The sequence below is a fragment of the Schistocerca nitens genome, chromosome 5 (genome assembly GCF_023898315.1).
Source record: "Schistocerca nitens isolate TAMUIC-IGC-003100 chromosome 5, iqSchNite1.1, whole genome shotgun sequence".
Lineage (NCBI taxonomy): Eukaryota > Metazoa > Arthropoda > Insecta > Orthoptera > Acrididae > Schistocerca > Schistocerca nitens.
The window spans coordinates 801,537,408-801,609,496 of record NC_064618.1 but is presented as its reverse complement, the minus strand read 5'-3'; the positions used below and the strand labels follow the sequence as shown (position 1 = coordinate 801,609,496).

Sequence of the window (72,089 nt, the reverse complement as noted above, 5' to 3'; positions counted from 1 at the left end):
TCAAGAGCTTCTATTCTCTTCTTGTCTAAACTATTTATCGTCCATGTTTCACCTCCATACATGGCTACACTCCATACAAATACTTTCAGAAACGACTTCCTAAAACTTAACTCTATACTCGACGTTAACAAATTTCTCTTCTTCAGAAACGCTTTCCTTGCCATTGCCAGTCTACATTTTATATCCTCTCTGCTTCGACTATCATTTTGCTCCCAAAATAGCAAAACTCCTTTACTATTTTAAGTGTCTCATTTCCTAATCTAATTCCCTCAGCATCACCCGACTTAATTCGACTACATTCCATTATCCTTGTTTTGCTTTTGTTGATGTTCTTCTTATACCCTCCTTTCAAGACACTGTCCATTCCGTTCAACTGCTCTTCCAAGTCTTTTGCTGTTTCTGACAGAATTACAATGTCATCGGCGAATCTCAAAGTTTTTATTTCTTCTCCATGGATTTTAATATCTACTCCGAACTTTTCTTTTGTTTCCTTTACTGCTTGCTCAATATACATATTGAATAACATCGGGGAGAGGCTACAACCCTGTCTCACTCCCTTCCCAACCGCTGCTTCCCTTTCATTTCCCTCGACTCTTTTAACTTCCCCTCTGGTTTCTGTACAAATTGTAAATAGCCTTTCGCTCCCTGTATTTTACCCCTGCTAACTTCAGAAATTGAAAGAGAGTATTCCAGTCAACATTGTCAAAAGGTTTCTCTAAGTCTACAAATGCTAGAAACGTAGCTTTGCCTTTCCTTAATCTATTTTCTAAGATAAGTCGTAGGGTCAGTATTGCCTCACGTTTTCCAACATTTCTATGGAATCCAAACTGATCTTCCCCGAGGTCGGCTTCTACCACTTTTTGCATTTGTCTGTAAAGTATTCGTGGTAGTAGTTTGGAGCCGTGACTTATTAAACTGATAGTTCGGTAATGTTCACATCTGTCAACACCTGCTTTCTTTTGGGTTGGAATTATTATATTCTTCTAGAAGTCTGAGGGTATTTCGCCTGACTCATACATCTTGCTCACCAGATGTTAGAGTTTTGTCAGGACTGGCTCTCCCAAAGCTGTCAGTAGTTCTAATGGAATGTTGTCTACTCCCAGGGCCTTGTTTCGACTCTGGTCTTTCAGTGCTCTGTCAAACTCTTCACGCAGTATCGCATCTCCCATTTCATCTTCATCTACATCCTCTTCCATTTCCATAATATTGTCCTCAAGTACATCGCCCTTGTATAGACCCTCTATATACTCTTTCCACCTTTCTGCTTTCCCTTCTTTGTACATTTACTTAAATATAAATCAGATCAACTATTTACTAACAAATACACTAAGTACGCTTTACACACTCTTCACACTTCGTTTTCGATTTATATTCAGTCACTGCATCACTTTGACTGCTCACATTTCATTGTTTGTTTCATTCAATGACTGCATTTTTTTTTTGTTCCTCCCGTCGTCGTTGATAAGAAACTGACGGTCTAACCCACGACGGGCCTTGCTTCATATACCACTTGGGTAGCCCCACCAGAGGCGAATACCAGAACGCATCAAAAACGTTTCAAGTGCTCCACAATGTTTCAGAATATTCCCCATCATTCCAGAGTGTTCTGGAATGTTCCAAAATGATGTGTGTGATCTGGGATGTTCCCGAGCATTCTGGAATCTTGCCTAATGTTCCAGACTGTTCCCGAACATTCCAGAATATCCCGGGTCGTTGTGGAACATTCCGGAATCTTGTGGAATGCTCTCAAATACTCTCGAAAGTTCTAGAATTTCTCGAATTCTTTCGAATGTTCTAAAAATATTTGAGGGGGAAACTTCACAGCTCTTACATCTTAAAAAGCAGGCCCTTCAGGTAAGTACGGGAATCTTCTTCATGGATGGGCGATAGAGGGCTACCACACCATATAACTCATTTGATCACTCCGGGACTCGTTTCTGAATTGTAGCGCCACGCACACTGAACACTTACTTTTATAACATATAAATTCATGATTACTTCTGCAAGCATTTATCTTACTATTTCGACAAACATAAGATTGGTGAAGCTGGACAATCCTTCCTTAGACGATGTATGATTTGGATTTCAAGTAAATAGAATAGCAATATTTATTCATCATTCGATCATTTTGTACAATGATCATGCACGCATATCGGAAGGAACGTTGCATCGTAATTCGGAACAACACAGGCTCAGTAATATCGTATTTATCCGCCGACACCTGGTAAGCGACTTTCAAGCAAAATGTCTCCCTTGTACGGGAATATGCTTAGTGGACGTACGAGTGCAGGATGTAGACACTTGGTTGACGACGTATGGAAATTTGGGTCTGGCGCTAAGTCGTGCTCGGGTAGCCAAATGGTAAGTCCACCGCTCGTGATGAGTGGGAAATCCGGATTCGAATCCCTGTTCGGCACAAATATTCTTTGTCATCATTCCATTGTACAGCTGATGGACGTCCACATTCGCAGCTGTCAATTCCATGTTTTCCTCGTCAATGCCGGGACGTCACTCTCAGGCTCGAGAAAATGGCAGAGTTCAAAAAAGTGGTCCTATAATTTTGTTTGCTCAGTGTAGCTTCTTATATCCTTGAGATAACAGACTCTAAGTGGGCCTAATCTGACGTAATCTCCTTGATCCCGCCAAAAACTGACGAATGAGATCTGACGCGCTGTGACGAACCTGTCGCCTGATGTTAACTGGCGGCTTCTGGCGACTGCTTCTGCCAACCAATGTCGGTGGCACTCTGAACACAGACTAAGTGGAACAATGGTATTCCAGTTGGAAATATTTGGTACGGGTTTTGCAGTTGCGGTATTTATCATGAAAGTAAAGGTAAGATGAAACATTCCTCGAGGTGACTTGAACACCGCAATGCTATACTAGATATGATCTGGTTGCATCCTGAAAACTGGTTTGGACAGTGCATTGGGTGTAACCACAAGATTGGAAATAATTTCAGTTCAGGACTGGGGCAGTACTCAAAAAAGCGTAAGCCCAGTGTTCAAGGCAATCGTAAAATGCGTTTTAGACAGGTACGTGCCGAGTAAAACTGTGAGGGACGGGAAAAGCCCACCGTGGTTTAACAACAAAGTTAGGAAACTACTGCGAAAGCAGAGAAGGCTTCACTGCAAATTTAAACGCAGCCAAAATCTCTGAGACAAACAGAAGCTAAACGATGTCAAAGGTAGCGTAAGGAGGGCTATGTGTGAAGCGTTCAGTGAATTCGAAAGTAAAATTCTATGTACCGACTTGACAGAAAATCCTAGGAAGTCCTGGTCTTACGTTAAATCAGTAAGTGGATCGAAACAGCATATCCAGACACTCTGGGATGATGATGACAATGAAACAGAGGATGACACGCGTAAAGCTGAAATACTAAACACCTTTTTCCAAAGCTGTTTCACAGAGGAAGACCGCACTGCAGTTCCTTCTCTAAATCCTCGCACGAACGAAAAAATAGCTCACATCGAAATAAGTGTCCAAGGAATAGAAAAGCAACTGAAATCACTCAACAGAGGGAAGTCCACTGGACCTGATGGGATACCAATTCGATTATACACAGAGTTCGCGAAAGAACTTGCCCCCCTTCTAACAGCCGTGTACCGCAAGTCTCTAGAGGAACGGAAGGTTCCAAATGATTGGAAAAGAGCACAAGTAGTCCCAGTCTTCAAGAAGAGCAGTCGAGCAGATGCGCGAAACTATAGGCCTATATCTCTGACATCGATCTGTTGCAGAATTTTATAACATGTTTTTTGCTCGCGTATCATGTCATTCCTCGAAACCCAGAATCTACTCTGTAGGAATCAACATGGATTCCGGAAACAGCGATCGCGTGAGATCCAACTCGCTGTATTTGTTCATGAGACCCAGAAAATATTAGATACAGGCTCCCAGGTAGATGCTATTTTTCTTGACTTCCGGAAGGCGTTCGATACAGTTCCGCACTGTCGCCTGATAAACAAAGTAAGAGCCTACGGAATATCAGACCAGTTGTGTGGCTGGATTGAAGAGTTTTTAGCAAACAGAACACAGCATGTTGTTATCAATGGAGAGACGTCTACAGACGTTAAAGTAACCTCAGGCGTGCCACAGTGGAGTGTTATGGGACCATTGCTTTTCACAATATATATAAATGACCTAGTAGATAGTGTCGGAAGTTCCATGCGGCTTTTCGCGGATGATGCTGTAGTATACGGAGAAGTTGTAGCATTAGAAAATTGTAGCGAAATGTTGGAAGATCTGCAGCGGATAGGCACTTGGTGCAGGGAGTGGCAACTGGCCCTTAACATAGACAAATGTGATGTATTGCGAATACACAGAAAGAAGGATCCTTTATTGTATGATTATATGATAGCGGAACAAACACTGGTAGCAGTTACTTCTGTAAAATAGCTGGGAGTATGCGTGCGGAACGATTTGAAGTGGAATGATCATATAAAATTAATTGTTGGTAAGGCGGGTACCAGGTTGAGATTCATTGGGAGAGTGCTTAGAAAATGTAGTCCATCAACAAAGGAGGTGGCTTACAAAACACTCGTTCGACCTATACTTGAGTATTGCTCATCATTGTGGGATCCGTACCAGATCGGGTTGACGGAGGAGGTAGAGAATATCCAAAGAAGAGCGGCGCGTTTCGTCACAGGGTTATTTGGTAAGCGTGATAGCGTTTCGGAGATGTTTAGTAAACTGAAGTGGCTGACTCTGCGAGAGAGGTGCTCTGCATCGCGGTGTAGCTTGCTGTCCAGGTTTCGAGAGGGTGCGTTTCTCGATGAGGTATCGAACATATTGCTTCCCCCTACTTACACCTCCAGAGGAGATCACGAATGTAAAATTAGAGAGATTAGAGCGCGCACGAAGGCTTTGCGGCAGTCGTTCTTCCCGCGAACCATACGCGACTGGAACAGGAAAGCGAGGTAATGACAGTGGCACGTAAAGTGCCCTCCGCCACACACCGTTGGGTGGCTTGCGGAGTTTGAATGTAGATGTAGATAAATGTAGATGTAGATGTGTGTATGTAGCCTGTATCTGAGAGTGTCATGGAGTAAAGTCGCGGCTGACTCGATTTTTGGTGGAGCATTGTGTATATTTTCCATGTTGTTCTACCCGTAATTTATTATTTATAACATTTTTCCTGCCATAAGATATGGCTTGTTCTTTGAGTACCGCCTTATTTCATAACCCAGGTTGTATTACTGCTGCTGGGTGGGATGGACAAACTGGGTTGAATTTCCAGATAGTGCGCATACTTCCCATCGTACAGAACAGGGTGTACAGTTGTCCCTGTGAAGACAGAGCTTCATTGGATTGCTAAGATTACTTCTCGAGGACTGTCACGCGAAGGTTAGTTAACTGAATGCGTATCAGATTAGCCACCGAATACAGAGTCAAGCACAGAGCACGCAATGATAATAACCGGTTTAAATCTCCACTGTTCATCGAATTAAAGCCACATTTGTCGTATTTCCGAGTCGCGTGTGAGGCGTCGTTCGATGCTGTACGTTTCTCAGTGCTACCAGTGTATTTCCAGTTACTCGCCGCGTTGTTTGAAGCAGGTACTGGCCTGGTTTATAAGGACATTTATCATTTCACAAGTGATACACACTTTTAACGAATATTTACTGTGGTGTCGGCGCCTAGCAGATACGACTGTGAAGACGTCACCGACTTGCAAACCCGAGACAAGTTGGATTTGTGTTGTCTCATGTTAGGATACAGTGCAGAGCGATTTCCTATTGCAAAAGTAGATTGGATTCTGCAGATAATAGCGGAGATCGGAGGTTTTAATGAGCTCTCTTTGTGAACGTGTGGGAAACATCCGAAAAACGCACCTAGCTGATTTTGCCGGATCATTCGATATAATTCGATATAATATAAAAAAGGGGACACCACAAACTTCCTTATAACGAATCCAAATACCATTTATCTTAGTGACCACAGCAAAAGGTGTCATTTATAATTTGTTCGCTGCAGAACTGCCAGGAAAAATATTGAACCAATTCTTGACTACCGCTGACATTAATTGTTTGGCCAATACGTAGGCATGCCAATGGTTGTGGTTAGCCCCAACAGTCCTGACTTTTTACTGCTGTCTAAGATGATGTACGGGGCTGTTAAACCGTCCACGATGGAGAATTTTATGCATAGTGAGTATTTTTTTTTTTTTTATATTCAACTTATATGTCATGACACAAACGTTCTCTTAAGGCGGTGCCTCTCTGCCTTGTAGCAATCGATGGGGAGGCGACGTTGCCAGGTTTGCTACAACAGTTTCCATTGTTTTTATGTGTGAAATGACTCGTCTACACGTTTTCGATCATTTTATTTCCATTCGTTTTTTGTCGGAATGGGACAAAGAAATAGTGTGTTTAATCTTAGCGTGCAAGAGGAATATAAACTTTTGAAATTGCGTAATGACAGTAACAATGAACGTCTTCATTGCACACTATGTACTAAAGAATTTTCTGTTGCACATACAGAAAAGTGTGATTTAAAGTCCACGTGAATACAAAATGGTTCAAATGGCTCTGACCACTATGGGACTTAACTTCTGAGGTCATCAGCCCCCTAGAACTTAGAACTACTTAAACCTAACTAACCTAAGGACATCACACACATGCATGCCCGAGGCAGGGTTCGAACCTGCGACCGTAGCGGTCGCCCACGTGAATGCAGCTGAAAATATGAGTGCTATTAGTGCTTCTGCTTCACCAAACGTATAACATTTTTTTAAGCCAAAGAAAGAAACTGTGGTCGGGAGAGTGCTGCTAAAGAGGCTACATTTTCATACCACACTTCTACACTCGATTAAAAGTCCAAAACATCAGACTGCACATCTAAGCTGTATAATAAGTTATATAACTCAAAATTTTCATGTGCTACAATCAAAACCGTGGCAGTTATTGTCATCGTATTTTCGCCGTTTGTATTTGATAATATGTTGCGTCCTTTTGTAAAATATTAATTACGTAACATTGAGAATAGATAGCACAAAAAGATGTGAAGTAAAACTTCTTCCAATTGTTATTATGTGTTGTAAATTGGAGGAGGAATTGTAGTTAAAATTTTTAATTTCGATGAGGCATCAGGTAACTGCACAAATTTTGACTCAGAACCTTTTTCAGTGTGAAAAAAACAAACAGACATGAAGACAGTTGGTTTGTTATACTGTCGTTAGCACTAATAATAATAATAATGAAGAGTGGAGTTGAAGGGAATGAATATGTGTTCAGAAAAGTTCGAAATGATTTAGATACATCTCTTTTAGGAACTGGCAGTTCAGCCCACATTGTACACAAAGCATTTCTGAAAAACGTCATGTCTAATGAAAAAGTTAAATTGAAGTGTAACGTTTCAGTAAACCGTTAAGACTTTCAAGTTATTTAAAAAATATGTCCTGTGTTGTACAAAAAATGTACGGTAATATGTCCTTGTTTGGACCCAAAGAAATATGGTAAGCTACTAATAGGGAGACTGAGGGTATCTACATCGTTTTTCTATCGTTCGTGGTTTATCTCGGTTTCTTGAAACAATATGCCTTATATCGACTGTTTACACTCTTATTTTACAATTATCGTTCTACACAGAATGCACTTTTACAAAAACTCTCGAATATTTCCTGTGTCATGACGCAAGGTCCGCCACAAACGACTAAAAACTCGTCGAATCTCTTAAGTGGTATTTGGATTTAACAGTGTCCCGATTATTAAAAGGTGTCGATTGAATCAATTCTTCTCTTAGAACGTGTAGAAATCAGTTTTACCCTCTGACACTACATCTAAAGAGCTACTTTAAAAAACCAAAGGTGCCCCGAACTGAGCCAGGAATAAGCACCAGTCAAACAAATGACCAAACTCCGTAACTTTCGTCATATAGATTGCAACACATTCTCTCAAGCACCTATCTAGTAGCATGTGTAGTAAAAAAGACAAGGATCTTTACTTTTGTGGTTTCGTTTTAATTTTTAAGGTCAGAGCCAGATACGATACTTTTTATCATACTTAAGCGGTTTTGCTATTTAGAAATGTGGAAATAGAAAACATGTCGCCATTGACGCAAACGAATCACGTATACGAAGCCTACAATGTGACTAGCTCTACATCATTATGATCAAATCGTGCCATCCTGGAATCAGCGGTACAAATAACTAATATTGTTTGCTAACCTACGTTAGAGTGACGGACATCACTGACAGATATGAAGAGTGAAGCGCTTTAGAGACATTAAAATGCAGTAAAAAACCTAGTCTTCTTACAACGCTGCCACAGTTTTGAAAACAGGATAACGGTGTATTATAGATCGCCAATAAATAAAAAATAGAAAAAACATTAAACTGGTAACCTCTTCACTAGCGATCTGATATCACTTTCTCTGTTTTACTTATACCAGTACTTTCGGAAAGGTCCTGTTTTCCGGAAAAAGTGAATGCTCATCTACAATTAAAGCAAAACCTCTTACTGGTAGGACAGAACCCGAGTTTCTTACGAATTGTGTAAGGTTTTATTATTGTACGATACTACAACTGTTCCATGACGAAGTTGTTATTTACACAATATTTTGACTGTCTCTACGTTCAAAATTCAGTTTTTCTAGAAGAGCTTCGTCTAAAATCGTACCTTTTCTATGCATGACTACACATTATGAGCTATGCTTACCTCGTACGTGGCAACTGCTGTTAGTGCAGGGATTGGGTTCGTGACCCTACCGTGACGGGTGGATTATGTTGCTGGTATGTCAGGATGAAGTGTAGTTGCCGTGCTGCAGTAGTGGTGGTGGCTGGAGTCGAAGAAGAAGGGACAGTTAAGAAAGTGCTTTTGGTGCTGCAAGGTGTCAGGACTTCGGCTTTCAAAACGCAGGCTGGCATATTCAGCATCAACAGCGTACTAAATAAGTGTCCTTGCATATAGAATACTAACTTTTGTGCCAAGGCACCTAGTTATGAAACTGAAAGGCGCTTCTACCCCCATGATGACGTTCTGCTGAATCGGTGCAGGAGCAGTTCGTTACACTTGGCTAAGCTGTGGCGCAGCATTGCCATTACGGAAGGCGAACTACTCGTGTCGTTACACGTATTACCAAGTGCACTGAGGTTGACAAACAACATTTTGAACATTTATTGCATTAATGTGGTATTTACAGGTAATCACGCTGTAACAGCATGCGTTCTCAGAAACGATATTTTCACAAAGGTACATGTATCACATTGGAACTGAAATAATATGTTCAAACGTACTTCAGTTCTGTGTTTTAATTTTAAAAACCTACCTGTTACCAACTGTTCATCTACAATTGTGAGCCATATGTTTGTTACTATTACAGCGCCGTCCATCACAAAGCGAAGAATGTGGTCCAATTAAAACACTCGTATTTCTTTACGTACTACAAGAATATGTAATAAAAAATGGGGTTCCTATTTTGAAAAAACGAAGATGATATCCGTTTGACCTATGGCAGCGCCTTCTAGCGGGCCAACCATAGCGCCATCTGGTGTCCCCCTTCAAGCTAGACAAGTTTCGCCCTTTATAGTTTTTTCGTTTGACGCTTATTTCGTGATATATATGGCCCGGTCACTATCAATGGACCACCCTGTATACTGTACTTTCCTAGAAGTTCCCTCTTTAATGGATAGGGGTGTTACCATGCATAGACACTCGTAACGGGAGAGTGAACTAGTAGGAGAAGTCAGGTAATTGGTAATTCCTACCATCGAAATATGGTAGAAAAATGGCAAGCTGTGCTCAGTCGGTTTAACTACATATGTCTTGTCGTTCATCTGTCAGCTCCTCCTGGACCTTCCATAGATCAGTCAGGAATTGTTCAGGGCACAACTGCGTAAGACTCAATTACCTGTGTACTGCATTGTATATCGCCTCCTGTAATGTTACGGCCACTCCAGCATCCCCTACGCTATATACTAGTTACCGTCAGAGTCTTGCCACTACCACTCTGGTATTAAACACATCCCGCCGGTCTGTATCACGTTGAAATCCAGATTCATCGTGATCTTAGGTGCTTCCACGTACCCCATTAGTTACTTTTTTAGTCCCTACAATGTTCGGGTATTATTTAAAACACTTTCCTCCAAGTTTGTTAGTTGCATGCTATAACACGCCATAATAGCTCTACTAGTAAACGCCACTTCTTTCACTTGTCCCAGCACGTCACTCAGTTCCTGGATATCCTCAGTATTTGTAGTCCGAAAGTCCTTAAAATTTCCCCTCTGTGTCCAACCACCTCCTTTTTTGACACAGTAATGTGTAATCTATTACTTGGTGTTATTCGTCCTGTAGCCGCTCACAGGAGAGACGCAGACACTGGTACTTTGCACATACTTCCTCCAACACACTCTTCCTTTCGGCCTCAAGATGTAGTGTGGTGAACTACTCCTCCAGTCTGCTTACCTCATTCCTTACCTCCCGTGTGTTGTTAGTCAGTGTCAGTGTTCACCAGTGGCTGTTCAGTATGACGCCCACCTGCCTGAAGAAAAGTACGCCTCTGTGAAGTTGCTGATTCCGCATTGCGTCTACCTCTTCCCCACGGAAGAGGTGTAGCATCGCCAGAATTACGGGACACATTATTGAAGGAGTACACTGAGGGCCTCTATGATGGGGCGGACTTGTCGGATGCCATGACAGAAGAAACAGGAGTCGAGGTAGGGATCCAGTATTAGAATCAGAATTTAAAAGAGTTTTTGAGGGCTTAAGATCAAATAAGACAGAAGAGACAAATAACGTTGGAACTTCTAAACTAATTGGGGGAAGTAGCAACAAAACGGCTAGCCATGTTGGTGTACAAAAAATATGAGATAAGCGATACAGAATCACACTATGGGAGAAACATAATCCACTGAGTTCCCAAGATTGCAAGAGCTGACAAGTGCGAGAATTATCGCACAATTAGCTTAAAAGCTCATGGATTCAAGTTTCTGACAAGGATAAAATACAGAAGAACAGGAAAAAATTGGCGATCTGTTAGATGACTGTCAGTTTGCCTTTAGGAAAGGGAAAGGCAGGCTGCGTTTATAATGGAAGCAAGACTGAAGAAAAATCAAGACAAGTTATTAGGATTTGTCGAACTGGTAAAAGCTTTCGACAACATAAAATGGTGCAACACGTTCGAAGCTACGAGAAAAATAAGGGTAAGCAATTGGGAAAGACGTGTGAATGACAATATGTATAAGAAACAAGGGGTAACAACAAGAGCGAAAGACCAAGTATGCTCGGGTGAAAAAGGATGTAAAATAGCGATGTAGTCTTTCATCCCCACTGTTCCGACTATACATCGAAGAAGCAATAATGTAAATAAAAGGAAGCCTCAAGAGTGGGATTAAAATTGAAGGTTAAGGATATGAATGGTAAGATTTGCTGATGATTTTGCTGTCCTCAGTGAAAATGAAGAAGAATTGCAGGAGCTGAACAGTCTAATAAGGACGGAATATAGATTGAGAGTAAATTGAAGAAAGTTGAAAGCAGCTTGAAGTAGCATCTACATCTACATCTTCGTGGATACTCTGCAAATCACACTTAAATACCTGGCAGAGGGTCCATCGAACCACCTTCACAATAATTCTATATTATTCCAATTTCGAACAGCGCGGGGAAAAAACGAACAGCTGTATCTTTACGTGCTAACTTTGATTTCCCTTATTTTCTTCCTGTGTTATAATGATGTCCACCCCAAATCCTGTATCATGTCTGTAACACTGTCCCCTATTTATCGATAGTACAAAACGTGCTGCCCTTCTTTAAACTTTCACGACGTACTCCGTTAATCCCATGTGGTAAGGATCCCACACCATGCAGCAATACTCCAAAAGACGACGCACAAGTATAGTGTAGGCACTCTATTAGATGCGTTGCATCTTCTAGGTGTTTTCCAGTAAAAAGCAATCCCTGGTTCGCCTTCCCCCATAACATTTTCTATACGTTCTTTCCAATTCAAGTTGTTCGTAATTGTAAATCCTAAGTTTTTTGTTGAATTTACGGCCTTTAGGTTTGATCGATTTATCGTGTAAGTGAAGTTTAAAGGGTTCCTTTTAGCACTCATGTGGATGACCTCACACTTTTCATTATTTAGAGTCAATTGCCAATTTTGCACCATACAGACATCTTTTCTAAATCGTTTTCAACTTGTTTTCATTTTCTGGTAATTTTACGAGACGACTAACGACAGTATCATCTGCAAACAATCGAAGACGGCTGCTCACATTGTCTCCTAAATCGTTTATATAGATAAGGAACAGCAGAGGACCTATAGTACTAACACCAGAAATCAGTTATGTTTTACTCGATGACTTTCCGGCAGTTACTACGAACTGTGACCTCTCTGACAGGAAATCACGAATATAGTCACATAACTGAGACGATTTTCTCTAACACGCAATTTGATTTTAAGTCAGTTGTGAGGTACGGTGTCAAAGCCTTTGCAAATCAAGAAATACGGAATCAATCAAATCCCTTTTCTATAGCATTCAACACTTCATGTGAGTAAAGAGCTATTTGTGTTTGAGAAGAACTATGTTTTCTAAATCCTTGTCGAGTGCAGAAATGAGAACAGGGAGAAACTTGATATCAAAATTGGTGATCAGAATGTAGATGAAGTTAAGGAATTTTTCTGCCTAGGCAGCAAAATAATCCATTATGGATGGAGCAAGGAGGACATCAAAAGCAGATTAGCACTGCCAAAAAGGGCATTTGTGCTCAAGAGAAGTCTACTAGTCTCAAACATAGTCCTTAATTTGAGGAAGAAATTTCTTAGAATGTACGTTTGGAAAACAGCATTATATGGTAGATAATCATGAACTGTGGTAAAACAGGAACGGAAAAGACTCGAAGCATTTGACATGTAGTACTACAGAAGACTGTTGAAAATTAGGTGGACTGATAAGATAAGGAATGAAGATGTTTTCCGCAGAATTGGCGAAGGAAGGAATATATGGAAAACTCCAACAAGAAGGGATAGGATGATAGGACATCTGTTGAGACTTCAGGGAGTAACATCCACGGTACCAGAAGGAGCTGTAGAGGGTAAAAACTATAAAGGAAGACAGAGATTGTAATACGTGCAGCAAATAATTGAGGTTGTACGTTGCAAGTGCTATTCTAAGATGAAACTGTTGGCACAGAAAAATTCGTAAAGGACCGCATCAAAGCAGTCATAAGTATGAGGACTTAAAAAAAAATTAATGGTCGTCATCAGTAATAACTCCGCCTGGAGGGAAGGAATACAGATCACTCTCTCTTCCTCTCTCGAAATAAGGGATTTCGTCTTCCAACATTACACACCAACAATGTCACAACTCTCGTCCTGTAACTCCGACGTATATACGCATGCATTGTACTGCCTACCAAGCCTGCTACTAGGAAACATACCAACAGAAGAGGAAACACAGTTCTCTAGAATTATATACCCAGCATAGTTATAAAACCAAATGAATACAATGTAATTTACCACTAAGCTTATTATATACTCTTTATCCATGACATGTTCTCAGATTATACACGTAAGCCTACTTACTTATTTGAATGACCTGGGTGCATAAGGCACATTGTGTTCGGCCTGAGTAAAACTTCCTAATTCCTTCCTTTTCTTCTTTACCCTTGCCTTCATTCCAGGTAATTACATTGACGCTTATGGTAAATATCTAAAGCCTCTTTAAAACGTCTAATGCACCCCACATGGAATAGTTGTCTGTGTCAGCAACTGCAACTTTACGTTTACAAGTGATGACATTTCCGCAACCTTTTCATTCAGTAACATTACCCATTGTTCAGTTCTGTATTCAGGCAGCTTAACACTATGCTATACCACTTTCTTTTGCTTCTCGAGTGCCTCAGTTTTTACCTTCCACAATTGCATCCATAGGCCTTTAATGTCTTAGCAGGTTTCCATCCTGATTATTCGTTTTTCGCTATCGTATTTTAATGACTTCAAAAGATGATGATCTCTTTCTTCCATATACCACCTCATAAGGAAAGAGCTCAACGCTATTGTGCACCTTTTATCATATACAGCTACGACACAGTAGGTAAACATCCTAGCCATTGTGGTGACTGTTTACACAATAGGTTAGGTTCAAAAATGGCTCTGAGAACTATGGGACTTAACCTCTGAGGTCATCAGTCGATAGGTTAGTATTTTATCATTAGTTTAGTGAACATGCTCAGTACTCCCATTAGCTCTGGGTGCAAGGGGCTTGTGCTGTATGCGTGACAGGTGACACAGCTGTTTCATTAGCTCCAACATGGGTTGATGCTCTGATCTGTAACTAATGTGTTGGGGACACCAAATTTTAATACCCATTTATTCACCATTACCTATTCTATTGTATTCGCTAGCTGATATGAAATTGCAACTACCGTGATGTAACGCGCAAATGGTCTATGCTAGTCACCATGTAGAGCTTGCCCGCCAGTGTGTAGCTGAATGGACCTGAGAAGTCCATTCCAACCATTTCAAACGGCTTGGACGCCTCTGGTAATCTTTTAAGTGCTACTTCATGATGACTGAAATCAGAATTCAATATCTCAAAAACTGGTCGACATACTATCTTCCCGTTCTCCACCAACATCTTTCAGCTATCAGATAATCTGTTGACCTTCATTCCCCATAACCAGATAATGTACGGTTGTGATAATCTTTCAGTGCTCACTTTGACAGTGCAGGAGGTAAGATGATGTGTGGCACAAGCGTCATTGTCCTATGTAGCAAACCATTGTGTGTGGTGAACTGCAGCTGCGTTTTGAATAGCTCACAGTCTGCATCAGCAGTTTCCTCCTCTTTCCATTCCACAACGTTTCAACCAAGAGCTCATATGACACTAATCCTTCTGCTTAGTCCATCTGCATTACCATGCTCTCTGCTCAGTTTGTGAATCACGTAGAAGTCTTTCCCCTACAATCGCCTTCGAAGCTCTAATGGCTATTAAATTTTCATCTGCCTTTACATACCGAATTAGCTTTTCAGTGCCTCCATACACTTTCTTTAATACACACCAAGTCAGTCTGCTCAATGGATCTTTTAACCCCAATAGCCAAATCTTGTTGCGTGGTCAGGTAAGGCTTTGAATTTCCTACCATATAAGCAACGAAGGGATAACGTTCTGTGGGCCAGAGGATGGGATGCCAGAAGTTTGAACATAGTAGAAAAGCTAGAAAATCTGAAAAGGGCATCCAAAGGCCCAATCTATATGTATGGGGATCAGTGATGTAAATTGGAGAGAAGTCAAGGATTTCTGATGAGAGTAATTTCTACAGCAGCAGAAAATGGTATAATGGGATTCGTTATGAATAGAAAAGTAGAGTCGAGAGTGAACTACTGTGAACAGTACACTGATAGTGTTGTTCTGAACAGATTACACACTGACAATGACAGTTCAGGTATACTTACGAATGTCGCAAGCCGCTTGTGAAGCAATAGAGAAAGTGTATGGAGGCACTGAAAAGCTAATTCGGTATGTAAAGGCAGATGAAAATTTAATAGCCATTAGAGCTTCGAAGGCGATTGTAGGGGAAAGAATAGAAGTATGGGTTATTGTACGAGGCCTGTTCAGAAAGTAAGCTCCGATTGATTGCCAAATTGAAACCACAGTGAACATCAGAAATGTTTTACTTGTAACAATTAGCTACACCTTTCAGCTACTTCTCTACGTAGTCGCCGTTCTGACTTAGACTTTTGTCATAGCGTTGTACCAACTTTTCAATAGCCTCATCATAGAAGGCAGCCGCCAGTGCTTTCCGCCAATTCTCCACGCTGGCCTACACCTCGTTGTCTGTGTCAAAATGTTGTCGTCAAAGACAGCGGTTCATGTGACCAGAGATGAAACTCAGGGGGAGACAATTGCGGACTGTATTGTGGGTAATCTAACATTTCCATTTGCAAACGATGCAGGAGCATCTTCATTGCCCCTGCAGAATGCGGCTGAGAATTGTCTTGAAGACGAAACAGCACGACAGTTATGTAATGTTAGCTGCACAGCTTCAGGCGAAATTTCTCACCAGGCCCTCGTACTTGGCGGCAGACACTATTTTCTAGACATCTTTACGCACTCACTGCGAGCTCAGAAATGAGAAGAGCGACGTAATGCTAACTGGGGTTGTACTAGAGACACTACCCAACACATCTGTGCAAAGCTTTATCGGATTTTCATAGTCGTTTCCATTTCGCGACCGATCGGAGCTTACTTTCTGAACGCCCCTCGTATATTATGGGTGTGGCAGTAGGCATGAGAGAGCAGAAAGATTAATTGAGGTCTGCAACGAATTTCAGATGGTAATAGCGAATACGCTGTTCAAGAATCATAGGAGGTGGAAGTTTATTTGGAAAAGACCTGGAAACACAAAGACTCCTCAGATGCTGATCTGTAAGGCGTACCTAGGTGCAGATAAAGACTCTAGATCATAATTTAGTAATGGTGTTGATCGAAGTTTAAGAAAATCGACTGAAAGACTCAGTGTGGAAGGACATGGAATACTGAAGTAATGAGGAATGACGAGACACGTTTGAATGTGCTAAGGATGTGGATACTGTGATAAGGAATACCTGAGAAGGCAGTTTAGATGAGATTGAGAGGGCATCTCCAAAAAGGAAAATCACAGATTTGGGACAGACAAACATAGGTTCAAGGAAGGTAAATGCAAATAAATCTTGGGTAACAACTGAAATACTGCAATTGATTGACGAAAGAAGGGCGTACAAAAATGTTCAGGGCAGGATAGGAACACAGCAGTATAAATCCCTTAGGAATGAAAAAATAGGAAGTGCAAAAAAAGATGGTTCAAATGGCTCTGAGCACTATGGGACTTAATACCTGAGGTTATCAGGCCCCTAGAATTTAGAACTACTTGAACCTAACTAACCTAAGGACATCACACACATCCATGCCCGAGGCAGGATTCGAACCTGCGACCGTAGCGGTCGCCCGGTTCCGGACTGAAGCGCCTAGAGCCGCTCGGCCACAGCGGCCGGCTAGGAAGTGCAGTGCAGCAAAGGTGAGATGGGTGCAGGAAAGAAGTGAAGAACTCGAAAAAGAAATGATTGTCAGGAGGATTGATTCAGCATATAAAAAAGTCAAAACAACCTTTGGTGACGTTAAAAGCAAGGATGGTAACATAAAGTGTGCATGGATACGCATCCATAACTGGTCTAGCATCAAATAGCGATGTTCACGACAGACATTTTTGTTCTACCTGACGACCTGGCTAGTGACGAGTGGTGCTTCCCAGAGACTACTACTCGCTTCAGTAACGCCATCATTCAGTTGTTAATTAACAAACTCCTCCATTATTAGATCTTAATGGTAGGGTTTTCTGTATGGTTTTCTGCACTCAAAAGACTTGTCCCCAGTCAGGATTCTGTGCTGCATAATGAGCATTGCTGGCAATGAGCCAAGAGTATTGAATAAATCCGCAAACTATTTAACAGTTTCTCCATGGCTGCCATGTCCTCTAACTTTTTCATGTACTGCAGATGTAATAGCAAGTTGCATATGGCCATGGTCCATACTTAATCAGTCTAAATCTTTCGCACCCAGAACGCCCAGGTTACTAACCTACAACCCGTTAGTCGAAACCACTTCATCAGCGCCGAAATTGTATATATATAATAGCAACCACATGTTCTCCACCTTCTTTCATCATTACCACCTACCTATATACAAAACAATGTTATGTGTCTAATTCGTCATTGTCTGCCAATGACTCTACTACGTATAAGATATTAGTATATTAATCGGCATGTTGCTACTACCTCATTGAACACTGTTCCACATAATCTATCATATGGAAACTTGAGTCTCTTCCTAAGCATGAGGTTCAAACTTTACACAGACACATGAGCTCCTGTGTCTAATAACAACTTATGTTCCGTGCTATTTATGGCGACAACTAAGCAGCACTCCACCTCTGTAGATGTCTACATAGCATTGAAATTTATTTGGAATGCTTTCTGTCACATTTAGAGTCCTCATTGGTGTTTAATGACCATCTACTACGTCCTCGCCCATTTTCTTTTTTATTCATGCAGTTTCCTCGCATTGCCCAACCATTCCACACCGATGGCAATGTGTCTGGTGACACTGCTTTCTAAAGTGGCCCATTCGCTCGCATCTATAACACTTTGTATCTATAGAAAAAAATACCTCATTTGTCTTGCATCTGCATCGCTACACTTATCTCTTCTAGCTGCATAGCTACATTGATGGTGGTGGTCAAATATTTTAATTTTTCGTTTGCACTATCCAAGACATTTCAGGTTGAAGCCTCCTTAAGAAAGCCTCCAATGCTCTGTACTCTGCCTCCTGCAGAATAGCTCTGTTTGCCTCTGTTGACTGATAGGTTCGACAACTGAAATTTCAGATCTTATCTAGAAAGCTTTCTACTGATTCGTTTCGTTTCTGGGATACCCAGTGAGCTGCACATGAAAGACACTGGTTCCGATAACTCTGTAAAAGCACTTCCTGCATCTGTTGAAATGTACACACATTTGTCAGATCCACATGGTACATTATGTATATTTTCACCTAACGTAATTGTCGGCCGCTGTAACCGCGCGATTCTAGGCGCTTCAGTCCGGAACCGCGCGGCCGCTACGGTCGCAGGTTCGAATCCTGCCTCGGACATGGATGTGTGTGATGTCCTTAGATTAGTTAGGTTTAAGTAGTTCTAAGTCTAGGAGGCAGATGACCTCAGATGTTAAGTCCCATAATGCTTAGAGCCATTTGAACCTAACTTAATTAACTTAATCTGGCCATCAGCAACTGTCTTTCATTTACCTGGACGCTTTGCCTTGCACATGCTACCAAGTCGTTTATAAACGTCATTATGATGGTGTCATCAGTAGATTACCATGTAGGTGGCATGTGGTGAAGGCGACTGGTGGCATCGTGCTGTAGTCAGCTCAGGGGCATCAATGGCTGCTGGCCTACTTCCATAATGGCGACAGAAGACCCAACGTGACAAGCAAGGTCAAACTGCTGCCTCCACCATTACTGGTGTGTGCCTCCTCTCAGCATTCAACAGCAATAATGTAGGTTCGCACGAGGTAGCGATGGACGGCGACAGGTTCTGCAATCGAGCAGTGGTGGCTGGGCACCTAGATGGCCCAGTCTTGAACATGTGGCTCACCACAGAGGCGGCCTTCAGCAAATTTCAGTCACCCAGTTGGTGACTCGACAGTGTGAAGGTGCTAAATTGGCTGCATACAGGCTAAACTCAGGAGCAGGCCAGCAGCTACTGACCGCAGAGTCGGACAGCTGCGATGACTGCTTCATTTTGGACTGCAAGTGGATGTCTTCTCACAACTAGGGACTGGTGTCAACTGAATGTTGTTTACAGCTACACACTACTGATAATGAGGGTCAAAATTGGATGGTATATACACTACTGGCCATTAAAATTGCTACACCACGAAGATGACGTGCTACAGACGCGAAATTTAACCGGCAGGAAGAAGATGCTGTGGTATGCACATGATAAGCTTTTCAGAGCATTCACACAAGGTTGGCACCGGTGGCGACACCTACAACGTGCTGACATGAGGAAAGTTTCCAACCGATTTCCCATACACAAACAGCAGTTGACCGGCGTTGCCTGGTGAAACGTTGTTGTGATGCCTCGTGTAAGGAGGAGAAATGCCTACCATCACTTTTCCGACTTTGATAAAGGTCGGATTGTAGCTTATCGCGATTGCGGTTTATCGTATCGCGACATTGCTGCTCGCGTTGGTCGGGGTCCAATGACTGTTAGCAGAATATGGAATCGGTGGATTCAGGAGGGTAATACGGAACGCCGTGCTGGATCACAACGGCCTCGTATCACTACCAGTCGAGATGACAGGCATCTTATCCGCGTGGCTGTAACGGATCGTGCAGCCACGTCTCGATCCCTGAGTCAACAGATGGGGACGTTTGCAAGACAACAACCATCTGCACGAACAGTTCGACGACGTTTGCAGCAGCATGGACTATCAGCTTGGAGACCATGGCTGCGGTTACCCTTAAGGGGCTCCGGAACGCCCTATACTTGCAATGTTAAAATAACGCTTATAAATTACATCTTTACTCACAAAGTATTTGAGGTAGGAAGTTGAACTTTTTACAGATTATTTATTGCAATATGGGCTACAACTTAACACAGGGATTTTACAAAATTTTAGTTCAGTTATTAAAGATGATTTTTTTTTCAATTGTAATGAAAATTCACAACATTTTTTTTGCAATTTTTTATTTATATATTCAAAAATATACAGTTTTTTGGAAAAAGGCTGTGTTAAATTATGCAGAAGGTACTGTGTAACATTTACTGAAAGTTTGAAACAAATATGTTTGGAAGATCCTTAGAAAACTTGTAATTAGTATGAGAAAATAAAAGTTTTTGGGAATCGAGCGACAAAGATTGGATTAACTTTTTAGTGCATTCCAGGTCCATAGGATGGATTATCTTCATCCTCTGCAAACTCCTCCTCCAGCTTCCTCTTGTTCCTCCTCCTGTTTACTCTTGCTTGTGTTTCTAGACTCTTTACAGCCCTGTCTGCAGCCCGAAGGCGTTCCTTGTCTAAAGCAAGCATCGCTCGTACCATGTTAGAACCTATCTTCATTCCCATATTTCTAAATACCTTTGGCTTTCCAACATTTCTCCTTTTCTTAAAAGCCTTCAGAGGATTTCTAATAACTTTACTTTTACTCATTATTATACTTCAACAAAACAGAGACTCAAGAAACAGAATTAATTACGAATATTTTCGAGATAACGACAGAGTAAATAAACATGAAACAATCGACAATCACACCAGCGATATATATTGAACCATCACAGGTTAGCCACAATCACATCACATCACTAAAATGTACCTGATGAACACGGACGTTAATAATAACACCATTTGACAGCAGTTTAACAGCGCCACAGTGGGTCACGCCCATGTAGAACACATTTCAAAAAAAAAATTAAAAATAGTTGTAGTCTTCGGAATTGAATAAATTATATATCTATTAAAAGGTAATAGTCTGCAGATTCAGGAAACGCAAAAAAGTAAAAATTGAACTTTTCATGATTTTGAGCCTTTCTGGAGCCCCTTAACGCTGCATCACAGACAGGAGCGCCTGCGATGGTGTACTCAACGACGAACGTGGGTGCACGAATGGAAAAACATCACTTTTTGGGATGAATCCAGGTTCTGTTTACTGCATCATGATGGTCGCATCCGTGTTTGGCGACATCACGTTGAAAGCTCATTGGAAGCGTGTATTCGTCATCGCCATACTGGCGTATCAGCAGGCGTGACGGTATGGGGTGTCATTGGTTACACGTCTCGGTCACCTCTTGTTCACATTTATGCCACTTTAAACAGTGAACGTTACATTTCAGATGTGTTACTAGCCGTGGCTCTACCCGTTATTCAATCCCTGCGAAACCCTACATTTCAGAAGGATAATGCACGACCGCATGTTGCAGGTCCTGTACGGGCCTTTCTGGATACAGAAAATGTTCGACTGCTGCCCTGGCCAGCACATTCTCCAGATCTGTCACCAATTGAAACCATCTGGTCAATGGTGGCCGAGCAACTGGTTCGTCACAATACGCCAGTCACTACTCTTGATGAACTGTGGTATCTGTTGAAGCTGCATGGGCAGCTGTACCTGTGCACGCCATCCAATCTCTGTTTGACTCAATGCCTAGGCGTATCAAGGCCGTTATTACGGCCAGAGGTGGTTGTTCTGGGTACTGATTTCTCAGGATGTATGGACCCAAATTGCGTGAAAATGTAATCACATGTCAGTTCTAGTATAATATTACTGTCCAATGAATACCAGTTTATCATCTGCATTTCTTCTTGGTGTAGCAATTTTAATGGCCAGTAGTGTATTTGAGCTGGGCTGGCACATGAATCGTTAACATTGCGGAACTATGAATTCTTTTGTTCTGTCTTTCCTGTCTGGTCAGCTCCTTCAGAAAGATTGTTGGTGCTTCAACTTTCTGAACGCTGGCTGGTATCTTCGACATCATCACAGTACTGAATAAGTGTTTTTGCATACTGAATATGAGCTTTTGTGTCATGGAACCTGGTTATTGAACTGACGAGCAATTCTCCCCTCACGACTTCGTGCTACTGAATCGACACAGGAGTGGTTCGTTACAATGGGCTAAGCTTTGTCACAACAATAATCTTGACAGTCAGGGCCGGGCGGATAACCTTCTTCCACACAAGCCACTTATCTTATCACTATTCTCTCATAAACTTTCGCCCTTCTCAAAAAAATGGTTCAAATGGCTCTGAGCACTATGGGACTCAACTGCTGTGGTTATCAGTCCCCTAGAACTTAGAACTACTTAAACCTAACTAACCTAAGGACATCACACACATCCATACCCGAGGCAGGATTCGAACCTGCGACCCCAGCAGTCGCGCGGTTCCGGACTGAAGCCCCTAGAACCGCTCGGCCACCGCGGAAGGGTCGCCTGGGCATTCTGGGCTTTAAAAGGATCCTGTTGCAGTTAATGTCTCATGTGGACGCCATCTTCCTGTTGTAATGATCCCGATAGGAAGGAAAAGAAGTATGGAAGTATACGATACTGAGGATAAATTACGATTTTTCAGTAAATTAACCTCAAATTAGTTAAATTTCGTATGGGTGCAATTATGATGCAATGTTTTCCAATGTCATTAATATATAATATTTCGATCCAAAAGAGATTGAAAAAGCAAGGTGCATTTATTTAACCTGTTTTAACACGAATATTTCATTAGGAACTGTTATGTTTTGCTCACGTGAGCTTATTCAAAGTGTCAACATATGTGACTACGAAATTGCTTGTTATAAAATTTGGCCAGGAAAACCTGATTATTCACTACACTTAGTATAAAAAACAAATAAGTTTAATAGTACTTTTGTACTGTATACTCAAGTAATTTACAGATTTGCACTTTTTAACCACAATATTATGGAAATGAGAAAGGTCATATTCAACACTTTCTAATCCAGCTATTTCACTTGGGTGACACTTGTAATTATTTGTAAAATGCACCATTTATGGTTTTAATCTAAACACCTGAGCACCAGAATAATTTGTAACTATTTCATATAAATAATTCATTTAATAACAATTTAATTGACTCTAAAAAAGAGATAATTTGTTGACCTCTTTGAAACGTTATAAATACGAGCACTGTCAAAGACCGGGAGGCAGTTGGCTCAGTGTAGTTGTGAAAGTCACGTCTGTCAGTGTTTTTAGTGCCGGCTAATTCCATTGTATGTTAACATGTGTGGATCGCAGAACCAAAGAGGCTGATGCACAAGATGTAACTGTTTTGTCAGAGACGCCATGTAAACTTTACGTGTTTTTTAAAGAGGAATAAAAACGTGTGATGACTTTTATAAAACTACTAGATGTCTCCAGCCTTACCTTTTTAAAAAATCCGGACCTCTTGTAAATATATAATACCCTAGACAACAAAAGTGAAGAGCCATAAACTTTATCTTTGAAACAGTATTATTCAGCGTTGTGACGACCACCATGCGAACATCTCTGAAATGTTTTGATGAGAAATTATATTCTCCTAAAGCATGTGACATTTTATTTACTAACATAAAACTGAATTTTCATCATATTAAGGCAGGGGGCCGTTACACTGTGAAGTGAAGAATGTGGTGAACTTCATTTGCCTCATTTGTGGATCGTACAGATTATGTTCTGTGTGTTTCAGGTTTTTAGTTGTTCGTGCGTTATGTTTCTGCGACATTGCTGGGAGTTTATCAGGTAGCCGTTCAGAGTCGACCAACCGTTTGTGCATGAGTTTGTTCTCATCTGCCTGAAATACTTTTCAGTACGAACGAAATCTGAAATAAAATTGATGAAAATTGTACTAGTTTCCCATCACCGTCTCAGAAACTACACATCAACAGTTTTGCTCTTGCCGGCCGGAGTGACCGTGCGGTTCTGGGCGCTACAGTCTGGAGCCGAACGACCGCTACGGTCACAGCTTCGAATCCTGCCTCGGGCATGGATGTGTGTGATGCCCTTAGGCTATTTAGGTTTAATTAGTTCTAAGTTCTAGGCGACTGATGACCTCAGAAGTTAAGGCACATAGTGCTCAGAGCCAACCAGTTTTGCTCTTCTGCTTTTATCTCTAGCTGTGTGTTCTCTCATTGACTTCAACTGTCCTAATGCCAGAACTTTTGGAAGGATTCTGTCATTTTAAATTGGATAAGGAACAGTCAAATGAAAACGAAACAGACAGAAAATAGTTTATTATTTCAAAAGTAACGACCACAACTGTTAGTGCATTTATCCCACTAGAACACAAGTCTTTAAATGCCTTTGTGGGAGAATGTCTGCAGTTGCCTACGGAACCATGATTGTACCATGCCGTGCACCTCTTCGTCTGAAGCACTTCGACGACCACGAATGTCTTTCTTCAGGGTACCTAAGAATCGCATGTGGAGAGATCTGAGCTGTATCGAGAATATGTAAGATCTTCCAAGCGAAACTTCTGACGCGAACTAGAAACAGCTCCAGCATCATGTGTGTCCTCCCTCGTCCCCCACATACTGCACTACCGACCTCTCCCCATGCAATTTCCATATTTTTGGAGCCCCAAAGAAAGACATGCTTGGGCGTCGATTTGCTTCGGACTTCTGAGTTCAGTCATGGTTCCATGGGCAACCGCAAACATTTTTCCAGGAAGACATTGACAGACTTGTCTCACAGTGGGATAAATGTATTAATAAATATGGCGATTAATTTTGAACTAATAAACAGTTTACTTACTTTCTGTCCACCTGCCTAGATTTCACTTGACTGCCTCTTACACTATTCTCTCTTCTTCCTGTCTTACTGAAGTAAATATGCAGGTCTACATCCAGACTTTCTCTGTTATATGCGTTCATTCTATATTGAAGTTCATTTGCAGATGTATACTTACAATGTCATCCGAAAAATGAAAGTTATCCTGATACAATATCTTAACGAGTAGTTCGCGTTTTTGCAGTCTAAACAGCTGAAAACATCGTCTATACCTGTTGAGGACAGTCTTGATAAAGAACTTTGAGCCAGACAGGACTCGAATGAGCATCTTCGCCTTTGCCTCTGTCGGTCAACGCCCTTGAAATGCACATCTCGAGGTGCCACTCAGTGCTTTAAACTTCCAGTGCGTTTATACAAGTCTTTCAGACTCTACCAAAATCAAATGGCTCTGAGCACTATGGGACTTAACTTCTGAGGTCATCAGTCAAACCTAACTAACCTAAGGACATCACACACATCCATGCCCGAGGCAGGATTCGAACCTGCGACCGTAGCGGTCGCCCGGTTCCAGACTGAAGCGCCTAGAACCACTCGGCCACTCCGGCCGGCTCAGACTCTACAGAAATTATCCAACACACTACGGTCCTTGCATATGTGGGCGAACATGCAAATAAAATATTTCAGTTTAAAAAACTCGCTACTTTTCCCAAAGTAGTTTACATCTATGGCTATCTATTTGGTTCAGAAATTTCAAATCACTTTTTTCGCTCATTTGAAAAAAAAAAGAAAACGGATTTTGTCAGATTCAACAAAATACTCATTGACAATAATCACAGCTTCCTCATTTAACGGAGTTTAGTTCCCATTAAGCCACATTGTCATATTGGAGAACGGGAAAAATCTAAGACTGGACAATAGATGCATGAAGAATCAGTTATAAAGCCGGTAGATTCGCTTTTGCCACTGTGATTGCTGCAAGAAGCGGAGGTGCCGTGTGCTGTTTAAATTGCCGTCCACTGTTGTCGTTGCTATTTCATGAAATACCTAGAGTCTCCAAGTGGTGCACAATTTTCTACAGATTGTGACAAAGTGTGGCCAACAGCTTGCGTTGAAACTTTCATCTGGGTGTGTTTTGGTCAATGAGTAGAAATCTCGACAGCAATTCATTACAACGTTTCATTTCGTTGTGCAAGTTATTGTGAGCTCATTCCTTTGAGATGTTTACAGACGCCACTATGTCTCACACTTCCACTTTGTGGTTCTGTCCACTGTTAGAGATTTTTCCCAATGATTCCGTTGAGGTGACCTTATCGAGGCTTTCTATCTTCACTGCTTGCACGGTCATGCTAAATACGTTAATTTAAAATCAAAGTGTCTATATTGCTGTGACAGAGTTCTCAAGACATTTCGTTTTAATCTGACCAGCAGGGCGACCAATCAAATCTTTATTACGGTTTTACAGACTTTTTTTGTCCATATCCTGCAGCAGCTGCTACAATGGACGCTTGAGATGTTTGTTAAAAGTTAACTGCCTGACTCACCTGGTTCAAACTTTGTTTATGACTGAGTCAACAATTATGCAGTTTAACAAAAATGTCAGGTACTTCATACAAATTTACGAGACATACCAAACAACCTGTGGACTATAACTCCAGAGAGGAGGACTTCGGAAAAGTTGGAAATGAACATGTAAGGTACAGATTAGAGGTCGCTTCTAGAATCAGAGTTACAGTGTATATTAAAATGTTCTCTATTAGGAAATTTTCTGCCGAATCAAATGTATTTTCCTACTCAACCTCTAATTCAGATTTCTTTCACTGAGAACTGTCTTACCAAAAGAGCTACCCGACACACGTCTTCCTCGTGAGCGTCATCTATACACAAGCAAATGATGACACAAATATTTGTTGCAGTGAATCGACAGGAGATCTGGTAGAGCGACAGCAGCACGATGAGGGCCCCTGCATGGATCTACCACTCGCGGGTGGGGAGTATCGTCCTCTTCGACGACGCGGGACGACGGAGGAAGAAAGCTGACACACTGGGTGTCTTCGCGAGCGACTTGAACCCTTCCTTCACACTGATGAGGGCCTTGGGTCTGCTGCCAATAGAAGGCCTGCAGACAGGTATTAGAGCTTACCTGACCGCGCTTCCTGTTTGTGTTTGGCAGCTGAACAAAATTTTGCTTTTTACATGCTTTTTTTATTTAACTGTTGCCTAAGAAAAGTCTCCTGTAGACAACCGTAAAGGGTTCAAGTGCAACAAACGATATGACGGGGTATGAGAGAAGTTCTCTGGTTCGCCAAAATGGCATTCGAATCTTCTGCTTGGGCGTTGTGGGTTCAATGGATGGACGAAGTCTACAGAAGTCCGTCGGAATAGGAAGGTGACTACAGAAAGACACACGGTATGCATGTAGTCTTTATTGTTCCAACGATTTTAGTATAAAATGATTCGTAATTGGGTGAACTCGGATATTCTAGAAATAAATATTGCAAGCGATAATAAAAGGTGAGGAACAGAACCTTTATGGCACACAGGAGAAAGTACGGTGAATGCTCCAAAAGCGAAGGAAGAGTGTAACGAACACATTCATACTCAGAATTTAAACAAAATTTAGTGGGAAAAATATTTTAAATTATAGTATCAGGACATCACAAATGTATAAATTGACCATAGTCACCAAAGCACAGAAAATGACCACGAAACAGACTTGTCATTGAAGGAAATATTCACTGTAATGAATGACTTAAAAATGCCACATAGCATATATAATCAATCAATAAAATATGGTGGGGGAGCAAATATTCTATCAACAGATTCGTATCTTATTTGACAGTACTGTAAAGAAAGGCAGGATATCAAGAGAATGGTAAGAAATTGTTTCAATTCCAATATACAGCATGATCCCCCGCCTTTACCGCTGTCGTCTTATGCAACCCGCAATGCATGAAAACGCTTGCCTCCAAAGACCAGGCGCCTGAGTTTCATATTCTATCGCTCGCTATGCGTAAATTATTAGTTCTACAGAAAAAATGACCTTTTTGTAGGAAATTTAATTTAGATAAATTTTGTACTGGAATTAGTTTTCGATAGATGCCGTAGTTTTCGAGTTATTCGAGGAAAACGCACTAAACTGAGCGTCAAACGCACCCCTACTCCCATACTCAGCCCTCACCGTGTCAGAGTTTCTATACCTTGTTCATGGCACTCCCTCCTACCACTTTACAGATATTTGCGACAGCACTAATTATTTCCCACATTTGACATTTCTTGGTCTTCATTGACTGGCCTTACTGCGCCAACGGCTTAGTCGAACACTTACAGACCGTAAATCTGACGTTTGTCTAAATTTGACCTAACAAAGCTGTGAATTTTAACAACACAAAGTAAACATTTACATCACTCTATTCCTCAGGCTTTCTGAATACAAAACTACTGTGCTTGTAAGGGTTTCGATCGGACTGTTAATGTAATTAGTTTTAACGTAAAATATACAAAAGTCATTTTTCGTTCATTACCCTCACGGGCACATTTAAATTCGTAATGTCAACGAAGTAGCCTACTATGCTGGTGGCGCAATAGGCCATTAACTAGAGACCAAAATTGGTGGAATATCGGGAATAATTCGTGTAGTCGGAAATTTTTGCACGGTGTTAGGAGGAAGTGCCGTAAATAACACACTAGATAACCTGACTGGTGAAGGATGACTGCGGGGTGGAAGTGCGTTTGAATGTCACTATTGTACTGTTCTCTTGAATAACTCGAAAACCATGGCCTCGAGCGAAAAAGTTTTCCAAGTACAAAACCTAACGACATTAAATATGCTACAAAAGAATCTTGCTCTTTTATTTTTTTTATTTTTTTGTAGGACTAATAGTATGCGAGTAGCGTGTGAAAGAATTGAAAATCTCATTTATTACATTGTGGCTTACATAAAACGATAGTGGTTGGGGCAGCAGAGTCACAGTATATAATACTGAAGACAAACAAATATTAGATAATTACTGGCGAATTACTCTGCTTGATACCACCTTAAACCTGTTAAAATCAGCAACTGGCGACAGAATATACAGAAATAACGAAACAACAGCAAGGAGCCAGGAAATTCATGAGCACAATAGATGCTATTTTCGCTCTAAGACAGACTGTGGAGAAATCCATAGAATTTAATAACCCAGCCTATGTGTGTTCCGTTGACTTTTCAAAAACCTTAATAGCATTAGAAGAAAGGATATAATTCAAACCATAATCGACACAAGAGTGCCAAAGGGTTTAGTAAAAAGCATGGAAGATACAGATCAAACTAATAAAACGAAAATTAAAACACGCAAAGGATTGAAAGATGAAATTATAAAAGACAAAGGGAACAGTCAGGGAGACTCATTAAGCCCACTCCTGTTCGGCTTAGTAATGAACCCCATCATTGATTCCGTAAGAAAGAAACCAGGATCTAAAATGGAAAATACAGTGGTAAATATTACACTCCTGGAAATTGAAATAAGAACACCGTGAATTCATTGTCCCAGGAAGGGGAAACTTTATTGACACATTCCTGGGGTCAGATACATCACATGATCACACTGACAGAACCACAGGCACATAGACACAGGCAACAGAGCATGCACAATGTCGGCACTAGTACAGTGTATATCCACCTTTAGCAGCAATGCAGGCTGCTATTCTCCCATGGAGACGATCGTAGAGATGCTGGATGTAGTCCTGTGGAACGGCTTGCCATGCCATTTCCACCTGGCGCCTCAGTTGGACCAGCGTTCGTGCTGGACGTGCAGACCGCGTGAGACGACGCTCCATCCAGTCCCAAACATGCTCAATGGGGGACAGATCCGGAGATCTTGCTGGCCAGGGTAGTTGACTTACACCTTCTAGAGCACGTTGGGTGGCACAGGATACATGCGGACGTGCATTGTCCTGTTGGAACAGCAAGTTCCCTTGCCGGTCTAGGAATGGTAGAACGATGGGTTCGATGACGGTTTGGATGTACCGTGCACTATTCAGTGTCCCCTCGACGATCACCAGTGGTGTACGGCCAGTGTAGGAGATCGCTCGCCACACCATGATGCCGGGTGTTGGCCCTGTGTGCCTCGGTCGTATGCAGTCCTGATTGTGGCGCTCACCTGCACGGCGCCAAACACGCATACGACCATCATTGGCACCAAGGCAGAAGCGACTCTCATCGCTGAAGACGACACGTCTCCATTCGTCCCTCCATTCACGCCTGTCGCGACACCACTGGAGGCGGGCTGCACGATGTTGGGGCGTGAGCGGAAGACGGCCTAACGGTGTGCGGGACCGTAGCCCAGCTTCATGGAGACGGTTGCGAATGGTCCTCGCCGATACCCCAGGAGCAACAGTGTCCCTAATTTGCTGGGAAGTGGCGGTGCGGTCCCCCACGGCACTGCGTAGGATCCTACGGTCTTGGCGTGCATCCGTGCGTCGCTGCGGTCCGGTCCCAGGTCGACGGGCACGTGCACCTTCCGCCGACCACTGGCGACAACATCGATGTACTGTGGAGACCTCACGCCCCACGTGTTGAGCAATTCGGTGGTACGTCCACCCGGCCTCCCGCATGCCCACTATACGCCCTCGCTCAAAGTCCGTCAACTGCACATACGGTTCACGTCCACGCTGTCGCGGCATGCTACCAGTGTTAAAGACTGCGATGGAGCTCCATATGCCACGGCAAACTGGCTGACACTGACGGCGGCGGTGCACAAATGCTGCGCAGCTAGCGCCATTCGACGGCCAACACCGCGGTTCCTGGTGTGTCCGCTGTGCCGTGCGTGTGATCATTGCTTGTACAGCCCTCTCGCAGTGTCCGGAGCAAGTATGGTGGGTCTGACACACCGTTGTCAATGTGTTCTTTTTTCCATTTCCAGGAGTGTATATGTTAGCTGATGATGCTGTACTGATAGCAAATGATGAGGACGATTTATAAAGGTTACTTCACCAATTCAATAAAACAGCTAAGCAATATAAAATGGACATCTCATCTAAAAAGTCAAAGAACGTGATAATATCAAAAACACTCATCTAAATTAGAAGCAATCGCAGGAGATATGCCAATTGAAAAGTGATGACCATTACATATCTGGCGAGTGGTCTCACCAGCCATCAAGACTTAACCATGAAAGTGAAAAACCAAGAGACAATGACAGTAAGGATACCCAGATGCCTACGAAAGACTGTATGAAGAAACAAATTTATAACAACTCAGAGGACAATAAAATATGTTTAACTATGGTGCGTACCGTTGTGTCAAGTACAACAAAAGCTAGAGCAAAAATGAAAGATAAAAGTAAAGCTAATGGCAGTGAAGATGAAGGTACTAAGACAGATCGAAGAAGTAGTCATGTTGGACAGGAGAACAAAAGTGTCGGTAAGGAAACAGTTTGGAAGACAATATATAAACAAAAAGATGAAGACATGAGAAACAAATTGAAAAGACCATGTGGGTAGGCTTAAAATTTGAAAACATGGGAAATGACTGCCCAGACAGCAGCCCAAGAGATGGGATAATGGTTGGTCCAGTACACCAACAGAATGAGGCCGACAAGTAGGAGAAGCGCTAGTCAGCAGAAGAAGAGGACGAAGAAGCGTAGACAGCAACACGTAACTGTCCTCGTCCATTGCTGCAGACTGGTGTCGATCCACGGAGTCCATGTTCTGCAGGCGTGGTCTGGTGTGGATCTCACGGGCCACAGAGGCAGGTGTTGTCGTGGCAACAAAATGGTTCAAATGGCTCTGAGCACTATGAGACTTAACTTCTGAGGTCATCAGTCGCCTAGAACTTAGAACTAATTAAACCTAACTAACCTAAGGACATCACACACATCCATGCCCGAGGCAGGATTCGAACCTGCGACCGTAGCGGTCGCTCGGTTCCAGACTGTAGCGCCCAGAACCGCACGGCCACACCGGCCGGCCTGTCGTGGCAACAACAGCAGATGCTACCCACAATGTCGGCCTCAGCAGAAAGTTATCTTGAATTTTAAAAGTAGCCGAGAGGAGCTGTGTCAGATGCCGATGCAGCCTGCCAATGTTGTTAAGCTGGTAGTGAAGTGGACAGCCAAGTAGAGGCCTACCGGTTGGTGGCGGCAAGTGCTGACGGGTGCCCAGTGGTGCAGGGGCTGGGTTCGGCTACAGGCGAATTTTGCAACACGTCAGTCCAGGAAGTGTGAAAGAGACTTCTGGGTAAGAACCCTGACCCTTTGTCTGGATGATGGTCCAGTGGGAAGTGGCGCAGTTGCCTAATGGGGCAGAAGCCGGCCTCAAAGACAACTGACTAAGTGATGACTTGATGAGCTTACCATTGAACCAATGATCACATCATCCAATGAAGTGCCTGGCCAGAAGGCCAATACTTGCTCTCCCCTGAACTGGTCAGCTGTGGTGTTGCAGCTGCCAAAGTTGTGTCTGCTGCATACCGAACAAATCCTTACTACGGATATGCCCCAGCGCAGCAATTGTCAGGGGAATGACAATGGCGTAACACAAAACTGAATCCATGACTTGTCTTCAGTGGCCTGTTAACGGTATTGCATCCAATCAAGTCTTTATTTGCAAATACACCGATCAAAAGACAGTCACGTCCAGGAACCATTACTGGGTAACACCATCTCTAACCTCACCTCACCTCAGTTCGGTGAGAATAAGTCCACCAGTTTCTATAGGAATGTCATATCGAGCTGAATGCAACAACGGCCATGTCAAGGTGCATACACCGCTTCCTGTCAGATCACCGAAGCCAAGCACAGTCGGGCTAGGCCAGTTCGTGGACGGATGGCTATCTGGTGATAGTCAATATCTGAACTCCTGGTTTAATCGTTTTTAGCTTGGCAGCACTGTTTAATGTACTCGGCAGCGACTAGATGGCACTTTTCTCTTCGTCTATGGCAGGTTTCAGCGCAGTCTAGTGTTGTAAAACTACCGACATAAGTAAGCGTAGACTACGGTAGCTTCACTAATAGCTACGATCACTTAAGATCGTAACCGCGTTGCCTGTACCTTGAGTGTGTTGCGTACCTATCGGGCCTACCTCATATCAATCGCTTTGTTTGCATATGGGATCGATGTCTTGCTAAGCGGGTGATTCAATAAATAATTGGCAAACTAGAATTGAGATATCAGACGCACGTGTATCAACCTGAAATTTATTTTCCTTTCCAACATGCACCCCTTGTAAATTTAAACACTTATCCCATCGTTCGACAAGGCGTTAAAAGCCTGCGACATAGAATTCTTGTGGCAGCGTTCGTATCTGACGAGTGATCTCTCGGGATATAAAAAGGTTTATTTGGTTGAGTAAATCACTCCAACCCACAAGACCGATATGTCCTAAGGGTAGCGAAATTACCTAAACGGGGAAACGATGTGCCACCACTGCACAACCAAGGCGCCAAGGGTGCTCCTCATTTCTGAATTTTTTTGTCCTTTGCTGATTTTCAGTCTCCAATTGAACAAAAATTTCCTTGAAATGGGCTACTAAGCATATAAGGGACGAATTTCGCTATGGGCGTGCACTGCGGAGAGTCTCTCTGCTCGCAAAACCGCTTTGTTCTTGTCGGGTACACACTCGTAGCACACCTGTCATCTTGGTCTGACTGCAGATCATTAACGATTAGCGGCGGAATACTGTGTGTCGGCTACCTTCCACGCCACATGTGCTGCCACCTTTCAGACACGTGCAGAAGCGAACTCAAAAACTATATGTAGTATACTGGAGTTTGCGACTTATTTATTGACTCTCCCTCGTCGATTTCCCGAGAAACCGGAAGCGGAGAACCATGTAGAAACTGATCGAGGATATATAAAGAGTCGAGTAACCTTAGGAACATTTTTGTTCTACACACTTACCATCCTGTTACTTAAAAATAATCAGTATTTATAGCAAAATTGATATTCTCAACGATTAATTCAGTTTTTATTCGAAAATTGTTGGTTTGTAACTTGAAACAGAGGGGTGTTGTATTAATAACAAGAAACAGTATTCAGAAAACGCAATTTCCTAAAGAAGTAATTAAAACAACAAAAACATAGCAAACATCGCTTCAATACTTCGTCGAGCTTATGTAAAACATGTTTCTGTTATTCATAAACAACTTCACACTTATCAGTAATAACTGGAAACTCTTGCATTTGATCACGATAAAGGAAGTTCTACTGAGTACAAAAATAACAATAATAATTGGTTCAAATGGCCCTAAGCACTATGGGTCTTAACATCTGAGGTCATCATCCCCTAAACTTAGAACTACCTAAACCTAACTAACCTAAGGACATCACACACATCCATGCCCGAGGTAGGATTCGAACCTGCGACCGTAGCAGCCACGTGGTTCCGGACTGAAGCCCCTAGAACTGCTCGGCCACAGCGGCCGGCAATAATACGGTTCAAATGGCTCTGAGCACTACGCGTCTTAACGTCTGAGGTCATCAGTCGCCTAGAACTTAGAACTAATTAAACCTAACTAACCTAATGACATCACACACATCCATGCCCGAGGCGGGATTCGAACCTGCGACCGTAGCGGTCGCTCGGCTCCAGACTGTAGCGCCCAGAACCGGCAATAATAATTATAGAGATTTTTTATGTCTGTGCATGTAAACTGTACTTGCATCAAAAACAGTTGCTTTGGTTGCATAAAAACGCATAAGTTACGCGATCAGGTAATTTTTATCACTTATAAAATGCAATTTATTTTTTTGTAAGGATATAAAGTACGTAAGGGACTAACACTGAATGATGTGCGGTTCTAATTATGTGTGAAACAAACAAACAAGAAGAAGTTGTCTGCTTCCAGTTCCTCTCTCACACATTCATTTGTATTGTTTCCCCTACAAATGTTACCAATACTGCCGGTAATCCTACCATTTATCATATCATTTATGTACTGTACCAAAACTACCGAACCATAGACTGTAACTTGTCACATGGCTTCGCTTTGCATTCTTGCGAAACTAAGCATTGTCGCACCCGTTCCCGTTTATACAACGTGTACCAGCATTTTGCAGTTGGTATTTTTGTGATCCGAAAGTGTATTAGGAGGTGGAATCCATAGGAGACTTTCAGCACAATACGGGGGCAATGTAATTCCAAAGCTAAATGTTTACCAGTAGACTGAACAGTTCAACAGTGACCGAAAAGTGGCCGAACAAGCAACAAGGTGACACCTACTGCTGATGCCTCGTAACAGAAATTTGAGAAGTCTGTGACTGAGTATGAAACGGCAAACAAAATACGACGTACGTGGGCTAAGTTTGGGGCACTGAATGGAAAGGGGTCAATAGTAAAGAGTCAACGGTATAGTGAAATGGTCTGTAATGCGTTGAAACCCGCAATTCGAAGCAGACGCCGTCTGTTGGCAAACGGCGTTCGTTTTTTACGTGACAACACGCCTCCATACAGGGCCACGCACGCCGTTCATACTCTTCATAATACGCATTTCGAGGCACTGAAGCATCGTGCATACATTCCTGACCTCGCCCAGCCAGATTTAAGACTGTTTGGTAGGACTAAATATGACTTAAGAGGTCACCGATTCACCTCCAATGATGAGGTGAAGGAAGTGTGACTTGCTGCTGCTCCGAAAAACATGTTTATAGGTATAGATCTAGTAATCAGTAGTGAAAATTTGTGCCGGATTTCCCGCTTACCGTGTCTGTCCTTGCATGCTCTCCAAACTTCCATATGTCACAATGTCTGCATCCTAATATCATAGCCTACTGAATTCATTACCTAATGCTAGTCACATTTCTTGGATTCCCGTAAAAATAAGAATGATACAACAAGGAATCAAAACCAGTGTTGTTATCGTAGTGTGCCTTTCTAGGTCTGTAATGATTACATGCATGTCTGAAAGAACAGACACTGTTCACGATGCAAGGATGTACATAGTGTGACATATGAAAGTTTGGGTCAGTCTGGGGAGCATGCATGGATAGCCAAACTAAGAAATCAGTTTTAAGTCCTGGTCTGGAACAATTTTTCGTATGTCACTATAATTTCCAATTATTTCATATAACCGTGGATCATATACAGTGTCTGTCCTATCAGAAATGCATGTAACATATTGGAAACGTTTTGCAACGATGGAAAAGTGCGCTGAAAATCTGGGTGAATACACTGAAAAATGATATTGTAAACTGCTGTTGTAATAAATTAGAAAAACATACGAGCGTCATTCCATAAGCTACGGCAAATATACGAGGGCAGTTCAATAAGTAATGCAACACATTTTTTTTCTCGGCCAATTTTGGTTGAAAAAACCGAAAATTTCTTGTGGAATATTTTCAAACATTCCCGCTTCGTCTCGTATAGTTTCATTGACTTCCGACAGGTGGCAGCACTGCACGGAGCTGTTAAAATGGCGTCTGTAACGGATGTGCGTTACAAACAATGGGCAGTGATCGAGTTTCTTTTGGCGGAAAACCAGGGCATCTCAGATATTCATAGGCTCTTGCAGAATGTCTACGGTGATCTGGCAGTGGACAAAAGCACGGTGAGTCGTTGGGTAAAGCGTGTGTCATCATCGCCGCAAGGTCAAGCAAGACTGTCTGATCTCCCGCGTGCGGGCCGGCCGTGCACAGCTGTGACTCCTGCAATGGCGGAGCGTGCGAACACACTCGTTCGAGATGATCGACGGATCACCATCAAACAACTCAGTGCTCAACTTGACATCTCTGTTGGTAGTGCTGTCACAATTGTTCACCAGTTGGGATATTCAAAGGTTTGTTCCCGCTGGCTCCCTCGTTGTCTAACCGAACACCATAAAGAGCAAAGGAGAACCATCTGTGCGGAATTGCTTGCTCGTCATGTGGCTGAGGGTGACAATTTCTTGTCAAAGATTGTTACAGGCGATGAAACATGGGTTCATCACTTCGAACCTGAAACAAAACGGCAATCAATGGAGTGGCGCGACACCCACTCCCCTACCAAGAAAAAGTTTAAAGCCATACCCTCAGCCGGTAAAGTCATGGTTACAGTCTTCTGGGACGCTGAAGGGGTTATTCTGTTCGATGTCCTTCCCCATGGTCAAACGATCAACTCTGAAGTGTATTGTGCTACTCTTCAGAAATTGAAGAAACGACTTCAGCGTGTTCGTAGGCACAAAAATCAGAACGAATTTCTCCTTCTTCATGACAACGCAAGACCTCACACAAGTCTTCGCACCCGAGAGGAGCTCACAAAACTTCAGTGAACTGTTCTTCCTCATGCACCCTACAGCCCCGATCTCGCACCGTCGGATTTCCATATGTTTGGCCCAATGAAGGACGCAATCCGTGGGACGCACTACGCGGATGATGAAGAAGTTATTGATGCAGTACGATGTTGGCTCCGACATCGACTAGTGGAATGGTACCGTGCAGGCATACAGGCCCTCATTTCAAGGTGGCGTAAGGCCGTAGCATTGAATGGAGATTACGTTGAAAAATAGTGTTGTGTAGCTAAAAGATTGGGGAATAACCTGGTGTATTTCAATGCTGAATAAAACAACCCCTGTTTCAGAAAAAAATATGTTGCATTACTTATTGAACTGCCCTCGTAGTATATCTTGAGATAATCCGACAATTTAGGAATTCCACGATGTGCATTGAACCGGTAAGGCAATGTGTATCCGAATGCCAACATAAAATAGGGTTTCTGACGCATTGGAACTCCGTGTAAATTAGTTGTGCACGAGTACAAATGGAACAAAAGTAAATCAGAATCAGCTACTGTCGTGAAAAAGAGTCCCCCAATGCATTCACACAGCATTACCAACGATGATGTGGAAGCCGTTGAAAGCCATTGGTATTGTCAATAATGTGTGCAGCCCATCGCCGAAATGCCGATAATGATATCTCCCCTGTTTGCAAATCGCTTTCCACTCAACGGTTTCTTCTGTTGTAGGACGAGGTCGAAGTCGCACGGACTGAGTCCTAATGAGAGGGTTGGGCGGGGGAGGATTTCCTACCAGCACCACTGTGCACAATTCTTCACGAGGTCTGCAGTGTGGGCTGTAGCGTTATCATGAAGTATGACTGCTTTATCCAACAGTGCCGGACGTTTTCGCCAAAGTGTACGTAGTAGATGGTACAGCGGAAACTTGCTGTAATACTGGGTATTGACGGCTAGGACGTCGCTAACAGGGTAACACTCCAGCATACCGTGGCTGCCATACACCGGAATGAGCATGAGCTCGATAGTTGATGGATTCTGTGGCGCCTAGCGTCTTCGTCCTGAACCTAGATAACGCCATTTTGCTGATTGGGTCTTCAATTTTGGTTCATAAACTCGTGCTTAGGTCATAATGCGTCTGAGCAAGTCATTCCCCTCCATCTGAAATCGCTCCAAGTTGATACGGTTGGTCTCGCATGGCGTCCACTTCTGTACCTCTGTTAATTGGTGTAGCACCGATTTTGAACACTTCTTGGGCACATTCAAGTCCTACCGTAAAATGCTGGACAAACCCGTCCGTGTCATTAATTCCTGCACAGCCCAACGTCTGTCCTGTGTTAAACACTGTCGCAACAACAGCTACGAACAGGTCAGCACGCACAGACGACGGTCGTAGCGAGTCTGTCGCTGTTGGGCGCCCACGTAGGAAAGCCTTCACCCAATTTCCAACGCCTCGTCACCCGCAGCTGCTCGTAGTTCCTCATGACACTGTGTGGCATTTCTGCCAGCAAGAAAGGCAATTTTCGCTTTCCCACTTTGCTTATATCCACCGTGTAGCACGACCAATCTCACGCTGAATGTTTCAGGCGCCGGTACCGAGCCATCCTCGCATGCGGTCGCAATCTGTCGGTTGATTTCGGTATTGTTGGCCCAAGGCTTTAGAATATACACTGAAGCGCCAAAGAAACTGGTATAGGCATGCGTATTCAAATACAGAGATATGGAAACATGCAGAGTACGGCGCTGCGGACGACAACACCTATGCAAGACAACGAGTACCTGGCGCAGTTTTTAATCGGTTACTGCTGCTAAAATGGCAGGTCATCAAGATTTACGTGAGTTTTAAAGTGGTGTTATAATAGGCGCAAAAGCGATGGGACACAGCATCTACGTAGTAGTGATGAAGCGGGGATTCTCCCGTATGACCATTTCACGAACGCACCGTGAATATCAGGAATCCGGTAAAACATCAAATCTCCGACATCGCTGCGGGCGGAAAAAGATCCTGCAACAACACGACCTGCGGCGACTGAAGAGAATCTTTCAACGTGACAGAAGTCCAAGCCTTTCGCAAATTGCTGCAGATTTCAATGCTGGGCCATCAACAAGTGTCAGCGTGCGAATCATTCAACAAAACATCATCGATATGGGGTTTCGGGGCCGAAGGTCCACTCGTGTACCCTTGATGACCGCACGACACAAAGCTTTACGCGTCGCCTGGTCCTGTCAACGCCGACATTGGATTGTTGATAACTGGAAAGAAGTTGCGTGGTCGGACGAGTCTCGTTTGAAACTGCGTGGACGTGTAACAACCTCATGAATCCAAGGACCCTGCATGTCAGCATGGGACTGTTCAAGCCGATGGAGGCTCTCTAATGGTGTGGGCGTGTAAAGTTGGAGTGATACAGTGTAATGCCGGAAATGCATATCGTCCTATTTCCATCTATTGTACTATAATTTTTTTTCCTTATTTTGTTACCTGAAGACATGACATTTCTGTCTTTATATATTGTAATTGTTTTAATATATATATATATATATATATATATATATATATATATATATATATATATATATATATATATATATGCATTTATGTCGATGTATAATTGGTTTGTTTTGTAAATATTTTTTGCATTTTTACGCTGGGTCTGCCCTAGGGAAAACTATGCTATCGAACGATTACATCGATAGGTCGTATGGAGAACCAAAGTGTTTAGGATCTTTGGTAGTGTTAACTCTGCCGCATGGAGCGCGGGCAGAGAGAGTCTGGCTGGAGTAGGGCGGTGGAGCAGGTGTGTTGTGTGACGCTCCCGCGAGTTGCCGCGCTTTCGGGGTTTGGCAGCATGTAATTGCGCTCGACTTGCTATGATGGTTTCTGACACGGTGTCGCGGACGGGAAGCATTAGCTGGCGCACATCAAGAGCCCGTTTCGCCTGGTGACCGTGTCGAGAAGAAGGCGTGCCAACATCCAGCTTCTGCAACAGCGACGGCCGACAATGAGTGACTGTCGGCACCTCCCCGATCGACGACTGCAAACCTTCAATCAATCAACAAGGTCGATAAGTGAGGTGGAGGTTACAGTAGGACCCCTAATACGTCTACATAGGACTCTTGACAGGTGACACATACGTATGCATCCTGTCTGATCATCTGCATCCATTCGTGTCCATTGTGCATTCCGCCGGACTTGGGCAGTTTCAGCAGGACAGTGCGACACCCCACACATCCAGGAACACTTTTTTCAGTTTAAACACTTCCACTGGCCCCGAAATTCCCCAGACATGAAAATTATTGACCATGTCTGGGATGCCTTGCAACGTGCTGTTCAGAGGAGATCTCCACCCCCTCGTATTCTTGCGGATTTTTGGACATCCCTGCAGGATTCGTGGTGTCACTTCCCTCCAGCACTACTTCAGACACTAGTCAAGCACAAGCCACGTCATGTTGCGACACTTCTGAGTGCTCGCGGGATCCTACACGATATTAGGCAGGTGTACCAGTTTCTTTGGCTCTTCAGTGTATTTACTGCGATTACGGTGATGCCACGTCTTCGCACGATATACGGTAGCTGTCGTGACTCATGGATTGAACCCCGTAGCTCTCATGACTCATGGATTGACCCTCGTATTTAGCAGATATTTTCTGTCTTACCGTCGTATTCCACGATGACAGTATGCACTTTGTGACCATCCCTCATACGTCTCCAGTTCAAACATTTTTTAACCGTTGTTGCTGAGAGCTGACATGTATGATACACCGGGAGGTAATCTCACACACAGTTTCTGTTTTCACAGCGAGTCCTGCGTTCAGGCCGACTTCTGGCGCCTTCCTGTACTCCCTGGGGTGCTACCTGGCGGTGTCTGGCCTGGCGGCATTCGTCGCCTTCTACCTGATCACACACCGAGACTTCAATGATGGCAGCGTCTACATGACGGCTGCACTCGCCTCCCTCGTTCCGAGCTTTCTTCTGCACCCCTTCTACTGGTTCGGGGCGAAGAAGGTAGTCGCGCTTCTGAAGAAGTGGGTGGAGTTTCAGGTACTTCTTCCTTACTGGTGTGCCTTGCATAAGCGTGTTCACCATATGTTCTGTCTGCTGACTGGTTTGATGCGGCCTGTCACAAACTACTCTCCTGTGCCAACCTCTTTATCCCAGAGTAGCCCTTGTACGCAACTTCTTCAAAGATGTTTTGGATATATTCCAATACAGTTTCAATATTTTCCACAAGTTGATTTGTTCACTTATTCTTCCGGCGCCCTCTTCATTTCTTATCTCGTCATTCCACCTAATTTTCAACATCCTTCTATAGCATCGCATCTGAAACACTTTGTTTCTCTTCTTTTACGAGCTTCCCTCAATTCACACGTCGCTGAAATGAAACTGAACAAAGCTAGAAGCTCGCTTTGCGTTGCTGATTGGCGAAATTTATGTTAGTGTGGTTTGAAGAAGAAATATTAGTTACGATTGTAAGAAAAGTATTAAACAAAACTTCTATCAAAATACTTTATCAATTACTAAACGTCTGATACAAGTGCAGTGTTTTTTGTCTTTATAGACACAAAAATGTTTTTGGCTTATTAATTCCGTAGGCATCACGAGGCCTGACTTAGACTAATCCCAGTGCGCATTGACACGTATAATCTTTCTTCAGGCGCAAATGAAATGGTAACAAGCCCTAATATGTGGCACAGTGGGAAGTTCTCTGTACCGTGCACTTCAGTGGTTTACAGAATATAGACAGATTTAGATGCAGAGCTATTTACGATCAGATAATTACCTTCCTCAGAGTAAAGAATTATTAGTTTTGAGGAACAGTAATGTAAACTGCCATGTGTTATTTTCACTACTCATTTTGAGTGACTTACAATGAACGCATTGTATTCAAATTTTGATTATCCCTGTTATTGTCTGTAAACTTATAGTTTCTTGAGAACATGGGCACTCTTACGTAGCAAGCAGTAGTACACAAGGCGAGTGCGAGGACGGTATTGTGCCCATCTGCGTCGGTATCATGAGGGGTTCAAGGTCACACCTTAATCATACCCCTAACTCCTCGTTCTGAATTCTAGCCCTAGCTTGTTTAATTTTAACGAATTTCCAGGTGGGGGTGTGATAAATGGGCTGTTTCAACAATTCCTATAGGATTGGGGGTGTGGAGGAGACCACACACACATACAGACACACACACACACACACACACACACGCGCGCGCGCGCGCGCGCGCGCACTATCCCTTTATCCATTTTTGGAGTTGCACGCCCCTCATAAACAATTACACTGGTCAGAATGGTGGTTTGTGCAGATCGAGCAATGTCCGCATAGGGTTTCGCTTTATTCAAGCAATTGCTTGTGCAGGTTCGTGTAACATACTTTGACTTCTCCACTTGCTGTTGGTGTGCGCCACTGCTAAGACAAGGGTCACTGTTCACCGTGCACTGTTTAGCCAAGCAATGAACACGTCAAAGTGACAGAAATGAAGTCAGACAGACCATTATTATAAAGAAAAAATAACCAGCCAACCACCAAACAAAATAGACAGTAATTCCACACGAAACTCACAACCATGCAAGAAATCCTGTCACACTTCTGTAAATATGTGCTTTGACGTATTATTATTTGAAAAAAAAAATACAAAGCGACAGCGCTCATTTTCCGGTGGCAGTGCACAATTTAGGGAACGTTGTTAAGTCGCTTATAATTGAACAGTCAGCAATTAACGCAGTGTGCACATGGAAGCTCACGAGTGACTGATCGAGATAGAAGCCACTTCATGTACTCCCAGAACTTAATCAATAACAAAAGTGCATGTCATATCTAGCCTTGCACCACACTATAGACACGCAGCTGACAGCGACTTTGGCCGACGCAACGGAGACGTAGCGGTTGCCAAGACAACGCCATCGGGCTGTTATTATGGAAAGACACAGCAGTCACCTCGGCAGCGCGTGAAAGCACTAATAAGTGAGCGCGTGTGATCCAGCCACCTATTAGAAAAACGAACGTCTGATTTATGCATGCTTATATTGCTACAGGGGCGACGGCTAATGCTTAACAAATTACAGAAACTTAAGGCCAAGTATGCAACATATAAAGTATTTAGTCCACAATTTATGCTTCTGAGGAAACAAAACTTATTCATTGTACAACTCCCCTATTTTCGGCAGCAGCTATATCTCTTGTGGAACATTACTTGTTTCTCAAAGCTATCTTGTAAAGTTGTAACTACCCAAATTACATGTGACCCTTTTGGACAAAAAAAACGTGTACAGTGACAGAGAAGTGAAACTAACTTTGTTTGAACCAAATTCTATGATTCTCCATCGATAACAGTAGTGTAACTACCTACTATTCAGATCACTTATTGCAGCATAAAGATCACCAAACGGGACAGTGAAACTATCCCCCTCCCCTGTCTACGATAACGTCATCATGATGTCACAAGCCACGTCTCGCTCCCCCTTACCTTTCTCTCTCTCTCACTCGTCTGTTCTTCCCTCCGCAAATAACAGGCCAGTATTTCACCGACCGATCATATTATTTTCCACTTCATTCTCAGACATACCCCTTGGCCAACCAGAAATCTTTTAAGACTATACATACGAGGGCGGTTCAGAAAGTAACCTCCGATTGGTCACAGTGCGGGTTGTGGGGGGAGTAGCGACGCCATCTGTGCGTTCACGCACTCAACAGGTCAGTCGGCATCAAGCCGTGGTCGAGTGAACGTCGTACCTGCACTAGTTTAGTTTTTGTGGCAGTTTGAAATGTGTGCTGCAATAGAAAACCCCGCCAAATGTGAAGTGCGTGCTGTCATAAGGTTTTTTACAGCCAAAGGATATTCTGCAGCAGCTATTCATCGTGAGCTTTGTGCCGTGTACGGACCAAGAGTTATGAGTGAAGGAGTTGTCCGTGAATGGGTACGTTTATTTAAAAGTGGACGAGAAAACGTTCATGATGAAGAGAGGAGTGGTAGACCATCATTGGTGACTGACGAACTCGTTCAGACAGTTGATGCAAAAGTTCGTGAAAATCGACGTTTCTCAATGTCGGAGTAGTCTACTGGTTTTCCACAGATTTCTAAGACTCTCTTGTACGAGATAGTGACAGCAAGATTGGGTTACCGTAAGTTCTGTGCACGATGGGTGCCCAAAATTCTTACCGACTACCACAAAACTCAAAGAATGGCCTCTGCATTAGACTTTCTGTCACGTTATGAGGACGAAGGAGAACCATTGTTAAACAGAATCGTGACCGGTGACGAAACCTGGATTAAGTACGTGAACCCTGAGACAAAAGAACAATCAAAGATGTGGGCACATTCAAATTCGCCTACCAAACCAAGAAAAGCCTCGCAAGATTTTTCTGCCAGAAAACCGATGGCAACGGTGTTTTGGGATGCCAAAGGGGTGTTGTTGGTTGAATTCATGGAACGTGGTACGACCATTAATCAAGACGTGTACTGTGAAACAATAAAAAAGTTACGACGGGCTATACAGAACAAACGCCGTGGTATGCTGACTTCCGGTATCGTTTTTTTGCACGATAACGCCCGTCCTCACTCTGCTCGCAGAACAACGGCCCTTCTTGAGTCCTTCAAGTGGGACGTTATTAACCATCCACCTTACAGCCCAGACCTGGCGCCAAGTGATTATCACCTCTTCATGCATTTGAAGAAATGGCTCGGGTCACAGCGGTTTGATGACGACGAAGAGCTCAAAGATGCGGTCACAGGCTGGCTCCAGGCACAAGCGGGTGATTTTTATGCAGAAGGAATTTCAAAGCTTGTGAAGAGATACGATAAGTGCCTCAATCGCTATGGAGACTATGTAGAAAAATAGTGCAAAGATGTAGTTGTAAGATGTATATATTAAAATATTTTTATTTAACTTGGTGTATTTTTTTAAATCAACCGGAGGTTACTTTCTGAACGGCCCTCGTATATCTAGATCTACCAATCACAGCCTAGTATTTTAGCAGCCATTAAAATGAAACAGTGAGTCATTACGTACCTTCCATATTCAAAAGTATCTGATTTATCTTGGACCATGTTTAGAAATATATGACAATATATTATCTCCAACTCTGTATTTGCTTGCTGTACCTAATATTTCTAAGGGGCACACACCATAAAAAATTCGTATTCTTCGTCTGAATTGCGTAAAAAAGATGCCATGCTCAAAAAAAATTGCAAATACCACACCGTTTTCAAAAAATTACATAACCTTAACTCTCTCTCTCTCTCTCTCTCTCTCTCTCTCTCTGATACACACACACACACACACACACACTGCGGTGGTCTCGCGGTTCTAGGCGCGCAGTCCGGAACCGTGCGACTGCTACGGCCGCAGGTTCGAATCCTGCCTCGGGCATGGATGTGTCTGATGTCCTTAGGTTAGTTAGTTTTAAGTAGTTCTAAGTTCTAGGGGACTGATGACCACAGCAGTTGAGTCCCATAGTGCTCAGAGCCAACACACACACATACACACATACATACACACAATTTTTATGGCGTGAACGTGCATCTTAAGCATTATTTGTTGACGTTCATAGTTCTAGCTCTGTATCCCAATTGGTGTAAGGAACAACGCACCTTCAGATTAAATATTTAAACATATTTAATTATTCTGTAAATTACATGATGCTTCTTAAATGTCACAATATTATCTTCGCGTTAAAATATCTGGAAAAATACGCCAGCAACAGAAAAATGCCAAGTGTCACAATATTATTTTCACACTGACACTTACTTGCCCAAATTGATATCTAAAACATGACTGTGTGTTCTCAAATTACCGTATTAAAAAAATGTTTCAAACGGCTCTAAGCACTACGGGATTTAACATCTGAGGTCATCAGTCCCCTAGACGTAGAAGTAATTAAACCTAACTAACCTAAGGACATCACACACATCCATGCCCGAGGCAGGATTCGAACCTGCGACCGTAGCAGCAGCGCGGTTCCTGACTGAAGCGCCTAGAACCGCTCAGTCACAGAGACCGGCAATTACAGTATTTTAGGGACTATACGACGCTACACACAATAAGACACACCTTAATTTTTAAACATTTTATATAGCAATTTTGTCATGTTTATTATTAGACTGCAAAGCCAGACTTAAAAAAAATTTTTAGTTTATAACACCGAACTGACCTTTAAAACCCCGAAAATCGTCATCTTCTACTGTTGGGCATTTTGCATTCAATCATCTTTTTGCACATTCAGTCTTCCTCATTTTTTTCAGCTCTTCTTTACTAACCCACCAATTGTGAATGGTGTTTTCTGTTGGTGGAGGGACGAAATACCGCGCAGCTTCTTTCTTTCAATGTTGTTCTTTATATGCTGTTACTTTCAATTTGTAGCATGGGTCATATGGATACCTCTTATTTTCTTCCATTATGAAACTAACTACTTAAAAAAGATGTTATACTGTTACCAACAACACAACTCATTTTCAATTCAAGTTTACTGGCGCCACAGACTGCAATAACGTGTCACAGGCTAGATAATGTTCTGGATTGTGACGGAGGGGCGGGAGGCAGAAAGTGTTAACAAGCTTGCGAATCCCGGCAACTCATGTTCATCGCATCGGTGCACTGGTGTTGCCAGTTGAATCCCATGTTGCCGGACAGAGATGGGTTTCCCGCGTCATCGAGTATATGGGCATTTTTAAGACTGGCGGGAATTTTAAATCAAACACTGGACATTCTTCTGTTAATTTCATATATAGGAAGCACATAAATATAGGAAGCACATAAATACAAAATCAAATAGGGGTAATGCAGGAGTCGGTTAAATAATGAATAAAAATATAGGAATGCGGGTAAGCTACTACAAACAGCATAGTGAACGCATTATTGTGGCCAAGATAGACACGAAGCCCACGCCTACTACAGTGGTACAAGTTTATATGCCAACTAGCTGTGCAGATGACGAAGAAATTGATGAAATGTATGATGAGGTAAAAGAAATTATTCAGGTAGTGAAGGGAGACGAAACTTTAATAGTCATGGGTGACTGGAATTCGACAGTAGGAAAAGGAAGAGAAGGAAACGTAGTAGGTGAATATGGATTGGGGCTAAGAAGTAAAAGAGGAAGCCGCCTGGTAGAATTTTGCACAGGGCATAACTTAATCATAGCTAACACTTGGTTCAAGAATCATGAATGAAGGTTGTATACATGGAAGAACCCTGGAGATACTAAAAAGTTTCAGATAGATTATATAATGGTAAGACAGAGATTTAGGAACCAGATTTTAAATTGTTACACATTTCCAGGGGCAGATGTGGACTCTGACCACAACCTATTGGTTATGAACTGTAGATTAAAACTGAAGAAACTGCAAAAAGGTGGGAATTTAAGGAGATGGGACCTGGATAAACTGAAAGAACCAGACGTTGTAGAGAGTTTCAGGGAGAGCATAAGGGAACAATTGACAGGAATGGGGGAAAGAAATACAGTAGAAGAAGAATGGGTAGCTTTGAGGAGTGAAATAGTGAAGGCAGCAGAGGATCAAGTAGGTAAAAAGACGAGGGCTAGTAGAAATCCTTGGGTAACAGAAGAAATATTGAATTTAACTGATCAAAGGAGAAAATATAAAAATGCAGTAAATGAAGCAGGCAAAAAGGAATACAAACATCTCAAAAATGAGATCGACAGGGAGTGCAAAATGGCTAAGCAGCGATGGCTAGAGGACAAATGGAAGGATGTAGAGACTTATCTCACTAGGGGTAAGATAGATACTGCCTACAGGAAAATTGAAGAGACCTTTGGAGAAAAGAGAGCCACTTGCATGAATATCAAGAGCTCAGATGGAAACCCAGTTCTAAGCAAAGAAGGGAAAGCAGAAAGGTGGAAGGAGTATATAGAGGGTCTATACAAGGGCAATTATGGAAATGGAAGACGATGTAGATGAAGATGAAATGGGAGATACGATACTGCGTGAAGAGTTTGACAGAGCACTAAAAGACCTGAGTCGAAACAATGCCCCGGGAGTAGACAACATTCCTATAGAACTACTGATGGCCTTGGGAGAGCCAGTCCTGACAAAACTCTACCATCTGGTGAGCAAGATGTATGAGACAGCCGAAATACCCTCCGACTTCAAGAAGAATATGTTGTTGTTGTTGTGGTCTTCAGTCCTGAGACTGGTTTGATGCAGCTCTCCATGCTACTCTATCCTGTGCAAGCTTATTCATCTCCCAGTACCTACTGCAACCTACATCCTTCTGAATCTGCTTAGTGTATTCATCTCTTGGTCTCCCTCTACGATTTTTATCCTCCACGCTGCCCTCCAATACTAAATTGGTGATCCCTTGATGCCTCAGAACATGTCCTACCAACCGATCCCTTCTTCTGGTCAAGTTGTGCCACAAACTTCTCTTCTCCCCAATCCTATTCAATACTTCCTCATTAGTTATGTGATCTACCCATCTAATCTTCAGCATTCTTCTGTAGCACCACATTTAGAAAGCTTCTATTCTCTTCTTGTCCAAACTATTTATCATCCATGTTTCACTTCCATACATGGCTACACTCCATAAAAATACTTTCAGAAATGACTTCCTGACACTTAAATCTATACTCGATGTTAACAAATTTCTCTTCTTCAGAAACGCTTTCCTTGCCATTGCCAGCCTACATTTTATATCTTCTCTACTTTGACCATCATCACTTATTTTGCTCCCCAAATAGCAAAACTCCTTTACTACTTTAAGTGTCTCATTTCCTAATCTAATTACCTCAGCATCACCCGACTTAATTAGACTACGTTCCATTATCCTTGTTTTGCTTTTGTTGATGTTCATCTTATATCCTCCTTTCAAGACACTGTCCATTCCATTCAACTGCTCTTCCAAGTCCTTTGCTGTCTCTGACAGAATTACAATGTCATCGGGGAACCTCAAAGTTTTTATTTCTTCTCCATGAATTTTAATACCTACTCCGAATTTTTCATTTGTTTCCTTTACTGCTTGCTCAATATACAGATTGAACAACATCGGGGAGAGGCTACAACCATGTCTTACTCCCTTCCCAACCACTGCTTCCCTTTCATGTCCCTCGACTCTTATAACTGCCATCTGGTTTCTGTACAAATTGTAAATAGCCTTTCGCTCCCTGTATTTTACCCCTGCCACCTTTAGAATTTGAAAGAGAGTATTCCAGTCAACATTGTCAAAAGCTTTCTCTAAGTCTACAAATGCTAGGAACGTAGGTTTTCCTTTCCTTAATCTTTCTTCTAAGATAAGTCGTAAGGTCAGTATTGCCTCACGTGTTCCAGTGTTTCTACGGAATCCAAACTGATGAAGAATATAATAATTCCAATCCCAAAGAAAGCAGGTGTTGACAGATGTGAAAATTACCGAATAATCAGTTTAATAAGTCAGGGATGCAAAATACTAACGCGAATTCTTTACAGACGAATGGGAAAACGGGTAGAAGCTGACCTCGGGGAACATCAGTTTGGATTACGTAGAAATATTGGAATACGTGAGGCAATACTGACCCTACGACTTATCTTAGAAGAAAGATTAAGGAAAGGCTAACTTACGTTTCTAGTATTTGTAGACTAAGAGAAAGCTTTTGACAATGTGGACTGGAATATTCTCTTTCAAATCCTGAAGGTGGCAGGGGTAAAATACAGGGAGCGAAAGGCTATTTACAATTTGTACAGAAACCAGATGACGGTTATAAGAGTCGAGGGGCATGAAAGGGAAGCAGTGGTTGGGAAGGGAGTGAGACAGGGTTGTAGCCTATCCCCGATGTTATTCAATCTGTATACTCAGCAAGGAGTGAAGGAAACAAAAGAAAAATTCGTAGTAGGTATTAAAATCCTTGGAGAAGAAATAAAAACTTTGAGGTTCGCCGAAGACATTGTAATTCTGTCAGAGACAGCAAAGGGCTTGGAAGAGCAGTTGAATGGAATGGATAGCGTCTTGAAAGGAGGATATAAGTTGAAAATCAACAAAAGTAAAACGAGAATAATGGAATGTAGTCGAATTAAGTCGGGTTATGCTGAGGGAATTAGATTAGGAAATGAGACACTTAAAGTAGTAAAGGAGTTTTGCTATTTCGAGAGCAAAATACCTGATGATGGTCGAAGTAGAGAGGATATAAAATGTAGACTGGCAATGGCAAGGAAAGCGTTTCTGAAGAAGAGAAATTTGTTAACATCGAGTATACCGGATGATCAAAAAGTCAGTATAAATTTGAAAACAGAATAAATCACGGAATAATGTAGATAGAGAGGTAAATATTGACACACATGCTTGGGAAGACATGGGGTTTTATTAGAACGAAAAAAGTACAAAAGTTTAAAAAATTTCCGACAGATGTCGCTTCATCTGATCAAAATAGCAAACAAAGTAAGACAAAGCAAAGATGATGTTCTTTACAGGAAATGCTCAATATGTCCACCATCATTCCTCTTCAATAGCTGTAGTCGAGGAATAATGTTGTGAACAGCACTGTAAAGAATGTCCGGAGTTATGGTGAGGCACTTGCGTCGGATGTTGTCTTTCAGCATCCCTAGAGATGTCGGTCGATCACGATACACTTGCGACTTCAGGTAACCCCAAAACCAATAATTGCACAGACTGAGGTCTGGGGACCTGGTAGGCCTAGCATGACTAAAGTGGCGGCTGAGCACACGATCATCACCAAACGACGAGCGCAAGAGATCTTTCACGCCTCTAGCAATACTTTTTTTTGTTCTCTTAAAACCCCATGTCATTCCAAGCATGTGTGTCAATTTTTACCTCTCTATCTACATTATTCCGTGATTTATTCTGTTTTCAAATTTATACTGACTTTTTGATCACCCGGTAGATTTAAGTGTCAGGAAGTCGTTCCTGAAAGTATTTGTATGGAGCGTAGCCATGTATGGAAGTGAAACATGGACGATAACTAGTTTGGACAAGAAGAGAATAGAAGCTTTCGAAATGTGGTGCTACAGAAGAATGATGAAGATTAGATGGGTAGATCATATAACTAATGAGGAGGTATTAAATAGGATTGGGGGAAGAGAAGTTTGTGGCACAACTTGACCAGAAGAAGGGATCGGTTGGTAGGACATGTTCCGAGGCATCATGGGATCACCAATTTAGTATTGGAGGGCAGCGCGGAGGGTAAAAATCGTAGAGGGAGACCAAGAGATGAATACACTGTACAGATTCAGAAGGATGTAGGTTGTAGTAGATACTGGGAGATGAAGAAGCTTGCACAGGATAGAGTGGCATGGAGAGCTGCATCAAACCAGTCTCAGGACTGAAGACCACAAGAACAACAACATAGGAAGCACCTGAATTTTAGGCAATTTTTCGAAGATAACAGTGCGTCTTATAGTACGGTAAGTGTCCCCATGCTATTCCCGTGTTTACGTTGTTGTATATGGCTAAAAAATAACGTTCTAAGCAGACAGTTGACATTTCATTCTTGTGCCTAAATAAGGGTTTGAGTAAAAACTCACCTGATTTGCACGAAACATATGTCGGCTAGAATACTGTGATTTGCATGCAAGAAGTGATAGCTGACACAAACAAATAAGCAGTGTAAATTAACGTCGGTTAGTGAAAGATTGGGATGAACGTATGACATGTACTTGACACGTAAAGCTTGACTAGGAACTCCCCAGTTAATTGCCATGACGCTAATTCCCTAACAAAATTGTCCTATAACTATAAATCAACAAATATGACCAAGTATCATTTTAGGAGTGAATAGCATAACAACACTTACACAAACACACACACACACACACACACACACATACACACAGTGTTTATGTGAAGATTTAAATGTTACGTTCACGCTTATTTCAGTGTATGTATGTTTGCTTATTATACAGTGTATGTATGTTTGCTTATTTCAGTGTATGTATGTTTGACTACACTATTCTCATGTCTCAAATTGATTTCAAAAAATTTTAATGTGTTTGCTAACGCATCACATCACCATGAAACATTTTAAGCAGCGAGAGCGGAAAGATGAAGAATGTAATGCATCACGTTCTATACTAGAAAAATATAATCGATGGTATTGACAAGCTAATATATCTTTTTATTACATTTGATCTAGGCCTACTCGAGGTTATATACACAACCAACTTTTGAGGAAGGCTGCGACATTTACCAGGCTCGGAAACGTTTACAGACTGTATTTTCGTAATCTACCACTAAATAATACCAAAATCTAATCATAATGCGAAATGTAAACTACATCATAGCCAAAGGCTAACGAAACGAACTGACTATGCATCATTTAGGAAGGGCAAACGTTTTTTTTTTTTTTTTTTTTTTTTACTAAATCCTAATTGTGGTGTATCACTTTGACTGCATGTTTTTGTAATAGGCAAGGAGACTTTCACAATGCATGGCATACGAATGCAAAAATTGCCAAAGACAATGATCGAACAAGGTTTTACACACACACACACACACACACACACACACAGGTTGCATATCGTGGTATGTAATCATAACTGCAGATCTCTGATCACAATCGAAAATTCGATCTTCATACCAAACTAAAAGTGTTGCTCAAAATACGTAAGATTTCCAGCAGAAAATATACATGGCATTACAGTCGTAATTTTTTCTTCTGTAACATAAAAGAACACATGACTCAAATATTGGCACTACTGATGAAACTTACAGGTTTCGGTTCACTGATGATGACCAAACTTCGATTATTGCACCACATTTTACAAGGCACCATGGACTCTCAAATAAAGTATTTCACATCCAAATTGTCTGTATTACTTATGAAAACACATATAGCTCATTCATTTGTACTAATGAAATAAACAACTGGTTTATGAATATCATTCAGTCTTTGCACCACATATTAAAAAAATACATAAAAATTTGTTCTATAGTACTACAAAACATACATCGGCATTCCTGCTGATCTAACTTGCAGCTTGAAGGTCACTTATCAATGAGAAGATTTTGATTTTTGTGCCAAAGTAAGCGCCACGATTCCTACATCTAAAATTGTCAAAAATTCGTCTTAATTCAGGTAAATCCGATATCAAAGTCAGCCAAACATGATTTGTGACCCAATTTTAGGGTATTAGCTTAACTTTACAGTACAAAACGTCGTCTTATGCTATTGCACAGTGGAGACTACATGAAATTTCACCTCCCTATAATCACTATGTTACAGTAAAATTGTAACAAATTGCTTCATTTTACAGCAAAATTGTTCCAAACTGTCCATCATGTTACAGTAAATTGAAACAAATTATATTAGCAGTGCGTCAGTAGATTTGATGGAAAGAATGTATCGCCAATGTGAGGCAGTTGCGAAGTTTGGCATTAAGATATCAGAAAGTTTTAAAACTAGAAAAGGATTAAGACAAGTATATTCTATGTTACCAACCTTATTGAAATTGTACTAGGGTCACTCCAAAAGAAATGCACACTATTTTTATAAAAATACAGTTTTCATTCTGCATGTGTGAAAGTTTTACAGTGTGTAGATACACTCCTGGAAATGGAAAAAAGAACACATTGACACCGGTGTGTCAGACCCACCATACTTGCTCCGGACACTGCGAGAGGGCTGTACAAGCAATGATCACACGCACGGCACAGCGGACACACCAGGAACCGCGGTGTTGGCCGTCGAATGGCGCTAGCTGCGCAGCATTTGTGCACCGCCGCCGTCAGTGTCAGCCAGTTTGCCGTGGCATACGGAGCTCCATCGCAGTCTTTAACACTGGTAGCATGCCGCGACAGCGTGGACGTGAACCGTATGTGCAGTTGACGGACTTTGAGCGAGGGCGTATAGTGGGCATGCGGGAGGCCGGGTGGACGTACCGCCGAATTGCTCAACACGTGGGGCGTGAGGTCTCCACAGTACATCGATGTTGTCGCCAGTGGTCGGCGGAAGGTGCACGTGCCCGTCGACCTGGGACCGGACCGCAGCGACGCACGGATGCACGCCAAGACCGTAGGATCCTACGCAGTGCCGTAGGGGACCGCACCGCCACTTCCCAGCAAATTAGGGACACTGTTGCTCCTGGGGTATCGGCGAGGACCATTCGCAACCGTCTCCATGAAGCTGGGCTACGGTCCCGCACACCGTTAGGCCGTCTTCCGCTCACGCCCCAACATCGTGCAGCCCGCCTCCAGTGGTGTCGCGACAGGCGTGAATGGAGGGACGAATGGAGACGTGTCGTCTTCAGCGATGAGAGTCGCTTCTGCCTTGGTGCCAATGATGGTCGTATGCGTGTTTGGCGCCGTGCAGGTGAGCGCCACAATCAGGACTGCATACGACCGAGGCACACAGGGCCAACACCCGGCATCATGGTGTGGGGAGCGATCTCCTACACTGGCCGTACACCACTGGTGATCGTCGAGGGGACACTGAATAGTGCACGGTACATCCAAACCGTCATCGACCCCATCGTTCTACCATTCCTAGACCGGCAAGGGAACTTGCTGTTCCAACAGGACAATGCACGTCCGCATGTATTCCGTGCCACCCAACGTGCTCTATAAGGTGTAAGTCAACTACCCTGGCCAGCAAGATCTCCGGATCTGTCCCCCATTGAGCATGTTTGGGACTGGATGAAGCGTCGTCTCACGCGGTCTGCACGTCCAGCACGAACGCTGGTCCAACTGAGGCGCCAGGTGGAAATGGCATGGCAAGCCGTTCCACAGGACTACATCCAGCATCTCTACGATCGTCTCCATGGGAGAATAGCAGCCTGCATTGCTGCGAAAGGTGGATATACACTGTACTAGTGCCGACATTGTGCATGCTCTGTTGCCTGTGTCTATGTGCCTGTGGTTCTGTCAGTGTGATCATGTGATGTATCTGACCCCAGGAATGTGTCAATAAAGTTTCCCCTTCCTGGGACAATGAATTCACGGTGTTCTTATTTCAATTTCCAGGAGTGTACATCCTTCCCGCTTGTTTTCTAATTTAGTTCAACCTGTTCCCGTGAGTGGCGCCGTCACAGCATGTCTTCAAGATGGCTGCTACACTTGACTTTCGTCAGAAGCAACGTGCTGTCACAGAATTTCTGTCCGGTGAAAACGAGACAGTGGGGAACATCCAGAAGGGGTTGAAAAAGTTGTATGGAGATGCTGCAGTCGATCGCAGTACAGTTAGTCGGTGGGCAAGCAAGTTACAGTATGAAAGTGGCAGGCCTCGTACTGCACACACTCCAGACAATGTGCAGAGAATTAGCGAATTGGTGTCTTCTGACAGACGCATCACAGTGAACGAATTGTCACGCTACGTTGGGATAGGAGAAGGAAGTGTTTGCAGAATACTGAAACTGTTGGCGTTAAAAAAGGTTTGTGCCAGGTGGTTTCCCAGGATGTTGACAGTGGCTCACAAAGAAACAAGAAAGACGGTATGCAGCGAACTTTTGGAACAGTACGAGAATGGTGGAGATGAATTTCTTGGAAGAATTGTGACAGGTAATGAAACATGGCTCCATCATTTTTCACCAGAGACGAAGAGGCAGTCAATGGAGTGGCATCATGCAAATTCACCCAAGAAAAAAAAAATTTAAAAACACGCCTCCTGCTGGAAAAGTTATGGCTACGGTGTTTTTCGATTCCGAAGCAGTCTTGCTTGTGGACATTATGCCAAGTGGAGCCACCATAAATTCTCATGCATATGTGACGACAATGAAGGAACTTCAAGCTCGACTGAGTCGTGTTCGACCACATCGGCAAAAGCAGGATGTTTTGCTGTTGCACGACAATGCAGGGCCACATGTCAGTCAAAAAACCATGGAAGCAATCATAAAACTCGGATGGACAACACTGAAACACCCGCCTTACAGTCCTCACCTGGCTCCATGTAACTATTATCTCTTTGGGAAACTGAGAGACTCTCTTCGTGGAACAACGTTTGAAGATGATGACTCCCTTGTGCGCGCTGCCAAACAGTGGCTCTATCAGGTTGGTCCAGAATTTTACCGTGCGGATATACAGGCGCTGGTTCCTAGATAGCGTAAGGCAGTTGAGAGGGATGGAAATTATGTGGAGAAATGAAAATATTGTTCCTAAAGAACGTATCTACACACTGTAAAACTTTCAAACATGTAGAATAAAAGATGGATTAAAAAAGTGTGCATTTCTTTTGGAGTGAGACTCGTATTTAGAAGTTGTTCTTGGTTACTCGAACAGACAGTGCAGACGTTTTGGTGTGGCAGTGCAGCATCAGTGTTTGCACTGATCACTGTTTGCTGACGATCAAGTACTTATGGCTCTTGATAAGGATGAGGCAATGTATCAAATGAGAAAGTTAATGGATGCTTTCAAACGATGTGCTTAACTGTCAAAATGAATAAAACAGAATATCTTGTTGTTGGAAATGGGTAAGGTGATAATTTGGATTTTGAGTTTGGCTGGGTAAAAAATTTGGAAGTGTTCTAAAATATGGGTTCACTAATCATAAGACTGGGCAGCGTGAAGTGGACATACCCCGTAGGTTAAGTCAAGCGAGTATAGCGATTAGTTCATTAAATTGTATCCTTTCAAGTCGCGCATACTCATACGAATAAAGAAAGTGGTGCTACGTTCTGTGGCTAGAAACATTCTGTCATATGGCTCAGAGTGTTGGACATTGAATGAGATACAAAGGGGGAAAATTGAGCCTGTCAAAATGGATGTATTACAGCAGAGCATGAGGGTGAGATGCTTGAATCGCGACCTGCCTGGATAGACTGAGGAGTGAATATGTAATAATGGAGAGGGGCGCGGTGGAATCAGTCGCAGACAGGATTGATGCTAGAGCATTGAGATGGTGTTGATATGTCAGACGAAAGGAGGAACAGCGATGGCCACAATGTTCGTTCAACTGCTCTCCGCCTGGGAGAAGGAGTTGAGTGAATTGATGGAGGATGAGGGCAATGTGGAGGGTAACTATAACCAAAGCAATGGAAAGAAGAGTTCTATCAGAAGGAAAGTGACAGGACAGAAGTATGTGGCACCTGAGAACAGGCAACAGTTGGTAAGTTAAAACGTCTGCCAAAGAAAAGAAGAAGGTGTTATCACATGCTACACTCGTTCCACCACTGGCAAATCTTTCATTTTACAATCATGCTAACTATTTAAAAAAAAACTTTTCCTAGGTGAGTACTATGTCTTCTCTCTGGCTTCGAAGATTGAGACGAGTCGAATTGCTTATTGCTAAAAGGTTTCTGCTCCCACAAGCAGCCTCTTATTTTTAATCTTTCCCTTCATATCCTTGCACCAAAACTCCAGAACCAGTCTCAAATTAAAGACAACATATGTTAATAGTTTTTTCCACTATCATTCCTCATCTTAACCTACTAGGCTGGCTGTGTAACTTAAGTAGCGGGAAAAGAGGGAGGTCAGAGAGGTAGTAGATCACTACCACTTCTCAGGTTGTTGCTCCTTGTGGGAACAAGGTACGTATAAACCAGACGTTCGCTTTTCAAATAGTTGGCAGACTCATACATGTTCGTTAGTTACCCCTTTCACACATGTCAAGGCTACCGGTGTGTCTGTGTAACAATAGCTTGGAAGCTATGTGTACGATTTGATAACAATTATCGTGATTGGTCACCTGCCGTAAAAAAGAAAAAAAGAGAGAGAGAGAGAGAAAGAAAGAAAGAAATAAAAGACGCTCTAGGCCTCTATGAAAGTCTCGCAGAGAAGTGTCTGAGATCTCATCACCGACCTATTTACTTCTAAATATGTTGTATGTGACATTCGTACCTGCCGAAAATTTTGAAAATTGTACCTTAAATACGTAGATAAACACTGAGATTTGGGGTCAACATTTTCTTTTTGCCTTTTTCTCTATCTAAGATCGACGTTCGCTATTAGTACGACCTGAAATGGGTCCTAGACATATGAGCAGTATCCGAGTATGAGCCGTACGAGTTTTGTGTGCAATATCTTTTGCACACAAACAGTAGTTTCCCATACGCTACCGCTGAATCGCATCCTACCATCTATTTTACGTACAACTGATCGTACTTAGGCAGCAAACTGCTCTCTGCTGCCTCAGAGTCAAATGATTCTGATGAAATTTGTCACAGCGGGACACGATAGTACCAGTTCACAGATTGTTACGAACTGATACGCTTCGACAAAGTGTCGCTTGGTAATGCGAGTAGTTTCAATTAATTTGTATCGAACTGTTCAACAGTTTTGTTGTGCTGGAACTCGTTAACTGTATTGTTTTTAATTATCTCTCTCATTCCCTTGGTCAGTTTGTAGTACATTTTTATTCGCTAATAGGGATTAGTTGTTTTTATTTACTTTCTTCTACTCGATATGTGCGAGTTAAGAGTGGCTATAGTTGCCCGATCTTGAGTGGACCTATTTGTGTAACAGTTACTAATGTTTGCTTTAATGACCCTACTGGGTTGGTAGATCTACTCGTAAGACGTAGTTGGAATCGCTAAATCTGTAAACAGACTTTGACAAATGGTCTGATTATTGTCTTCCGTTACTATTCTTATTGCACTTCTCTGTAGCATGAATATCGTAGCCACCTTTTGTGCACTTAATCCACGAAAGCAATACATAACTTTCGACACAGCGTAGATAGGAAAGCTATATAACTACGAGGCACTAGAAGTTACTCACCAATGACAGGAGTCTAACGTCATAACATCATGACATTCCCTTTGCTATTATCTTGGTGCGCTCATTCCACTTCAACTGCCTGCCGATATTCATCCCTAAAAAATTGTGTGTTTGTTACGTAATCTTTGAGGCTATCACCTACATGTAATTCGACGATAATATACTGACTAACGAAAAAATTGAATCATCCCCAAGAGTATGGGTAACTGAAAAGAAATTTCACGGGTTGAGAGAGTACGTGATATTATTTCAGTGACAACAAAATCGACTCAAATTGGCTAAGAACTTCGCAGTATGAGTCCACATCTCAGTATTATACTCCATTCCCTCCGATCTAGATGCATTTCCTGATTCGCTCGGGAAGGATGTAACAAAGTCACTGTATCCTCCTCCAAGTCAAACTGGCCTGCAACTCTCGCAATTGGTTCCTAATATCCTGTGTATTGTAAATGCGACGGAGTAGACATTAGAGCCGGTTCAAGATGTTCTATCGGGGACAGATCTGGGCATCACTGAACTCGATGCGACGCCATTCAATAGCAGTCCATATTTACCTATCACAAAAACACTCGAAGCGCAGCTGCTTGCGTTATGGTGTCGATGTCAGGCTATGCATAGGACGGCAATTCCCTAGTAGGGGTGCTGAAAGTCTCAGAGCAATGGTGCGGTGGTGTTCTCAAATGGCAGCTCAAGTTATGCTTGCTGCACAATACGACGATCCTCCCTCATGGTGATCAGCCTTGTTCGAGCGGAACCTCGACAACGAGTGTCCCTACCGCCACGTTCCCATGTAGTCCAATGTCGGCCCACTGTGACAACCAAATGATATTCAGATCTGGATATTGCACTATTCGACCACCCGCTCAAATTAAGACCAATAATGAGACTCTTGTGTGTGAAAGTTGGCAATTTTTCACAAACACAACATTAATTTATGTAAGTTCACAAGGTTGATGACTGAACCACAAAAGAAAGGCAACAATAACGATACCAGTAAAAGTCTCCTAAGAGAGGCAAACAAAAGTTCCTTTCTAATTTTCCACAAAGGTTCGTGGTAACACACACACACAAACACACACACACACACACACACACACACACACACACACACACACACTAGTAAAACTCCAATTCAGAGACGAAGACGTAATCTTCAGCGGTCGAAGTCCACAAGGTTGGCATCTGGATTGGACAGAACTTCGAGGCTGGTTCTAATCCCTAAATAGCTGTCTCCAGCCAATCAGGTTTTGGTGTAGTGTTACTTCCTGCAGGCCGTGGCTCGAGCTCCACATGCAGGAAGTAGTGCTCGGAATGTCTGTTTTCATTATCTTTTATGTAAGTAGCTGGTGTTTACCATGGCGCTTTTGGCACACCTTGGACATAGACAACCCAGTCCTCTGCGGTGTAATATGGTTTGCCGGCCCTCAGGGGTTACCTTGGTTCCATCATAACAGAGAGCCCTTCCAATCTCTGTCATACGCTGATGGCTGTCGCACTCGAGTTCGCGGCATCTCCGTCATCATTTCTGTGATCCTTCAACCTTAGTCCTGGTAACACCACTAGGAGCACGTTCTGTGCATCCCAGAGAGCTGCAACTCATTTACATTTCAGCTGACGGTATGTACATGTACGAAGTTGCGTTAACATCCGACCATGTCTTCAGGCTGCTTCACTTTTTTTGTTAGACAGTACATTTTGCCTCTTCAAACTTGCAATGGAAGCAGGGAGTTGGACCCAAAGTAATTACACGTAGAGTCAATTGACTGAGTATACTATACAAGGTCATACTTAATGATCAAATTACACAATAGTGACCCCAGTAATAAATAGTTTAACTAGTACAATATAATAATAGCAAGTTAATGTAAGAATGACTAACAAGATAAAGCTACTAAAAATTAAATCGCTGTAGCAGAATCTTAAAAAACAGTTTCCATCCTTAAGGTTCCATAATATAGTTTTTGATAAGCAAAGACGACACAAGTTGTTATTAAGACAAGAAATTTAAAAAATCAGCAAATACAAAATCCAAAATTATTACTGTTATAAAACCACAATACAATCATCTTGATTTTCCATGTTTATCGAACAAACCGTGATCATTGAGGCCATTAGCTGTCGATACAGGTTAGAGCCCAGTATGTGAACATCTTTTACAGTATCATTTGCAGAAATCTGTAATGAATACAAAATACTGCTTTCCTACTATTGCAACACACCTCAACGACTTCCGTTATTCTCTCCAGTGATTCAGCAACACAAACACGTATAAGGCGTGTTTTCCTTCCACAGGAGCAACATTATATGGAGTTCATCGACGCAGACGGTACTCTCGTAAACATAGGACTCAGACACCAGTTTCAGTAATTTTCAACAGGCATATGTTACACACAGGAAAGAACAACGTTTCATCAGCTTAACAAACAATATGCAAGCACCTGTAATGAAGTCATCAGCGTCAGACTGCTACAAAACTATTAAAGAAACACCGCTCTAGTACTCTGGTGCCTTATGAGATGCCTTTAGTGCTCCTTTAGAAATACCATTGGCACATTTCAAGGGAATGACCACTGTTAAATTCCACGCCTTGTATCCGAATTACAAATAGTAATCTATAATTCACAAGAGATAGACCGTGACTACAGCAGTGAACAGTTTAAAGAGGCCTCCTCAGTAAACTCTTAATAGAGGTACAGTACAATCATACCTTAATTCAAACGTCGGCTTCGACGTACTTGCAAAGCCACAAATGCAGGTTTCACGTTTCCCGATCAAGCACTGCTACTTCAGCAATAAAATAGCTCGATCAGGCACCGAGTAGACCCTCGTTCGCGGCTGATTCTCTCCGCCCATCAGACACGCCTCGCCAATCACGTTTCCGGCTTGCGCCACTCCAGACAACAACCACATCAGTCGTGGCCGACCACCGCGCAGTGAACCTGTAATCTGCCCCTCCCTTTCTTGTTGCTGCTACTGTCCACGATGGTGAAGTCTTTCCAGAAGATTCGAGAGGAGTAAGTTTTACAATAAACTTTTTACTTATCTTTTCTCGCACAGTTGACTCGAGTTCTTCACGCCTAGGGGTCTGATACTTGAACTGAAATTCTCACGCTTTAGGTTCTCGTGGTTCAATTGATCTAAATAATTCTGAAAACTATCTACGCAGAATTTTTGTATTCACGTTAATTTATTGTCTCACATTTTACTGTATCACACTGTCATTTGAATTTTCACATTAACAAAGCCGAAATTACGTCGTTCGTCCAAAACACAAAAATGCGTCCGATCACATCAGAGGCATGCTTACTAGTGCTATTTCTATTAGTTTAGATTACTATTTTATAAATGAACTCAGAAATAAACATAATAAACAGTATGTAGGTATGTATTAAACTGGGGACCTAGAAACGACGGAGAGGCTTCGTCCCGCTGTAGCCCTCAGTTGTTCACAACCCCACAACAGGCCACAGCAGTCCATCGCCCACACCGCCGCCCCAGCCCCCAGTGGACCCCCTAGAACGTCTCATACCAGACGAGTGTAACCCCAAAAGATTTACATCTACATCTACATGGTTACTCTGCAATTCACACTTAAGTGCCTGGCAGAGGGTTCATCGAACCATTTTCATACTACTTCTCTACCACTCCACTCTCGAATGGCCCGTAGGAAAAAGGAACACCTAAATCTTTCCGTTCGAGCTCTGATTTCTCTTATTTTATTATGATGATCATTTATTCCTACGTAAGTGGGTGTCAGCAAAATATTTTCGCATTCGGAAGAGAAAGTTGGTGATTGAAATTTCGTAAATAGATCTCGCCGCAAAGAAAACCGCCTTTGTTTCAGTGACTGCCACCCCAACTCACGTATCATGTCAGTGACAGTCTCACCCCTATTGCGCCATAACACGAAACGAGCTGCCCTTCTTTGCACTTTTTCGATGTCCTCCGTCAATCCTACCTGGTAAGGATCCCACACGGCGCAGCAATATTCCAGCAGAGGACGGACAAGTGTATTGTAGGCTGTCTCTTTAGTGGGTTTATTGCGTCTTCTAAGTGTTCTGCCAACAAAGTGCTGTCTTCGCCTTCCCCACAACATTATCTATGTGGTCTTTCGAATTTAAGTTGCTCGTAATTGTAATTCCTAGGTATTTAGTCGAATGTGACAGCCCTTACGTTTGTGCGATTTATCGTATACCCAAAATTTATCGGATTTCTTTTAGTACCCATGTGGATGACCTCGCACTTTTCTTTGTTTAGTGCAATTACCACTTTTTGCACGATACAGAAATTCTCTCTAGATCACTTTGTAATTGTAATTGATCGTCTGATCATTTTACTAGACGGTAAATTACAGCGTCATCTACAAACAATCTAAGGGAGCTGCGCAGCTTGTCACCTAGATCATCTATGTAAATCAGGAGCAGCAGAGGGCCTATGACACTACCTTGCGGAACGCCAGATATCACTTCTGTTCTTCGATGATTTACCATCCATCACTACGAACTGTGACCTCTCTGAGAGTAAATCACGAATCCAGTCACACAACTGAGACGATACTCCATACGCACGCAATTTGATTAATAGTGCTTGGTAGAATAATTATGGTGTACGCGTACGTGGAAACGGTGTTTGCCCAGCAGTGTAGCTGAAGCGGAATAAGGGGAACCAGCACGTATTAGCCGAGGCAAATTGAAAAGCGCCATAAAAACCATCCACTGGCTAACCGGCACACCGGACCTCGACACTAATCCGCTGGGCGGATTCGTGCTGTGGACCGGCACACCTTCCCGCTTGGTAAGCTGCGCGTTAGTACTAGATAGCGTAAATAATAATATAAACCTTAAGTGTGCCAAATATTTTGTAATTTTAGATGTTTCTAAAAATTTTAACTATGCATTCAGAGCTTGTAAATATCGATTGCAACAACGAAAACAAAGTAATTCGTTTTCATACATTTTAGCTTGAAATATAACATAGTGTGCATAAAACTATATGAAAATCTACAAAAATACAGCTGAGATAACATTGATCTGTCCAAAATTCGAAAAATACTTCTGGTATCGACTACTACTGTTAAGGAAAAGTAATGCAAGAGGAGGATGTCCCTTTACAAACCTCCGGCACTTTCTAGCCCGAAGATAGGTCACTGCCCCTTGATACGATAAGTTCTAACGTGGTACAAACAAATTCTTGCTGTAAGTTTTCTTTATATTCACCATTAGTTCATTATTTGCTGACCAATCTATGAGGGCTTCATTCAATTTCTCTACGAAGAGATCAGGTGTTTTGTCAGTAATTACAATGGTGCTGTCATCCGCAAAGAAAGACAGCTGTGCGGACGCGGAAGACTGTGCTCTGACCCGATTCCAGTGGAGAGTTCACTTGTTGCAGGAGACGTATCTGAGGACTACTGGGACACAACTCAACCTCAGACTGCGGCGCCCGTCGATGTTCTTCACAGTGGTGGTGCCGCTATTCACTTTCCTGGTAGTCATAGCGGAGACGTTCATATTCGACATCGCGCATCCGAGTGTGGCTGTCGCGTACACGGTCACCATCAGTATGCTGGTCAACCACGGCGTGGTGTGGCTGCTGCAGTGCACCGCCATCTGCCGGTCATCGCTGCTGATGAAGAATTACCTCAGGTCGGTAAGTTGCCTTTCCAAGCTGCTGTCGGTGTAAAGGACATAACCACGATGAGCCATAAAACTTAACCGGTTGCCAAAATATGGTATGATAGTTATCTATACTCCTAACTGACGAACCCGGTGCTTCTGTCACATTCCGACTTGCGGGTTTGCCTATCTAACAACTGCCAGGGGCAAAATAAATTTGATTTTCAATATTTCGTATAGTTATTACTGACCGAGTTTAAAAATGTAAAATGCTGTCATAACCTATTCATTAAGGGTACAGGGTACTTTTCCGGCTCAATATTATGTAAAAATGAAAACCAATTTCTTTCAGGCACTGTTTGTAGTATATATGTTTTACAGATTTTTTGTTGATATCAGGTAATGCAGCACACTTTCTAAACAAATTGGAAGTATTTTGAATATATCTGAGCCTGCTTTGGGTTATTAAAAAATTACAAAGAAATTGATGCAATTTTTTTCCAAAATGCTTCCTCAAATTGAGGCACCATTTAATCAAATGTTATTCATTTGAAGGAGACCAAATTTTTACCAGTTATGCGTGACATGATGGCTGAGTTACTAGACCTGTTTAATTCCTGCTATTATGTATATTTCAAGGATAAAAAATATCACATCCCACATTTTAATTTTTATAATTTTTTCCCAATAAAAAAATGTTATTTTTTCTATAATTTAGTTGATTTGCGATAAAGCTTAGGTCTACTACATAAGTATGGACTATTGCAAGTTACAGAAAAAAAATTAGAGCAATACTTTATATACTTTAGGAAATATTTGTACCTGAATTCTGAAAAACACAACTTGCGTGAAATTGCGAATGAAGGCATGAGTCCAATTAAACTGTACCGTGCCTCAGAACATTCCTGAATCATAGTCTTCATCCTGCAGCATTTCTTCACCTTCAAGCTTCCTCTTGGCATATCTTTTAGCACTTCTTGCTTCTTTGGCAACCTGAAGAGTGAATCTTTCAGCTTCATGCACCTGTTGTCTGTCACATGCAAGCAATTGATCTTCCATATTAGAGCCACATTTTATGCCTAAAATTCTGAGGACTTCCAACCTTCTTATCACTCCATCACTGAAACATAGTACAACAAATTGTAATGTATTTAGTCTTACAAAAACATTCTTGGTTAATCTTTCCCTTATGCAATGGTTGAAACTTTCATTTGTATTCTGTGTGCCCCCATGAAGACATGTACTAAGCAAAACAGGGTCACTCAGGTCTCTAAAAATTGGTTTCATTTTATTCGTAACAGGCTCAGGAAGAGAATGCTTATGATGGTATATTTGACCACTTTCTTTTGCTTTTTGCTAACCACACCAAGAATCTGCTCCTTTAGGGCAAATTCTGTTAAAAGGGTGGTCATCTGTGGACAACTTACGAACTTAAGTGGCCCATACAGCTTTTTTCATTGCTCTAACATCATTCAGAGGTGCAGTTCGTCTAATGGCCAGTCCATAATAACTCTGAAGAAGATCTGTTCCAGTTTCTGTCAATCTGCCTCCGCCAGACAGAGATTTTCCATCAGACAGCAACTTTCATTTCTCTTCGTAGCTTCCTCAATCTAGCACCCATCCTCTTTTGCACATGTCCACAATACTCCAGTTTTGTTACCAAGGTATCGCCATAAACATTGAACTCATTAATTTTATTGAAAGTTTTAGAGTCCCCATCACCTAGGTACCTCGTATATCTAACGTTATAAACGGGCACCGACTCTGAAATATTTGTAGAGATCCATCACGCTCCATATCTTCACTGTAACCATCGTAATTCTTAGATCACTGATATTCAATATATCCTTCAGTGTTACCATGGCAGATGTGGCTGTACTTAGATAAGCATTCAACATCAACAACTTTTCCATTCTCCAGAGAAGTAGCACTTAACAACACCATTCAAGGAACGATGTTCTCGACGTTGCCATGTCCCATCAAGTGAAACAGCAATGTCCCTGGTTCCACTAATATTTACAGTTTCTTCTACTGCAAGTTTCATTGATGCTTTAGACACAACCGTCAAGGCTGCTGAAGCTACTGGGAGGAGGAGGAAGGTCCATCAAACCACAATACGTTTGAGGAACCTTTTTCCTTTTCGTATTGCACACATTGCATACACTAACTACAAATTCACATCATATGAATTATGCACAATGTTTGAAGTCATTTTAGAGGTAGATTTATTGCAGGATCTGCACAGAACAACTAATTTTAGCGCTAAACCCTTCCTGCTACTTTCTTGTTTAGTATTTCCAGACAGCCTACACAATCACATTGTTTACATTTCGCCACTTCCTTTATCAAAGAAGATAAGATGTCCACTACAAACAGCGTCATTGTTGACACAAAAATTTGAATCACCAGGAGGCGTGCCATGTGGGAGTTTCTTCCCTGAAGAAGTTACCACGGAATTTCCTTTTATTGAATTTCTTGATGCGTGGCATAGTTCTTATTTATTGCACACTAAAGGATAGGTACTTCCACAAATATATGTAGCACTTGAGCAACAAGCATTCAGCAAAACGTGAACAAACTGCTTCAGCGAAACAAGAGTAAATACTAATAAAGATAATCATTTACAGACATTAGAAACCTGCACTGTTACCAACATATATAATGTATCATACGTATAATCGCTGGAAACCGAGAGTTCACATTTCATTTCGAAAAAATACTGGTTTCTGTAACAGAAATAAAAGAGGCATGGTGGCATACATGACCGTAAATTTAAAATTTGGTATATATAGATCATTTTTCATTTGAAACCCTATAATTCATATATCAATGTAATCAGGAAAGACTAAAGAATTCAATAAAGTCATAAAAAACAATTTAGATTTTCACACCATTTATAAGTACCCTGTATCCTTAAGAGATATAATCTTAACAAAAAGTTTAACACAGTTGCACAAGTATCATAAGTAGAAACTGCGTATGCATCTTGAGATAGCTTGATTAACTACCAGCAAATTAGCTGGACTATATACTCGTACGTTATATGAGACTGAGAGCACTTCAACAAACTTCAGACGCAATTTCAAACCTTTATAAGCTTTTTCTCGTTAACACCTGCCATAAAATGATAAAATTAAGAAAGTTTATCGCTTACTACATTTTCGCTATTCATGAAGTAAAAATTTAGCATCAGGGATTATCTTTTAATTTGTCACTTCTTAATTACAAACCATATTGTGAACACATTTTGAAGACGGTATCCATATGTACCGCTGAACGTCCTTGCAAAATTATATCATTGTACGTGAGATAGTTCAGGAGATATGACGTCATAAACACTCAGTTGCGTGGAATTTTAGCTTTTTCTTAAAATTGGGCGTAAATTACCCGCACTATACTTTACAGCTCCGTCTTGATAACACAAATTTTTTACACATCATTATTACCAGTTTCTGCTACTACCATCTTCAGATCATAAAATATTCTGGTGTAGTATCAACGTCAAGCTAAACATGCAGGTACATATTTAGCTACTGCCATCTTCAAATCATGTACCTACATGTTTATCTTGACGTTGATACTACATCAGAATATTTTATGATCTAAAAATGGCAGTAGCCGAAACCGGTAATAGTGAAGTATAAAAAATTTGTGTGATCAAGACAAACCTGTAAAATAAAGTGCCAAAAATACGATTACGGACTCATTTTGAGTCTTTAAGTCTTCAATTGATGGTGGTGTGTGTGTGTGGTCTTCAGTCCAGAGACTGATTTGATACAGCTTTCCATGCTACTCTATTCTGTGCAAGTTTCTTCATCTCCCAGTACCTACTGCAACCTACATCCTTCTGAATCTGTTTAGTGTATTCAACTCTTGGTCTCCCTCTACGATTTTTATCCTCCACGCTGCCCTCCAATACAAAATTGGTGATCCCTTTATACCTCAGAATATGTCCTACCAAACGATCCCTTCGTCTAGTCAAGTTGTGCCACAAATTTCTCCTCTCTCCAATTCTATTCAGTACCTCCTCATTAATTATGTGATCTACCCATCTAATCTTCAGCATTCTTCTGTAGCACCACATTTAGAAAGCTTCTATGCTCTTCTTGTCTAAACTATTTATCGTCCACGTTTCACTTCCATGCATGGCTACACTCCATACACATACTTTCAGAAACGACTTCCTGACACTTAAATCTATACTCGATGTTAACAAATTTCTCTTCTTCAGAAACGCTTTCCTTGCCATTGCCAGTCTACATTTTATATCCTCTCTACTTCGACCGTCATCAGTTATTTTGCTCCCCAAATATCAAAACTCATTTACTACTTTAAGCATCTCATTTCCTAATCTAATTACCGCAGCATCACCCGAGTTAACTCGACTACATTCCATTATCCTCGTTTTACTTTTGTTGATGTTCATCTTATATCCTCCTTTCAAGACACTGTCCATTCCGTTTTGCTGCTCTTGCTTGACCTTTGCTGTCTCTGACAGAATTACAATGTCATCGGCGAACCTCAAAGTTTTGATTTCTTCTCCTTGGATTGTAATTCCTACTCCGAATTTTTCTTTTGTTTCCTTTACTGCTTGCTCAATATACAGATTGAATAACATCGGGAACAGGCTTCAACCCTGTCTCACTCCCTTCCCAACCACTGCTTCCCTTTCATGCCCCTCGACTTTTATAACTGCCATCTGGTTTCTGTACAAATTGTAAATAGCCTTTCGCTCCCTGTATATTACCCCTGCCACCTTCAGAATTTCAAAGAGAGTATTCCGGTCAACATTGTCAAAATTCAGTTGATACCTGCACTATATTCATCCAGTGTTTGATCATGAGAACACTTAGCGACTTCCAACGAGCTTTAAAGATAACTATTAATCTCCCTCGCTTACATGCTGACTGAACTATTTAAATCATTTGAACAGGAATTTAACGTTTCCAGACGTTTTATACATGAAAATTCGATTCCTTAAATAATCACTGGTTTACTGGTTGTTTCCCTGAATTTTAAAGCCAGTTTTTTTATTTATTGTTGTTTCATCCACATCACCCCAAATAGGCCGTAGAGGTGGTGGGTGGTCTGACAACGGTACACTCTGCCTGCTCTTCAACTCTTCAATCAATAAATTAAAGGTAAGATACTTAATAACGATTTTAAAATTTGTAGAAATGATGATTTAATTAATGGGACGTGGAGAGTATTCGTGGAATGTATTGGGAGACTTACTGCAGCATACCGCCATTGGAAGCTAGACTGGGGTACAATAGGATTATTGCAGTCGAGTTTGCTGAAACACTATATAATACTATACAACTTGATAAAAAAAAACAGGAAACAGCATTTGAAATGAGATAATTAAAAAAATCAGCGTAGATAATTCATCACTAAGTGGAATGAGGGGATAGAAAAACACGAGAAATCGATCCGCGAATTCGACTCCAATAATCCTTTTGTACCCCTTCTTACTTCCAATCCCGGCATGCACCTTACACCAATCCTACACCTATATACTATCCACGTCCTGTTAAATTACTCCTTTTTTGGCCTCCAGTACCCTCACTTATCTGCGTAGGTATCTGTTCTACCTTATTGTCTTCCACTATTACTGTTTCGCTCACTGGACAAGACTCTGTTGTACCAGTTCTTGGTATTTACGCTGATCTTGAATCTGCATCCACCTTTTCTATTTGCGCTCTCAGTTTGTTTGCCTTTACATTCTGTTCGCTAACTTTCTCGGCTGTTCCTCCGTGATTCTTACTACATAAGCCTCGTTACCTTGATTCACACTTTCCCACACAGTGCAATAGTTTGCTCACAAAACACGCGCAAAATACACTTCTACTTCTACTCAGAAGTACCTATAGCGGCAATGCCACATGCAGCCCACTACGTTAGTAATACTTCTTCCAACACCTACACGTTTTTTATGCTCGAGAAAGCCGCTCACTGCACTGCCGCCGTTGAGGTGTCTTGATGGCGACGTCTCGTACGGATGTAATCCGCCTTCTTTTCTACTTGATTATGGACTTCAAGATGCTTTTAATTGTGCCCAAAAAGAAGCTCTGGCTCGAAATCTATCAATAAATTCAAAGATACTTTTTTATCTTACGTAAAGTGCAACAGCGCGAAGGCAGTTAGTACCTTTATTCCACGATAGCCATATCAATGTCACCGATGACAGTACCGCTACAGCGGATTCACTAAATACGGTTTTCCAAAAGTCCTTCGAAAAAGACGACAAAGTAAACGTTACAGAATTAGAGTAAACGTTACAGAATTAGAGTCAAGAACTGCTGCCCAATGAGTAACTTAGAAGTAGATAGCCGCCGTGTAGTGAAACAATTCAGATCACTTAATAAAGGCAAGTCTTCAAATCCAGAATGTACACCAATTATTTTCTGTTCAGAGTACGCTGATATAATTGCTCCATACTTCGCAATCACAATCAACAGTTCACTCGAACAAAGATCCGAACCTACAGATTAAAAACTACCCAGGTCACACCAATACTCAAGCAAGGGAATATGAGTAGACTGAAGTGGGACAAAATTGCACACTTAAGGTTTAATTAGCGATATACTGAAGGAAACTTCACAAAATACAATTATATTTTAATTGGAATTTCATATGAAATTTGCCGATTATATAACAGAGTCCGGAAGTCATATATGTACAATTTAAACTGTAATTTACACTTTGTAAAAAAAAAAAAAGGTAATGCAAACGCGCAGTCTTTCCCGACCGTGGGGTAAAGTAAAGGAGTGAATCTGCTGGGGTAAATCTGTTGTTGTTGTGATCTTTAGTCCTGAGACTGGTTTGATGCAGTTCTACATGCTACTCTGTCCTGTGCAAGCTTCTTCATCTCCCAGTACCTACTGCAACCTGCATCCTTCTGAATCTGCTTAGTGTATTCATCTCTTGGTCTCCCTCTACGATTTTTCCCTCCACGCTGCCCTCCAATACTAAATTGGTGATCCCTTGATGCCTCAGAACATGTTCTACCAACCCATCCCTTCTTCTGGTCAAGTTGTGCCACAAATTTCTCTTCTCCCCAATCCCATTCAATACTTCCTCATTAGTTATGTGATCTACCCATCTAATCTTCACCATTCTTCTGTAGCACCACATTTCGAAAGCTTCTATTCTCTTCTTGTCCAAAACTATTTATCGTCCATGTTTCACTTCCATACATGGCTACACTCCATACACATACTTTCAGAAATTACTTCCTGACACTTAAATTTATACTCGATGTTAACAAATTTCTCATCTTCAGAAACGCTTTCCTTGCCATTGCCAGTCTACATTTTATATCCTCTCTACAGATTGAGTAACATCGGGGAGACGCTACAACCCTGTCTTACTTCCTTCCCAACAACTGCTTCCCTTTCATGTCCCTCGACTCTTATAACTGCAATCTGGTTTCTGTACAAATTGTAAATAGCCTTTCGCTCCCTGTATTTTACCCCTGCCACCTTTAGAATTTGAAAGAGAGTATTCCAGTTAACATTGTCAAAAGCTTTCTCTAAGTCTACAAATGCTAGAAACGTAGGTTTGCTTTTCCTTAATCTTTCTTCTAAGATAAGTCGTAAGGTCAGTATTGCCTCACGTGTTCCAGTATTTCTACGGAATCCAAACTGATCTTCCCCGAGGTCGGCTTCTACTAGTTTTTCCATTCGTCTGTAAAGAATTCGTGTTAGTATTTTGCAGCTGTGGCTTATTAAACTGATTGTTCGGTAATTTTCACATCTGTCAACACCTGCTTTCTTTGGGATTGGAATTATTATATTCTTCTTTAAGTCTGAGGGTATTTCGCCTGTTTCATACATCTTGCTCACCAGATGGTAGAGTTTCGTCAGGACTGGCTCTCCCAAGGCCATCAGAAGTTCCAATGGAATGTTGTCTACTCCGGGGGTCTCGTTTCGACTCAGGTCTTTCAGTGCTCTGTCAAACTCTTCACTC

The 72,089-nt window shown here is 42.0% G+C and overlaps 1 protein-coding gene across 1 annotated transcript; it reads left to right on the top strand.

The window, feature by feature from the left end:
- Window positions 1-26,691: 26,691 nt before the first annotated feature.
- LOC126260726 (gustatory and odorant receptor 24-like) lies at window positions 26,692-64,185 on the top strand. Its single transcript, XM_049958064.1, has 3 exons — window positions 26,692-26,866; window positions 40,719-40,960; window positions 63,895-64,185. Exons 1-3 carry the CDS (start codon window positions 26,692-26,694, stop codon window positions 64,183-64,185), a joined length of 708 nt encoding a protein of 235 aa, XP_049814021.1.
- The last annotated feature ends 7,904 nt before the right edge of the window (window positions 64,186-72,089 follow it).

Coding starts and splice junctions, on each gene's coding strand:
- LOC126260726 (XM_049958064.1), top strand. CDS start 26,692: ATGAGGGCCCCTGCATGGATCTACCACTCGCGGGTGGGGAGTATCGTC. Junction 26,867..40,718: donor AATAGAAGGCCTGCAGACAG/GTATTAGAGCTT, acceptor CTGTTTTCACAG/CGAGTCCTGCGTTCAGGCCG. Junction 40,961..63,894: donor AGAAGTGGGTGGAGTTTCAG/GTACTTCTTCCT, acceptor CACTTGTTGCAG/GAGACGTATCTGAGGACTAC.